Source organism: Caretta caretta, chromosome 7 (genome assembly GCF_965140235.1).
Source record: "Caretta caretta isolate rCarCar2 chromosome 7, rCarCar1.hap1, whole genome shotgun sequence".
Classification (NCBI taxonomy): domain Eukaryota; kingdom Metazoa; phylum Chordata; order Testudines; family Cheloniidae; genus Caretta; species Caretta caretta.
The window spans coordinates 124297585-124348331 of NC_134212.1; the positions used below are offsets into that span (position 1 = coordinate 124297585).

General features: G+C 43.8%; 1 protein-coding gene across 5 annotated transcripts; it reads right to left on the reverse strand.

The window, feature by feature from the left end:
• Positions 1-316: 316 nt before the first annotated feature.
• Positions 317-44141, reverse strand: OGA (O-GlcNAcase). 5 transcript variants are annotated; one of them, XM_075131112.1, is made up of 16 exons: positions 44088-44106; positions 39073-39124; positions 38633-38730; positions 36853-36983; positions 35640-35811; positions 21865-21963; positions 21423-21707; positions 20805-20963; positions 18444-19054; positions 17881-18055; positions 14178-14263; positions 13198-13302; positions 10834-10919; positions 8906-9098; positions 3496-3655; positions 317-2688 (listed from the first exon to the last, which is right to left on the reverse strand). In XM_075131112.1, the coding sequence occupies exons 2-16, from the start codon at positions 39099-39101 to the stop codon at positions 2552-2554; spliced, it is 2526 nt and encodes an 841-aa protein (XP_074987213.1). In that variant the 5' UTR covers positions 39102-39124; positions 44088-44106; the 3' UTR covers positions 317-2551. The 5 variants fall into 5 exon arrangements, with proteins under 5 accessions (XP_074987213.1, XP_048713210.1, XP_074987214.1 ...); XM_048857253.2 differs by lacking the exon at positions 44088-44106 and adding an exon at positions 43604-44066; XM_075131113.1 differs by lacking the exon at positions 44088-44106 and adding an exon at positions 43069-43087.
• Between the last annotated feature and the right edge of the window lie 6606 nt (positions 44142-50747).

Below are 50747 nucleotides of genomic sequence, written 5' to 3' on the forward strand. Positions count from 1 at the left end.
AGGTCCTCCCAAAGCCTGAAGAAATAGAAATGCATAACTGGTGCTATTTACATTTGGATTAAAAGGATCTCACTTGTTGATTTCAAAGTGCTCTGAGGGGTAAATATCATCCAACATCACGCTCCCATGAAGAATGTTAGTGTGGTTAAATGCTTGTCATAACAGCCAGCGTCTCCCTCCCCCCAAAAAAGGTCAATCACATGAAAAGCAGCCAGATGAGAGTTTACCATTAGGGTGCCCAAAACACCTAGCAAGATGGAAGAGGTGTATTCCCCTTGCATCCACCCCTGACAGCTTTACAAACTAAACACATTGCTTATTTACATTCACTTCTCTATTTTTATTCTATTTCTCGCATGGTCTTCAAATACAGTTTTACAGCTCATTTTTCTGCTACAGATACTGTTGATCTAAAAACAGATTAATGAAAGTGGCATTCCAACCTTAATGAAAATTCATAACCATGAAAGATATGTCAACTTATCACTTTACAATCCTAGAGTGATGGTATTGGCCTGGACATTCCATCCATTTGTACAACTAACTTCTGTAACAATAAAATTCATAGGAAGAGATTGTGGCAACTCCTTAAAACCCAAGATATAAGGCCACAAGCATCCTATCCTGTAATGCTATGAATCCAGATCAAGTAGTAAATTGACTCTGGTATCCATTAAAAAAAGAAAAGGGAAAAAAAAAACACACACAACCACTCTTCCACTTGATAAACCAAGGGACCAGCTACTTACTCAAAGCTGCATTAAAACTAGTGACATTCAGCTCTGATTTACATAAGATCCCATAGCATGACCCTATACCTCTCTCTGTAAATGAAATGAACTTGTTTAAACTTAAATACTTCACTATTGAATTAAAAAATTATTCACATTCTGAAAAAGAAAATATCCTATGTGACTGCACTGGAAGGCCAAACATTAGCTTCTCCTTACAGGTTGCAGACAATACTGCAGTCTAATGCCATTTGTTACAGCTTGTAAAATTTCTTTAAAGCTACACAGATGGGAGCTTTAATAAGGACCTGAATGTCTTTTGTTCACCACCAAAACCAAGAGGGACATTTAAAAAGAAGGAAGTTAAACACAGTTGATGGTAGCAGGTGAAATCAGTAAGGTAATGTAATGTAAAGTGTATATTATTGGCCAATTACATCTCTGGAACACAGGGCTTCTACAGAAAAATCAATAACCCCCACAAATAGTGCGACTACCTCACTACCAGATCCCCTAACCATGCTGACTCCATCACATTAGTCAAATACATCAGATCTGGGTAAAAACATTAAACTCTTGGAATATCTGCAGTTACATTAATTAGGTAACCATTTAAGTAATTTGTAAAAATGTGCTTATTGTGGTGTTTCTTCTACAAAAAATCTTTGATACAAACATGCAGGATTTGAAGACCCTGATTTAGTCAAACCAGTATGAACAGTCTTTGAAACAGGAGACTGATCCGAAGACCAATCCTGACCATGGACCAGTTCCTTCTCACTTCCTCCATCCACCTCTTCTTTGAGACCGCCACCAAAATTAACAGGTTCAGCAGGCCTCCCACTGAATCGCTGTTTCAGTTCCAGGAGAATGATGATAGCACCAGGCAGTGGCAGCCTTGCAACAGAACTGTCTGTCCTCTGAAGGAATGATCCTTCTGGATCAGCATCTCTTACCCAACACGGTCAGTTTCCAGCTCTGGGTATGAGGCACTGTAGAAAAAGCCAACACTGAGGACAGATTCATTCACCATTGTGGTTTTACGTTATTCAAAAGTGCCATCTTGGACCAATACCATTTCACTTTTCAGAAGAAAAAAAATTACAAAACCAGTAAACACAAAGAAGTTATTAAGCATACAGCTAGTTTATATACACTGACATTTACAAGTCTGTCATTAGTGACTTTTGCCACAGACAACTGCACATTTGTCCCTACAAAGCACAAAGCCTGAACCAATGGTCATTAGCAGTGACAACTAGTCACTGTCTTATAAACAAGCATAAAGATAGCCATAAACAGAACCGTCAATACCGGTCTTTAAATTTGCTGACTGACACAAGTAATTCTTCCCATCTCTGCAACATGAAGTACCCCAACTACACCCCTCCTTCCTCACACCCTGCGGTATGACACAGGGAAAAAGAAAATCAGATCTTAAAAGTTACTCCAGATAAAGAGCACCATTCTGCTAACTGCATATATGGATGCAAAGAACTGCTACCAACCACATCACTGGGCAGGAAGGGGGGCGGGCTTTTCCCAGAGGATACAGCCCACGCAAGATTCCTTGGCACTTCACGTAAGACCAGGAAAGGACGACAACAAGGTTTCTCTTTTTCAGAACTGGGTTTTCAGCAGCACTCTCTTCATCCAGCAAGTTAACGTTTGAAATCTGTGATGGGTGGATTTTCACATAGCCCCTTCCAGCCGGTGGGCTGACTGCTGCGTTTGTGCAGTTAGACCATATGAAGATCCCCACCACCACCCACTCAGCTGTTAAGGGACTACAGTATTAGAACAGTTCATTGTCAAGGACTTCACAGGCTCCTTCCAAGGATAACAACATCCTTTGGAAATCCCTCCATTTTAGCTATTTCAAAACAACCCAGCTTGCTGTAAAATTCCAGGATTCTTTTATCATCTGGTCTCACTTCACAAAAAGCCCCACGGGAGCCTGAAGAAGAAAAAAGGGGGTAGGGTGGGAGGAGAAGAGTTATTGTAACAAAAAGACCCAAACTCTGCAAACATGGTTAGATTCTTTTCCATTTTTTTAACATTTAAAACCGATCAAATCACTGAACCAGTGCCATACCTGGTATATCTATTACCAGAAACGGAGGCTGGATTTATGGTAACATAGCTGATACCTCTCCACAAAGAGACCGTACGTTTCTCTTGCTGGCTTGTAGACTGCAGCCTATCAGTTTGTAGTCAAATTGCCTCTACAGGCCTACTTCACATGAAAACATCCCAAAGCTCAGGCTGAGAGATCAGCACCACAAAAGGGCATGTGAATAGTTCAAGAGAACTGCAAGCCTCAGGTATGCAGTGAGGCAAAAGGCCAAGTGCCTCCAGCATTCAAGAAGGAAGATCTCAGCATACTATCATACTTCGGAAATGGCTTCGCGGATTTCAGTTGGGGAAATATGAATATTTGTGTGGCTGCTGGGGACCTCAGTTAGCCAAACTGCTCCCTCAGTTCTTCCCATTTCCTAATTTGCAAAACGTTGGCTACGATAGTATCTTTTACAGAAGATAGACAGTAGCATTAGAGCTAGAATGTGAAAGCAACTTATAAACAACCTCATGTGCCAACTTCGCAGAAATCAGATCTCGCAGACCAACATGTGAATGCAAAATGCATTGGCACCACCTCCAGAACTCCCAATTTGGCTAGCACCAACGGGCTGAAGTGCTGTGGTCATTCTTAAATCACAGTACCCAGAGCAGCCCTCAACAATTCCAAGTGCAAAAAACTCACCATTAGCTTTCAGAGAGGACAGCAAGCAGGCCATCATGCTTTTGGCCACACTCGGGTCAGTCACTTTTTTGTGGATGTCTATCTTTATCAGCGACGGGAAGTTGGCAAGGAATGTCTCTGGCAATACTTCCTGCTCTTCATGGAAACTCAACATTATTTTCTAAAGAGGACAGAAAGGAACACAGTCTTTTAATCATGATCACTTTTGCTGATGTGGGCTGTTTTGTTCAGGGCTTTATGCCTCTAAGAGCATCACACACAAATCAGCAGAGACCAGGCACTTCAGATATACCTGCCTAAAGCAAAAACAAGCCTTAAGAATTTGCATTAAATTACCATTCACTGAATCTTGTAATTAGTGCTAGTTAGCCTTTTACTTTCATCCTCTTGATACAGGAAAATAAACCAGCTGTTTAAAAATAAAAGAAAGTTCTCTTTTCAGGAGTCTGAATTCCAATCAGTTAAAAATGAAACCAAGGTAGCAAAGATCTGAATTCTAGCAGTGGGATAAAATGGTCAGGCAAATACCTAAGGCTGTATTAATGTTGGAAAGACAAAAATAACAAGCACTGTACAAAATTACACTGCTCAGCTGATCTACTCCATAAAGGAGGAGATTCCATCAGTCCTACCAGGAAGTTGGACAAGAATTTTAGAAGATGACCTCACCATTAGTGAAATTTAGGTACTGGTACAGTGACAGTAGGGAAGAGATCTACTAGTAGAGATCATCTGAAGTCCCTCGCCCTTAGGCGCACTCAGAACTTTTATTTATACCACACTGAAGTGTGGCAGTGGTGGCAAAGTAGAAATGCACCTCAGATTACATATTATGGTAACACTTAATCTACTTTAATTGTTTAGTCTAAGGTGCCACTAGTACTCCTTTTCTTTTTGCGAATACAGACTAACACGGCTGCTACTCTGAAACCTGAAATTAATCTACTTTACAAAACAAAGCCCAACAAGAATTTGTTTTCTCACACAAGGGGGAACAATATCCACTTGCAAGGGGAAAAAAATGTAACCAGTATTTAGAGCAACAAGTGCAGTGTAATGGGTAATCAAAAGGATTAACAGGCAAGGAGCAAAATTTGACTGTTTTGGGCTCAAGGCGCAACTTCACGGCTTCTGTCTAGCAGTCTTTGCAAGTAGAGGAAGATACAACTGGAAGGCTGCTGATGGACAGGAAATGTGAAACAGGGAGAGTACCATCCTCTTGGAAAGGAACACTCCTTGAGGAATCTAAGAGTAGAGCACTCTCCACCCAGTGGCAGCACTGGCTGATAATTCTTACATTCTGGATGTGCAGTATCACATGGCAGTCTTGAAAAGTTCACTCACTCAAGCCTGGTGCCACTCTGCCCAGGATGCAGCTACAGGCTTAGTGCAGCAAGCCTTGCACTTCAGCTGACACACAAGCCTCTCAGATGTAAGTGCTGACCCATTCACTAAAACAACCCTTCTATAGGCCCCAAGTCCTTTCCTGCAACTCTCAGAGTATGAACAAGGCAAATAACTTCCCAAAGGATTGGGATCAGAGCAGGTAAATCCTAAGGCCCCTAAGTCAACCCAGATCTTTTCTAGTTTTCAGCTGGGAAGGAAGACATCTGGAAGTGAAATTCTGACATCACCATCAAAGAGGAAGCTAGGCTATCGATGGAAAACTACTGTCCTGGAGGAACACTAGGAAACCCCCTTGGAAAATCATTTTTCTCACTGGATCCCTTAATGTGCTGATGGGGAAAGACAGGACCTCCAGGAAGTTGAAACATCCTTAAATATTTCTTGCAGAAATGGAGAGAAGGCATTTTGGCATTCCTGGCTGAAGTTCCCTGCTTTCTACACCAACCGGGGAGACATCCCACACATCTCATTTTAAGCAAAATAGTTTTTCCTCCTGGAATACATCATGGCAAAGGCCGCCCTATTCAATTCCTCCACCTCCTTCAGTCGTGTCCTGTCACACACCAAGAGCTTCAAAGCACCTGGGCTGGGGTGCGTCACAGGCCTCCAAACAAGCAGCTACAGGGACAGGGATGCTGGTCTTCTGGACAGGGCCAAGAAATCTGCTAACCAAATTTTTCTCATCCAGTGTGGTATAACATGGATCAGGAGACCTAATGTGTTCAATGCTTTCCAGATCGGTAGAAGCTGAGGGAAGGTGTAAGCATCTAACAAAAATACATCCTGCACTAAAGCTTCTGTCTGATTACCTGCTGCAGTACCTGGGTTCCTTTGCGTCCACTGTCATCTAAAAGATGAGTCTTTAGAGAGCACTCCCCTGGGAGAAACCTGCTGCATGCCAGTCAATTCACTCCAATGTTGGATTTCCAGAAACACAAAGGTCCAGAAAGTTCCTGCCTATCTAAGTAAGATTTGATTCCATTGCTAGGATCTTGCTCCTGCTGCCTCAGTGGTGACTGAGATAAGCCACCAATGCCCTATTGTCCACCCTGATCAGAACGTGGCAACCTCTGCACTGATCTTAATGACAGTCAGTCACCCAGCACTTAGTACTAGTACATTTATCTCCAAGACACTGCCCATGGCATAATGCCATTCTGTTGAGTATGTCCTATTCCTCAAGGCTTACATCTACTGTAATCTGCAGTCTGGGAACTTTGTGCAGAAGGGTCCAGTGGTCATGCAATCATCTCAGAGAGGACCTGACCCACAGATAATGGGGACACAGCCCAAGTCATCTTTGCTGATCCTCAGAGCAGCAATCACCAGCTGTTGCAGTTCCCAGCAGTCCTGTGCCCATGAAATCAGGTCATAACAGGACACCATGCAGTCCAGGAGGGAGAGGAGCATCCTCAAAGGAGACAGTGCAGAAGCTGAAACAAGAGGACAGGGCCTGATACCTGAAATGTAGTCGGCTTCCCCTTTCCCTGGTCACTGTATTCTAAGATCTTCCCTTGACACTTGCTCAAGTGAGCTAGCTTTCCAAGTAAAGAACAACAGAAAGAAGCATCATGACTATAGTCATGGGCTGGAGTATGTCAGCAACGAAAGCCTGGGAGTAATAGCAGCAGTAGGCATTGTGCAGGGTGATTTGCAAAAGTCACTGATGGATTTCAATGGAGGGGAAGTCTAAATGTGTGTCCCTCAAGTCTATAGATATCGGAGTGACTCCTAAGCTACCAAAACGGCATGCAAGGTCTCCAGTCGGCATTGTTGCTACTTCACAAACTGGTTGAACCACATCAGGCTTAGAATGAACCTTTTTCTCCTTGGTCGTTTCTTTACCACAGCTAACTCAAGTACGCTTCTGAACCAGATGGTCAAGGGATAGACATTAAAAACATGCAGCAGTTAAATTAAGTGGGCAAAGATAGGACGTGCCCTCTTTTTTGAATTAAAAAGGTTTAGAAGGGAGAAATGAGAACAGTTTGATGAGTGAGAGGAACAAGGACACTGTAGCAGCTCATGTTCAGAGAGAAGACCATCTATCCAATGTGCTCAGTGGGAAAAGAGTCTACCTCTCAGACTGTAGTCTGGAAGGGAAATCCCAAAATAGGCAAAGGGCAGTAAGACTGGGTGGATCTGGGTTTGTCTCCTTGTTTACAAGAGGATCCATTACCTGCATAAAGTTTGGTCTTCAGGAGGTATTTGATTTGGGAAGTGCATAACTGAAAAGGTCTTCAAGAAGGCTGAACACTTTGGATCAAACTGTCTAAGAAGCTGTGAATGGAAGAAACACTCTTCTGATGTCGGCCAACATGGAATCCAAGATATCACTAAAAAGGTGGGAATCTGTAAAGGGAAACGAAAGCAGCACTTCCTTTCCCGATACTCCAAGACAGCTGCCTTTGTATGCGTCTTGGAGGGGCTTCACTGCCCTGTGAGCTGTTACAGGAAGATTAAGTGCAGCACACCATGCAATTGTGAGTGGGGTGGCCTCACCAACTGAAGAATTTGCTATCTGAAGTTGGTCCACTGGTAAAGAGAGCAAGACACTAAATTTGGTTTTAATCTTCTGGAAACGCAAAACCTGTCCTCTACTAGTGCTTTGCACCATCTAGTTTTAAATGGATCAAATGCTCAAGGTTGAAACTTAATACATCACAACAGCAGAGATTAGAGACTCCAGAACAGTCAAGACATGAAGTCTCCACTCTGCAGGCTTAGTGCATAAACTGGAGCACCACCTTCCCAGTCACAGCCTATCCTCAAGAATAGGAGAGGAAATAATCAAGACAGTTTCTAATCAAACCCATTCTACAGAGTATACAGCCGTTTAGAAATGAAACTCCTCACAGCAAACAGTATTCTCTATTTTGCAGGCAAGGTCAATTGGATCGGGTGTGCAGATGGCATTTTTGTATTACAGATCTGTGTCAGAAGAGGATATGTATGTTCCCCTCCCATTTCCAGCCAGCTTTACTGAGGGAGCTTGAGCACTGGACTGTTTGTTGGTTCAGCTAGGGTATGCCAGAGACTGCACTGATCTTGGTAGTAGACTATTCCTTTAACATTCGGCAACCTTTGATACCATCCATGAAGTTCTGATGACTCAGAGGACCCTAGAGTAGACAAGAATGGTTCAAGTGATTCAATTTTCCACAGACAAATGATAGACGGTGACGCTGGTAACTGCTTATCTGCTTTGAGGGTTTTCATGTAGGGGTCTATTGACACCTCTACTATTTAACCTGAGTCTCTAGAAGCTTGGGGACATAGTGAGGTGATCTGCATGATGGTGCTATGATTATGTGGATGATAGGCATGAAGGGTGTTTCCTTGATGCTCTTCTAGTTCCTCTAACCACAATAGGAAGTTACAGTAAACACACTCAATCCAAACAAGATTAAGGTAATGCTGGTAGAGGCAACAGGAAGGCTACTAGATAGCAGGGTGTTGCCTGCCTCTATTGAAGGGTTTTGTCTGCACTTCATTTAGGTTGCTTTTGGATTCCCAGGCTGGCCCTTGACTTCTGAATGTAGCTGATGATCAATGTCTTACCCGCATCTGATAAAGATACCAGATCTCTCCAGTGTGGACCTTGCTATGGTCCATCTGCATAGTTGCATTCTGACCATCTGCATAGCTGTACCACACAAGGAGCACATTATACCAGTTCTCTGAAGCATGTGCTGATTTTCTATTCCTCTCCAAGAGCAGTTCAAGGTTGTGCCTAGGACCTAAGCCATGTCAAACAAGAGGCCCTCCCCCACCTTACATGCTGCTGTCACAACTGATGTGCATTAACAACTCTTAGATTTGAATGTCAGAGCTGGAGGCAGGGCAGTCTCAGAGGAGGATAGGCATAGTATAAATGCTTCCACAGATCGAAGCGTGCTGTTCTAATGATGAGAAAGCGCATAAGGCAAGTGGATAACAAATACCTCTTTAAAAAACAGGACTGTAACGTTCAGCATAATTCCAGTCTCATGGGACTACTAACCTCTGCTTCAGACAGTTCTTTATCACCATTCGGCTTACTGTACTTTTCCTGCATAAAAGGGATCCAAGAAATTTTGCATTTTTTAATGAAGGGTGTTACATCGACAGTGCCCAAAGCATAGCCACATATGCCATCCTCATCTTCAAGGACAAAGCAGTAATCCAGACTGAGGGAAAGCAGGCCTCCCACTAACCTGCAGAGAGGAGAGCAGTATCTGGTGAGTTCACCACAGAAACAAAGCAACAAGTCACTTCAAACTAGGTATTGTCTTTGTAGGTTAATAGAGAGGATACTGTACACAAGGAAGGAGAGTCATTATACCAGGGTGGAAGATGAAGGCACTGATCTACTCAGTCACTTAGGACCACATTTTCCATACTGCATGTGTAATCACCACCACTTTGCACAAATTGCGAGTGCAGCTATGAAGATGTAGAAAATCAAATATGAAGTGCTCAGGCCATGAGCTCAGAAAGGGGATTAAGACCCAGCTGCCATTCCATTGCAATGGACAGGCTTCCTCCTGCCAGGGCCCCAGTGAGCCCACCCTTCCCATAGTTATGGAGCTGAGGGAACAATAATAGAACCTTCTAGTGACATGTCCTGCCAGCAGACCTACAGTCTGCAACATAACTCTCCTTTCTTCTGATTAGTTGCAGTAAACCATCTCTTTCAACCCGTTCCAATAGTTCCTGCAGACATGTCCATGCCGCTCCCCACCATTCCTTCTACCTTCTTTTTTATCCCATTTCTACTCATCTCTTCCTATCCCCCACGATAGAGCTGCCCCCATTACTTCAATAAATCAAAACATTAACAAGATGGGAAGAACTCAAATAGCTCATGCTCAAGAAGCTAAAAAGCTCAGTCTTCCCTTCTGCTTTCATCTCACTTGTCATTTCTTCATCTAGTATTTAGGCTGTGGTGTGGAGAGTGCATCTTGTCTTCATCTGTGATGCACCTCACATTTTTATAAAATACATTTATGTACCTTAAAAAGATAGTTGATGGCTAGCAGAATGTTTTACAAGACAAACTCAGGTATTTAAACACAATATAAAACAAGACTCTGAAAGGAAGCTGAAGCAAAAAGGACAGGGGATAACTAAAACCACATTTACATCCAGGATGTTAAAGAAAACTCCCACCAGTGCTATCACTAGATCTGAACCAGTGGAAGCCCTAGTGTAGAAGGCCCACCACTTTAAAGCAGCTGCAAGTATATCGAATCATAAACTGATAAAAGGTCAATTTGCAGGAACCTTGTTTATACTTGAATTCTCACGGGTGCTACCACCAGTTCAGCTGACCCACTGCTGAGAATGTCTACACCGGGGAAACGTACAGAGACGAGTTGGAAGTAAAACCTTCAATAAAACAGGTATTTGAGCATAAATGGAGTAACAACTACTGTCTTGGAAGTCTGACTGCCATTCAATTATACTTTGCAGAAGTTGAAGTGAAAAAGGAGTGGTAGTCCACTCCGGAGTGTAGTTTTGTCTCTTCTCCCATCTTTACACTTTTCCTTTTATCCCTTCTATTTTCCTTTCCATTCAATCTTATGCCCTACCACAACCTTCTAGGAGCTAGTCCATGGCATCTCTGCTTTCTCCTACAAATCACTTCTGAACACAAGCTTCTTCCAAGAGGCCCAAAAACCCTAACTCAGCCCCACTTCTCTGAAAACTACAGCTGTTGAATAGAAAGAAAACAAGCGAACAAAAAACCCGTCTATTACCACTCTGCTATTTTGTGTTTGTTTCACCATTTCTTCAATTATCTATGCTTTATTTACACAGAAAACTCTTCAGTGCAGAGACCCATAAAGCACCCAGCACACTGTTGATGTTACATAAATATCAGCACACCAGAATTACAATGGCTGCAGACATACATGCAAATTTTAAAAGTAAGGATGTCCTACATACTTGTCTCCAATTAAGTCTGGCTGACTATGGAAAGGTTGATCAGCTCCATCATCATACATCTCTCTGCAAATCTTATACACCGATGCCTAAAAACAGACATAGAATGATTATTTTTCTAATTCCAAAACACCCTTTTATTTAAGATAAACACACTGATTAGCAATTTTGCCTTAGAGAGAGTTTATTAATAAGTTCTCCACTGTGAAACAAGTTTCAATATGCAGTTTGGTTGCATGGATGCATGTAAAGCATTTTTTATCCGTTAAAGACTCTTCAAGGATCTTTCTTGCAACTAGTTAAAACTCTGCCTCAAAAAACCTCACACCCACAGTGCTTCTAACAGGAAAGGAATGCTGAAGATCAGGTCAACATCTGTCTCAACCATGAAGAGCATTAAACATACTCATTAATTACTAACTGCTCTCTGGGTATATTTAACAGGCTGTAATGTTAAATAGCTACATGGATGTTTCATATTCAACCAAAACAAGGTACTTCTGCAGGGCTGGATATGTCCTGACAGATTCCTTCATATTAAGGAGTTACTGCCCTTCAGCAGCAGAAGCAGAATTTCTCTATTTGAAAAGCTAACCTATTTATAGGATCAGACATTTTAAATGGCATATACTAGGTTTTTGTTTGAATACAAGTTGACTAAATGATGAGTCTTCACCCTTTTTCTTAATAATCAGATTCTCCCTCTCCAAAACTTGTACTCTTTGTGACAGCATGTCTTAGGTATGGCCTATGCAAAAATTTGTGTCAGTTTTACTAAAGGTATAATTTTAGGTTGGGATTTTCAAATCTGGCTCAGGGACTTAGGGGAATGAGTCTCACTGAAAGTCAACGGGGCCTGTGATCCTAAGTCACTTAGATGATTAAATTCCACCCCTAAAGATTCAATTAAACTTGTGCAAAGCCCTGTGTGTTCCTTCTTTTTTCAATTAGAACCTGGCTTCTCACTTTAGCTTGCATCAGTCAATACAAGAGTGTAAATGAAACCAATGTAAATATTTTTAAACAGATACACGTATGTCCACACAATGGTTTGCACTGGTTTAACTATACCAATTAATGACAGGTTTCAGAGTAGCAGTCGTGTTAGTCTGTATCCGTAAACTGAAAAGGAGGACTTGTGGCACCTTAGAGACTAGTAAATTTAGCTGAGCATAAGCTTTTTGAGCTACATCTCACTTCATTGGATGCATGCAGTGGAAAATACAGTGGGGAGATTTTATATACACAGAGAACATGAAACAATGGGTGTTACCATACACACTGTAACGAGAGTGATCAGGTAACATGAGCTATTACCAGCAGCACTGCTACCTGATCACTCTGGTTACAGTGTGTATGGTAACACCCATTGTTTCATGTTCTCTGTGTATATATAAAATCTCCCCACTGTATTTTCCACTGCATACATCCGATGAAGTGAGCTGTAGCTCACAAAAGCTTATGCTCAAATAAATTGGTTAGTCTCGAAGGTGCCACAAGTCCTCCTTTTCTTTATACCAATTAAATCACACCTTTAGTTAAGGCAGTGTAATCGTGTTTAGACAAGGCCTTAGATTATAGGGCTGTTCGGGACATAGGGAAACACCTTTATGGGAAAGGCACTAAAGCAGTGTAAACTTACAGTATAAGACTTATTTGAGAATGACAGCCTCAAATCCCATTTAGAAGCCACTCCTTGAGGGGAAAAGAAAAAAGAAAAAAACCTGAAGCTAAGTTAAGCACTTTAAAGAAAATCCGAGTGCTTACTTTGTAAGTCTACAAACCAGGAAGAGCAGCTAACCAGCAGTGATGAGCTCCCCAAGTAATTCTGTTATGCAGAAGCTAAAATTCAGTGGCACTTCCCAGACTGACCATCAAGTGCATACTTTGGGTGTGTGTATATATATATTATATATATATATATATATATATATATATATAGATAGATATAGATATATGCAGTCGCTAAAAAGATTAACTTACAGCACATTATATTACATACACTGCCAAAGAAATCCTGCAATAGCTTATCACTTAGTTTTCATTTTAGAGAAGGAGAATGGGCTAGTGGCTAGAAAAGGTGACTAGTGTCTGGATTTATGTATTGTAGACTTGGTGCTGAGAGTGACTTGTTGTGTGACTTTGGGAGAGTCATTTCACCTTTCTACCTCAGTTCCCCCCAATCTACAAACAAGGACACTTGCATCTCACAGGAAGATTAGGAGGCTTACTAGTACATGAACTGCTCTTAGAAATCGATACGTAAAAGCAGCATATTATTAACCAAGGGAATAGAGCCAGTTGGGGCAGCATAACAGCCAATGGAACCAGTGCTGAACAGTAATGTTCATTAACGTCAGAGGTTACCTCATCTTTTGGAAAGTAGGGTCTGATAGTGTAAACCTTGGAAGTTGGCGTCAACGGAGGTGGCTGAAAAAAGAGGTCATTTGCCCCATCAATAGGCAGCAAACGCTGTGAAAACAAAAGACTTAATATGAGTGTTTGAAAGGCAACAGAGACATCGCACTCTGGCATGTGCACTGCAGACTCCCAAATTAACATTTGCTACTGCAGGCACCCCAGATGGTGGGGTTGGTATGCTTTACAAATACAAAGACCTTATTATCTGAATAGGAATTATCCAATTGGTGTTTTAAAATATGCAATTGTAACAGCACATTAACGGTGTTTATGTTAAGCTCATTTCTGCTTTAACATACTTATACCAATCATATCTACACTGTCTCTGTGTAAGAACATAGCATGTCAGGAGGAAAGGTTTGGTCTGAAGAGGGTTAACTGGCCAGAGGAGACACTTTATCCCAAAAGCAATGCGCTGATTCTATTTGCTGCGCGCAGAGCACCTGTGAGGGGGAAAAAGTACAGCACTTGAAAAATCCATGAACAAATTCGAACATGGTGAACAGAGGTTTAAGAATATTCTCCAATTGAAACCTTCCAGTAAATGAGTTACAACTTTGTTTAGAGAAGAATCAAAACTTGTGTCAGTGACACTCTCTTGCTCATGGAATTCCCATTGGCAGACAAGCATGCGCGCATTGTGCAATTGCGGGCGCAGATAAAAACGCTGTGCGACCTGCAAAGAAACAATGTGAAATGTACAACTAAAGCCGCTGCGCTTCGCGGGCGCATGGGACACGCAGCATCTCCTTGAGAAATTACTGTGGAAAGGGGAGGAAAATTATTTTAAAACCAAGCTGTAAGGCTAATTGGACTTTGGACCAGAAAGCCTTCGGCAGACCAATCCTTCCAGACCTCTGTTGTGCAACAAAAGGTTTCTCATAAAACAAAGAAAATGCCATTCAGTTGTGAAGTCATATTGATACCTGGAACTCTCCTGCTAGACCACCTCTAAAGGCCCAGGGTTCTTGGTCTCCACTTAAGAACTGTGCTGAAGATTGACTACGACACCCTGTTGAGATCAGATCCAAGCGGAGAACGTTACGAGAAGGGGGATTTCCTGGGGGGGTCTAACATGTCCAAAAAGCTAACATACACTTTGTGGAAAAAGCTCTCTAACTGAGCTATAATCCAGGACTTTGGGGGAGGCGGTAATAATGTTGTACAATTTGTAAAAATTCTAAGTGCTCATGCCCTTAATGGATAAATAAAATGCAATATCTATGTTACTGTTTTCAGATAATGGGCTAACGAGCAGACAAGTAAGTATTTAAAAAGCCAATAATACACCTCATCCCACACCGGGAGGCATGAGATCTGTGCAATGATATAAGCTTCCCAGACCTGTTTTGTACATTCTTTTGCCTGTACATTTATGGCAGAAGCATCATGTCCTTAGTGAAGAGGACATTTTGGAAGCAATATGGCCTGGTTAATAGCTACTATTGCAAATTTCATCAAACAGATAATACAAGACAAATTCCATTACCACAGCCCCTTGAAAAAATTGGACCTGTCTGAAGTCACATTTTAGTATTATTTGTTTTAATCTTGTCAGAAAACTAGGGTTGGTAAAAAAATTCATGGAATGGTCTGACTCACTTAAGACAGCTGTATGGAACAGTGGCCTCATTGCAACAGACTAGAAAGGACAACTTAGCTCAGTTCTGGACCATGTATTTACAGTGCTACTGACATGCTGAAGAGGCCAGTAAGTTAACTGCAATGAATTCACAGTTTGATTGAAATTAATAAAGAACCGTTGAGCAGAACAGTTTTATTCTTGCTTTTAGCATCTTATTTCTTCCTCCTCAAGCACGTCAGTCACACTAGGCTTCCTACCAACCAACCACATGAGGCCCATTAAAACGCTCAGCTTAGAATATGTATTAAGTACTGGAAACTCTACTTTAATTAGCAAGTTTAGCATTTAAGACTGTTCCATTAGCCAAGCATTACAGCCTTTAACACCAATTAACATAGATATTTTTGAGAGAGGGCAAGATTAGGTGAATGTTTGGCGTAGGGATTACAATTACCTGCCTAGTTTTCTGATAAGATAAGCAGCGCAAAAGTTCTTTTCCTTTTGTGGACAGCAATCTACCTCCTGTTCAAGTAACAGTCTCAGATCAATACAGTCAATTATGTTGTGCTAGTCAGAGAGTCCCAAAATGTACCAAGTTTGACATACAATAGTTTAATAATAATTTTTAAACAGATTTATTTAGTATGACAAATTTAGAAAATAATCCAAATATCAGGATTTAAGTTTAGCTTGCTCCCACATCTGAATGTCTGATGTAAAAAGATACCCTTTACTACTATAAGGTTTAGTCATTAACTTGGAAGACAGTATTTGTCTCTCCTTTGAGACTACAACATAACTAGCACTTCCAATTATTACAGTAAAGAGCTGCGTGAATGAAGAGCTGTGTAAATGAAAAACATAGTTAATGCCTTAGTCGCTGCGCAAATGTGACTTCAGTTCATGCCTAGTGCACATCTAATCTATCTGAGCTGCCTCACAGACAAAACCTTTCCATTTTAACTAATTAATGACGACGCGCTGCGAACATCTGGCGCTGTCCATCCAATAGCAGTAGAAACTTGTGCTGAGGATTCTCCCATCTGTACACAGTGGGGAAGAAGACAATAGAAGGCATTAGTAATCCATAGTACTGTACAACCACACTATTTAAAGGGACTGAATGCTAGCTGGACTGGAAGGAGAGGTGAAGAAAATGAACGTTCAGTGGCCCATTGAACACACCATTGTGGGAACTAATTTGGTTCAGTGTATTTAACCTACATAAGCTATATTCACAAGCGCTGTAGAAATGTATTCCTGCTGAAGATTTTCCTCATCTACTCATTTTTTAAACTACTGTAAAATTAAACAAATAAAATAAAAAAGAATGAGGAGACTGAACTATCTCCTCTCCCAAACCACATTCCCGGGGCCTGGGAATCAGCCTGTCCAACAGTCAGAACTCTTACGAGGTCTTCTGGCTACTTGAGACAAGTTTTGGGACTGAGATTGAACAGGGCTAATATTTGCAGAAGTGGCTCCTGATGTGGATTGCCTCAATTTTTGAGTGCATAACTTGAGACAGCTTAGATCCGATTTTCAAAAGGCAAAAAAAATAATTCACGACTTCAGCTACAGTCATTGGGAGCAGCAGATGCTTAGTAACTTTGATAAATCAGGCCCAAGGGGTCACAAATTGGAAACTTGAAGCAGCCAAAACTCAGATGACTGCTTTAGAAAATGTTGGCCTAGGTTTTTAAACAAATAATTGAGCTATTAAAGAAAGACTACTTTCTGTTTACATCTCAGTGTAAAGTCAGAGTAACAATACTAAACATTTTTGCATCTTACAGTTAAGGAATCATTAAGTCAAGCTTTTCAGCTGCATGAGGATAGAGGCATGTTAACACTGCACTAAATACTACCAGTCTCTTTTCAAAGACCTTACACCTATTAATTTTTTGCTCCCTTTACATGGTAAAAGGCTGATATTTGCTCACCTCTTTTTAAAACTATTCATATCTCGAGCGATCAGTGGATATTTCAACTGCACAAAGTGCAAGTGAACTTCACCTTGCCCTAGCTCAGTTGATTTGATAACCGGCGAGGTCTTCTCTGTCTCTAAGTTATAAATTATTTAAACTTATCTACAAGTTAGTAGGATTTAAGAACAACTGAAACACTAGAACTAGACAAAGGCTGTGTAATGGTTATCCACTGTGAGGTTTGTGACAGCTACAAAAATTGTGACGTGAGACCATCAGCTTTGCGGCCTGCTGTGTATATCACGCAAGTCCACAGCATATTCCTTACAGTTGGATTGAAACCTGAAAGTAAAATGAGGTCACTAGAAGAACCCAGGCCATGCTGGTGCTATCTGCCAACTTAGGATCCCCAAAAACATGTTTCAGCAAAAAAAAAAAGCTGCAAACAAAAAATGTCTTTCAAGCTCTGTTTAAAAGTCTCAGATTAAATCTGGACAAAAGCTGACTTACAGAGCTCTCCAATTTCCACCCTTTGCCAAAAATCAACTATTTGGAAAATGTTAAAGCAAACCATTTTGCACCAGAATAGCCTTATATGCTAAAGCTCGCATGCGCAAGGGCTGGGAGGATCGGCTTCCTCTTGGCCAGGCCCATTGAAAGGTCACTTCTGCAATTGTTCTGTTGAAGACAGCAATAATGTTATCAAGACAGAGCAAGCAGCAGATGGCTGATGTGCGGTCACATTTCATAGTGTCATTTCCAATCACATAACAGGGTGTCAAGGGAGTTACATGGCATAGTCCAGTGTGCATTCAGTCAGAGCAAGTTAAAGTCAGCGCTTATGTTTCAGAGATGAGATTTAAGTTTCATTAGCCCAAGAAAAAACTGAAGTTTCATTTAACCGCCAGTGCCTGAACACTGTTACTCATAACACCAGTACCAATTCAAAGTAGAGTGAACAGTATTTCAGAATAGTGAGGCAGGAAAGATTTTAATGAAGATCTAATAAGACCATAAGCCACAAATAACGCATTTTGTGAAATATTTTTTCTGTGGGCTAATTAAAAACAAAAAAGGTACACTATCTGAGTGTAAAACAGTTCCCAGTGCACCTACCTAACCACTGCACAAAAGACTTCACCATTGACATGATACTCTTGATATCCCAGACGTAGGAGTACATGTCATAAAGGATCGTCCTGTTGGCACAGTTGGAGAGGCGAGTGAACATTCCCATGACCAATCCACACATCTCTTCAAACTTGGCTGCTCGGGAGCGCCATTCTTCAATCTATTGAAGGAGACAAAAGATCCACAAGATCAAAAATACTCTTCTAGAGACTAGACTTCTCTAAACAAAAAACTGCACTATGCTGTACTTCATTTTTTTTTTTTTTAAATTGTATAGCTTCTTTTATTACAGTTCTGACCGACAACCATTGTTCAATACCCTCTCACTATCGCTGCTACAGCAGGGAAGGCCAAATTGTGCTTCTCTGGTCAAATGCCAGCAATCTTTACATGCCCCTACAGCCCCTGCACAAAGCATGCCTTTGGGCTACATGATCTACTCAGCTAGAAAGTTTCGAGGGACACAATCTCCCTGTATTACAGGAAATGTGTAATGCAGCTCAGGATTAGGATTTAAGGAAAGAAAAATAAGACGTAGTCACACTCACTTTTTCAGAGTCCTTTCCTTTACAATTAACACTGACAACGCTGCTATTTGCTCTGAGCCACTGGAACTCTCTCAGCATCTGTGCACCTTTGGGCCCATGTTCATACGGAAGGTAGAACAAGTCAGCAAGTAACTGCAAATCCTCTAGAGTCACTGGTTCTACGGTGTAGAGAGGCTTCTCGTTTGGCCCAGGCACAAACTGTTCCTTATTCATTTGTTCATCAGTCTGCATAGGGGCAACGTCACTACCACAGTCTTCCTGCATAGACATCTCTGGGGACTTAGATTCAGCTATGCTCTCTTTATCAGTATCCATTGGTTTTAGCTCCTCAGACATTTTAGCTTCAGCAATATCTGTCAGTATTTGATTAACATTCTTGTCTGCATCCTCTAGTTTTTCCACCACCATGTCCATTGGCTCCTCATCAGACTGCTTCTTTTCTTCCTCCTTGACCAGTGCTGGTGGCTCACTGCTCAGTGCTGCCCCCTGACTCATGATGGGCTCTTGGTAAACAGTAGTAACCACAGTTGTTGCATTTAGAGATGATGGTGCAACCAGAGGCACCACATCAACTACGCTGGTTTTAGCACCACTGTGGGCCACTTGCCTACCTGAGAATAGAACAAACAAGTTGAAAGTCTGCAATCCCTACCAACACCAAATCAACCTTTCTAAATTCTGAATAATATCACAGAATATCAGGATTGGAAGGGACCTCAGGGGGTCATCTAGTCCAACCCCCTGCTCGAAGCAGGACCAACCCCAACTAAATCATCCCAGCCAGGGCTTTGTCAAGCCTGACCTTAAAAACCTCAAAAGAAGAAGATTCCACCACCTCCCTAGGTAACGCATTCCAATGCTTCACCACCCTCCTAGTGAAAAAGTTTTTCCTAATATCCAACCTAAAGCTCCCCCACTGAAACTTGAGACCATTACTCCTTGTTCTGCCATCTGCTACCACTGAGAACAGTCTAGAGCCACCCTCTTTGGAACCCCCTTTCAGGTAGTTGAAAGCAGCTATCAAACTTGACACAGTACTCCAGATGAGGCCTCACCAATGCCGAACAGAGGGGAACGATCAGGTCCCTCATATACATGATCAGTTGTCAAGGTAAAACCATCATTAGTGACTCCCTTACAGTGCTGCTAAGAATATACTTTGACAAATTTATAAAGCCTGTTCAAGAGCTCTACCATGACAGACATTTGAATTGGAGGATTTCCCCATCCATGTATGACTGGTGGCACAAATGGGACGGAAGCAGCTTTCTAAATAGACTAGTTAATATTTATGCACTGATAGCACCATTTGCAACTAAGGTGAGAATAAAAACGTTATCAATTAAAGCAACATTAGTTCTCTGTCCGTATGGCCCTGTAGAACTATATTGTGTGCCCTGCCATGAGGTTAGAGAACTCACTTGAAAGCAGCTGGGTAAGTGTGTACAAGCACCTTTATTCTAGTACTCTAGAGCCCAGGGTAATACAGTCCACCCACAACGGTCCCTCAGTTTCTTCAAATCCAGGCATATGCTTTAAAATCACTGACGAGAGGAGAGAGTGCCTTCACAGCAGGTAGCACTACTGAGCCTGAGGATTTAGGCAGAGTAGGTCTTTTGAGAGGATAGGGAGAAGAGGCAGCAACTGATAGACACCTTTGCCTCATCACCACTCCCTGCCAAAGCCATTTAGATTAAATCCTTAATAAGACTTGAACCACGGAGCTGTCCAAAGGGACAACTGAAGCGCTTTGTCCGTCACACGCTGGTGTATCATGAGATCCCCCTGATTCTCTCAGAAATGACATAACTATAATGCCAAGCTCTGGTCTGGCAGGAACAATGGGCCCCACAGAGCCATGGGCTCTACCTCAGAATTTGGCTCCTACTGCAGTGAGGACTCATCCGTATTGTGCTGAGGGGACACCATTGAGCATCAGAGGAATCAATCCAACAGCTTCCACAGGACATTGTTATTGGTTTTAAGTCATCTCACATCCCCTTCAAGGGAGACCCCATCTTTCTCAGACCCTCAGTATCTACGGAAGTGCACTGCATTGGGGCCAGTCAGATCGGATAGCATGACCTCTGTTGATCCTCTTTTCTACACAGAATGGCCTCTTGGAACTTCTGGCACCATAACAGATGCTTTCCTCAGCCGAGTCAGGACCATCTTTAATAGAACCTGGTTTAACAGTTCCTGCACAAAAAAGTTTGATAATACTTCCATTTCTGCTTAATGAATCATGGAAATATTTTTGCTTTTGTAAAACCATTTCCTTTAGCCCCAAACCTAAACCATTCTACCTGTCTGACAGCATTCCTACTGTGCCCAGAGGAAAACCAAGCGAATTCAACTCACTGCTGTATTGGTGAGGTACTCCAAACTCCTGCAGCCACTCTGTTAAGGCCAGCTTCAGAGCCATTTGAGGGCTATACAGGACATCAGTTTCAATATCTTCATCACTCCCTTCATTTTCCAATTTAATCTGGATTGATACAGTACTGTCTTCAGTGTCAGCTAAAGGAAAAAGTTGAGAAAACAGCACATAAAAATATCTGGAATCTTGCATACCAATTTTTTTTTTTTTTTTTAAAGCTCTCAATAAGAGTGCTAGACCTGGAAACCCAAGCTTTGCCAGACACAGCCTCATTTTGCAAAAACCAGAAGTGAACTGCTGCATCCAATATGTGTAAAATGGAGCAAATTGCAGCCTCCCTCAGCTTCAACATGGAAGTACAGCAACAAAGACTACAAATCCGATCCTTCTTGATCTGAGAGGAGGCCTCTTAGATCAAAAAGGAGCACAATATATATTCTGAGAGTTTGGCACCTGGAAGCAGGGATTAGAATAAGAGAATATGCTATGATTTGTCACTAAAACCACTTCTACAAGACCTATAATAAGTTGGTCCAGTTGTCTTTCCCTTGTCCCAACTCAATGGATAATCAACTGTTAAACCATACAAATCTACTTACTCATCACCACATCTTTCCTCACTCCATTCATGTTGGATTTGTACCAAGTCGCAAGTGTGTGAATAGCAACATAATTGGCTTCAAATTCACAGTTTGGATTGGTCAGGACTCCCTTCAGTCGAGGGATGAGCTCAGTCGACCGACCTTTATATGGCCCAAGAAACAGCCTCTTCTGATCATAATCATTAGCATGAATGTTATCCCAGATGACTGGAGCTCTCCTGATGATCTTAGAAACTTCTTCAATAGATTCTACTGGAATGTCTTTAGATACAACTTTAGGACCTAGAGGTACAATTGGATAATTAGAGGACTTTACGTATAGTTAAGAAGCACTCATACACAAAAACTACAAAGTAGTTTCACTGGTACAATAAAATCATTTACTAAAAGCCTGAGTTCATTTAAGACTACTAATCAACTCAAAGAGCATGATTCCTACCTGTCCACAACACCTCAATGCCAGGTAACAGCTTCTCTCCTACAGTCCGTAAGTAAGGGGATTGGGCAACGTTTGGATAGCAGAAAGTTCCACAATATTCTAGAGGGGGAAGAGGGGGAAAAAGAAAGGAAAAAAAAAAAAGACATCCTAGTAGTAATGACAGTCATTAGAAAGAAATGTACTGTGAAAACAGACATTACAGTCTTGGAATAATGGAGTTTTACTTGGCATTTTTACTAGCCCAATAGTACAGGTGGATATGGGATGACAGATTAATCTTCAAATTAGGCAGGACAGAGAATAGTCTGAGATGCAGCGGGTAAGGGAATACCTTTTATTGAGCCAACTTCTGTTGATGAGAGAGACAAACTTTCAAGCTATACAGAAGTTGGACCAATAAAAGGTGTTATCTCACCCACCTTTTCTCTCTCGTATCCTGGGACCAACATGGCTACACCACCACTGCATACAGTAATTTGATTGGTCATTCCCGTAAGACCCCTTAGGAAGCAATTCCTAACAGTAGTATTCACCTTCCTCTCCAACATATAAGGCAACATGAAAATAAGTACATGAATATCCAGTTAATGCACAAGATGGTATCTTGGCCACAAAAAGAGGAACACCGATCACCTCATCTCCTATGTGGCTACACACAGGGGGTACATGAATCAGAAGTCAAGTCCCTCCTGTGTCTAGTTGGGTAGGATTAGACAACTTGTAGAAACAAGAGAGACCAGGACTTCTGAATTATTGCCATCTCAGTATATTTTAGATTAGTCTCTGGATCAGTTCTAAGTGTCAAGCAATGAGGCTCTCAATTGCTCCCTTACAGGAATTATTCCACAGCCTAAAATTTAAGAAAGTTTTCCATCTTAAGCACAGAATGTGTTTATACTCCACAGTGCTCAAATCCCACTCGCCAAAATTTGAATGAGATATACTTAATGCCTCATTATGAAGAGAGAGCAATCTCTCCACAGTTAAAGACTGCAGACAGCTTCCATTATATAGCCCTATTTTTGCCCTCTTTTAATGCTGGCCTGGAAAGTGGTTTGGCCTGAAAATTCCCACATTCATTCCTAAGGCAAAGAAGGCTGTATACATCTGAATGTTTGTTAAACTGTTTTCAAAGTTACAGGTCATAAGAATTTCCCTATCTGCTACTCTGACTTATCTAATGTTGGTCTCCCTCTTGCTCAAAAACAGCTTATTGTCCCTTCAAGTTTTACACATAGGTACATTGATGGATGCCATATAAGGACAGTGTTGTAGCTGTGTTGATTCCACAAATTGGTCCAGTAAAAGATACTACCTCACTCACCTTGTCTCTCTAATCTAAGAAAACAGGTACACGCATAACCAATGCGGCTACAAAGTGAACACGTGTTTTGTCAAGCAAACATAGAATGAAGCAGGGCTCCACATTAACAGTATAGTCAAAAGGCAGCATGCTTCAGCTGATAGGGTGCCGGACTGGTAATCAGCAGAAATTTGTTAGTCTCTAAGGTGCCACAAGTACTCCTTTTCTTTTTAGGCTCGATTTAGTCACTTCACCTCTGTGGTTCAGTTTCACCTCCCCTTTTTACGTTGTCTAACTCTTCAAGGCAGAAACTTTTCTTACTATGTATTTGCACAGTGCCTCCCATTCCAGATTTAATCTGGAATCTAAGCGCTGCTGTAAAAAAACAAAACACACAACCACCAAAAACGCCAGCCCAACCATTGCCAGCCATGCATTGCATTGTCTGCTGATCCATACATCCCGTTTATACAAAATTTAAATGCTTCATTTATCTGTACAACAGAGAAAGATGTAAAGACCCTACGAAAGTCAAAAAAATAAACCAAATCAGCTAAGGTGTAGGTTAACTACATTGTCATTCAGTTATCAACCTTTACAAAAATTCAAGATCTTAAAATCAAGGACAGCCAAACCAAGATTTACACTATGATGGTGAAGATTATGGTAAAATATGTATGTGGCCTTCCAGCTGAGGCTAGTCAATGTGACTGTATATTTGTTTTTCAAAAGGGTTCTGCTGTGCTTGTATTTGAGATTCTAATTTTAAAAGCATTCACTTTTTGTCAGTGAAGGCTGTTGAGTTGTGAAGAAATATGCATCTTTCTATTTTACTTACCTGTAACTGGAGTTCTTCAAGGTGATCTCTGTACATTCATTTCATTGAATCACAGAATCATAGAATATCAGGGTTGGAAGGGACCTCAGGAGGTCATCTAGTTCAAACCCCTGCTCAAAGCAGGACCGATCCCCAATTAAATCATCCCAGCCAGGGCTCTGTCACGCGTGACCTTAAAAACTTCGAAGGAAGGAGATTCCACCACCTCCCTAGGTAACGCATTCCAGTGTTTCACCACCCTCCTAGTGAAAAAGTTTTTCCTAATATCCAACCTAAACTCCCCCACTGAAACTTGAGACCATTACTCCTTGTTTTGTCATCTGCTACCACTGAGAACAGTCTAGAGCCATCCTCTTTGGAACCCCCTTTCAGGTAGTTGAAAGCAGCTATCAAATCCCCCCTCATTCTTCTCTTCCGTAGACTAAACATCCCCAGTTCCCTCAGCCTCTCCTCATAACTCATGTGTTCCAGTCCCCTAATCATTTTTGTTGCCCTCCGCTGGACTCTTTCCAATATTTCCACATCCTTCTTGTAGTGTGGGGCCCAAAACTGGACACTACTCCAGATGAGGCCTCACCAGTGTTGAATAGAGGGGAACGATCACGTCCCTCGATCTGCTGGCAATGCCCCTACATATACATCCCAAAATGCCATTGGCCTTCTTGGCAACAAGGGCACACTGTTGACTCATAGCCAGCTTCTCGTCCACTGTAACCCCTAGGTCCTTTTCTGCAGAATTGGGATGTGCCAACAGCACTGCACGGAATAGCAGAGCCTTCTAGAGGCAGTGCCCACAGAGTGCTCTTGCATCCCCTACCCGGCCCTCACAACGCCAAATGTTTGGAGTCCGGTTCTATAAAACAAGGGGAAAGGGCATATTGACCACCTCAATTTCTCCCATCACACCCTCAGGTACCATGCTGAAATTAGGACTGAGGAAGAGGGACCACCAATTTCTTTGTCTTCAGTTCTAATATACTGGAAACCAAAAGTCTGTGCCAGGATATTAAGACTCGTACATTTCAAATCCAGAAGGGACCACCAAAAATGGTCCATTCCAATGAACCTGGGTCCAAGGCCCTAGATCATCTGCTACTGTAGCTGGAATAATCGAGGCAGTCAGTGGGCCATGTCCCTCTTTTATAGCTCTGCCTTATGAACATTAGGAGTTGTGAGGGAAGGGACAGAACCACAAGAGTGCTTCAACAGGCACTGCCATTAGAAAGTCTTATCAGTCCAAGCCACCCTGTCAATACATCCTAAAAGTGAAGATGCCACACGAAGAAAAATGTGTTTGTTCATTGAACAGTTTAAGATTGGTGATGTTTATTCATATTCTTGCTTTTACAAGCTTGGGGTTTTGTAAGTGATGCAATAGGTAGCTACAATGTTGGAACAAAATCCTTGTTTCAAAAACCAGCCAAGGTTGCTGTTTTGGGAATTTATTCTGAAATATTTAATATTACTCATCTCCTCTTGAAGTGCCCTGCAACACCACTGAAGGATGCTATATAAATAGAATTTTTAAAACTCCTTTAATAAAGTTTCAAAGACAATCAAAAAGAAATCCTACAAAAAGTGGAAACATGGACAAAATTGCTAAGGAGGAGTATAAAAGAACAGTGCAAGCATGTAGGGACTAGGAAACACTAGGCACAAAATGAGTCACACCAAGCAAGAAACATAAAAAGCAGTAAGAGAAGGTTCTTTAAATACATCAGAAGAAAGAAAAAGATGAAGGAAAGTGTACGTCCCTCTACTTAGAGACGAAGGAGAGCTAATAATTGATGTCATCAAGGCTGAGGTGTTTAATGCCTATTATGCTTCAGCCTTCACTAAACAGATAAGTATCTGGTCACAATTTAACACAATTAATATTAACAATGGGTAAGAACACAAACCCCAAATAGGGAAAGAACAGATTAAAGAAATTTAGATATGTTAGATATATTCAAGTCAGTAGGGCCTGATAAAATTACCCTTGGGATACTTAAGACCTGAAGCAATCTTGGCACCGTTAGCAATTATCTTTGAAAACTTATGGAGGATAAGTGAAGTCTCAGAAGACTGGAGAAGGGCAAACATTGTCCCCTTCTTCAGGACAGGTACTTTAGCCTAACTTAGATACCTGGAATGACACAAATAAATTATTAAACAATCAATTTGTAAGCACCTAGTGGATAAAAGGGTTATAAAGAATAACCAGCATGGATTTCTCAAAAACAAATCATGCCAAACCAACCTAATTTCCTTCTCGGACAGGGTTACTGCCCTAGTGGGTAGGGTGAAAACCAGTAGACATGATATATCTTGATTTTAGTAAGGCATTTGATACAGTCCTACGTAAACAACAGCCTCATAAACAAACTAGGGAAATGTGGACTAGATGAAATGACTATAAGGTGGGGGCACACCAACTTGAAAGACTATACTTGCGGTCAAACCGGGAGGGCATATCTAGTGGGTTCTTGCAGGGTCAGACCTGGATCCCGTATTATTCAATATTTCCATTAAATGACTTGAATAATGGGGTGCAGAATTATAAAATTTCCAGACGACACCAAAGGAGGAGTTGGAGGAGTTGCTAGCACTTTGGAGGATAGGATTAGAATTCAAAATGACCACAACAAATTAAAAATTGTTTTGAATTCAACAAGATGAAATTCAATAAAAACAAGTGCAAAGAGCTTCACTTAAGAAAATAAAATAAAATGCACAACTACAAAATGGAGGAATTACCAGCTAGGTGGCAGTACTGCTGAAACGGAACTGGGAGGAGGGGGGGGGTGTCTAGTGGATCACAAACTAAGTATAAGTCAACAATGTGATGCAGTGGCAAAAAAGGCTAATATTCTGAGGTGTATTAATAGGAGTGTGATATGGAAGACACGGGGAGTAGCTATCCCACCCTACTCAGCACTGGTGAGGTTTCAGCTGGAATACTGCTGGCCAAAATTGGACACAAACTTTAGGAAAGATGTGGACAAACTGGAGAGAGTTCAGAGGAGAGCAACAAAAACGATAAAGGGTTTAGAAAACCTGACCTATGAGCAAAGGTTAAAAAACTGGGCATGTTTAGTCTTGAGAAAAGAAAACTGAAGAGGGGGACCTGATAACAGTCTTCAACTATGTTAAGGGCTGTTACAAAGAGGATAGGGATCCATTCTTCTCCATGTCCACTGAAAGTAGGACAAGAAGTAAGGAGCTTAATCTGCAGCAAGGGAGATTCAGGCTAGATATTAGGAAAACTTTGTAACTAGAAGGGTAGTTAAGCTGTGGAACAGGCTTCTAAGGAAGGTTGTGGAAACCCCATCACTGGAGATTTTTATGAACAAATTGGACAAAGCTGTCATAGATGGTCTAGGTTTATTTGGTCCGGTGTCAACTAGAATTGATGACCTCTATAGGTGCCTTCCAGCCCTTCCTTTCTATGATAGTATGGAAAGCCCAATGGCAAACAGATAATTGGTTTAGTTTTACATACCCTGGGAGAATAACTGTAAAACAGAGCCACACCATTAAGTGAAAATTTTTTAGAAATATGAAATTTGATGGGGAGCCAGTAGAGGATGTTTAAAATGGATGTTGTGTTCAAACTAGTTATGTTTAAGAGTATATAGACTGCTGCCATAAATAAATGCTATATTCTGGATAAACTGCGAATAGTCAAGTCTAAACCTGAAAATGTTTAGTCTTTTAGTGTCAAATGGCTATTCTAGAGAAGGCAGTTTGCAGTTTAAGTACAGACAGGCAGCATAATCTAAAATATTTATATCTTATAAACACACACACATAGGGGAACTTCAACTACTGATGAAATGGGACAACGGGACAAAGTTTAGAGGAACAATTTCTCAACTTAGTCATTGCTTACTGGAACTGCTAATTCTAGATACACACAAGGAAAGGCTATTCTAGAATATCTAATTATATTACATCCTTCCTGTGCCACTGTTGGTGCACAAGGCAGACACTAGTCTCTTCCATTCCTCTCTGTCATTTGCTGCTGCTTCCATCTGCTCCATGGTGGAGAGGTCAGCTGCTCTGCCCTCCCTACTAAGGGTTTTTAAAGTTTCTCTTGGGCACTTATTTCCTCTCACCAGTAGGTTTCCACTTGAGGCACAGAGGAGCCAAGAGGCCAGTGAAGAAGCTTGGCAACATGTGACCTCCAGAAGAGGTAAGCAGAATGTCCGGGTTCCAGTAACACAGACACAGGTAACTAACCGCTTTCATGTTCTCTCCACAGGTATCGTTGCGGAGAGTGGACCAGATGATATGTCTGGGGCGAGAAAGCAGAAGGAGACTCCGCTGGTTGGAAGGCATGAGATGCGCTGTCCTGAGGTTGGGAGTTCCACGACCACCACTCCCAAGAGGAGAAGGCGGGTGGTGGTGGTCGGGGACTCTCTCCTCCGGGGGACTGAGTCATCTATCTGCCGCCCTGACCGGGAAAACCGAGAAGTCTGCTGCTTGCCGGGGGCTAAGATTCGCGATGTGACGGAGAGACTGCCGAGACTCATCAAGCCCTCGGATCGCTACCCCTTCCTGCTTCTCCACGTGGACACCAATGATACTGCCAAGAATGACCTTGAGCGGATCACTGCGGACTATGTGGCTCTAGGAAGAAGGATAAAGGAGTTGGAGGCGCAAGTGGTGTTCTCGTCCATCCTCCCCGTGGAAAGAAAAGGCCTGGGTAGGGACCGTCGAATCGTGGAAGTCAACGAATGGCTACGCAGGTGGTGTCGGAGAGAAGGCTTTGGATTCTTCGACCATGGGATGGTGTTCCAAGAAGGAGTGCTAGGCAGAGACGGGCTCCACTTAACGAAGAGAGGGAAGAGCATCTTCGCGAGCAGGCTGGCTAACCTAGTGAGGAGGGCTTTAAACTAGGTTCACCGGGGGAAGGAGACCAAAGCCCTGAGGTAAGTGGGAAAGCGGGATACCGGGAGGAAGCACAGGCAGGAATGTCTGTGAGGGGAGGGCTCCTGCCTCATACTGGGAATGAGGGGCGATCAACAGGTTATCTCAAGTGCTTATATACAAATGCACAAAGCCTTGGAAACAAGCAGGGAGAACTGGAGGTCCTGGTGATGTCAAGGAACTATGACGTGATTGGAATAACAGAGACTTGGTGGGATAACTCACATGACTGGAGTACTGTCATGGATGGTTATAAACTGTTCAGGAAGGACAGGCAGGGCAGAAAAGGTGGGGGAGTAGCACTGTATGTAAGGGAGCAGTATGACTGCTCAGAGCTCCGGTACGAAACTGCAGAAAAACCTGAGTGTCTCTGGATTAAGTTTAGAAGTGTGTGCAACAAGAGTGATGTAGTGGTGGGAGTCTGCTATAGACCACCGGACCAGGGGGATGAGGTAGATGAGCCTTTCTTCCGGCAGCTCACGGAAGCTACTGGATCGCATGCCCTGATTCTCATGGGTGACTTTAATTTTCCTGATATCTGCTGGGAGAGCAATACAGCGGTGCATAGACAATCCAGGAAGTTTTTGGAAAGCGTAGGGGACAATTTCCTGGCGCAAGTGCTAGAGGAGCCAACTAGGGGGGGCGCTTTTCTTGACCTGCTGCTCACAAACCGGGTAGAATTAGTGGGGGAAGCAAAAGTGGATGGGAATCTGGGAGGCAGTGACCATGAGTTGGTTGACTTCAGGATCCTGACACAGGGAAGAAAGGTAAGCAGCACGATACGGACCCTGGACTTCAGGAAAGCAGACTTCGACTCCCTCAGGGAACGGATGGCCAGGATCCCCTGGGGGACTAACTTGAAGGGGAAAGGAGTCCAGGAGAGCTGGCTGTATTTCAAGGAATCCCTGTTGAGGTTACAGGGACAAACCATCCCGATGAGTCGAAAGAATAGTAAATATGGCAGGCGACCAGCTTGGCTTAATGGTGAAATCTTAGCGGATCTTAAACATAAAAAAGAAGCTTACAAGAAGTGGAAGGTTGGACATATGACCAGGGAAGAGTATAAAAATATTGCTCGGGCATGTAGGAATGTTATCAGGAGGGCCAAATCGCACCTGGAGTTGCAGCTAGCCAGAGATGTCAAGAGTAACAAGAAGGGTTTCTTCAGGTCTGTTGGCAACAAGAAGAAAGCCAAGGAATGTGTGGGCCCCTTACTGAATGAGGGAGGCAAACTAGTGACAGAGGATGTGGAAAAAGCTAATGTACTCAATGCTTTTTTTGCCTCTGTTTTCACTAACAAGGTCAGCTCCCAGACTGCTACGCTGGGCATCACAAAATGGGGAAGAGATGGCCAGCCCTCTGTGGAGATAGAGGTGGTTAGGGACTATTTAGAAAAGCTGGATGTGCACAAGTCCATGGGGCCGGACGAGTTGCATCCGAGAGTGCTGAAGGAACTGGCGGCTGTGATTGCAGAGCCATTGGCCATTATCTTTGAAAACTCGTGGCGAACCGGGGAAGTCCCGGATGACTGGAAAAAGGCTAATGTAGTGCCAATCTTTAAAAAAGGGAAGAAGGAGGATCCTGGGAACTACAGGCCAGTCAGCCTCACTTCAGTCCCTGGAAAAATCATGGAGCAGGTCCTCAAAGAATCAATCCTGAAGCACTTGCATGAGAGGAAAGTGATCAGGAACAGCCAGCATGGATTCACCAAGGGAAGGTCATGCCTGACTAATCTAATCGCCTTCTATGATGAGATTACTGGTTCTGTGGATGAAGGGAAAGCAGTGGATGTATTGTTTCTTGACTTTAGCAAAGCTTTTGACACGGTCTCCCACAGTATTCTTGTCAGCAAGTTAAGGAAGTATGGGCTGGATGAATGCACTACAAGGTGGGTAGAAAGCTAGCTAGATTGTCGGGCTCAACGGGTAGTTATCAATGGCTCCATGTCTAGTTGGCAGCCGGTATCAAGTGGAGTGCCCCAAGGGTCGGTCCTGGGGCCGGTTTTGTTCAATATCTTCATAAATGATCTGGAGGATGGTGTGGATTGCACTCTCAGCAAATTTGCGGATGATACTAAACTGGGAGGAGTGGTAGATACGCTGGAGGGGAGGGATAGGATACAGAAGGACCTAGACAAATTGGAGGATTGGGCCAAAAGAAATCTGATGAGGTTCAATAAGGATAAGTGCAGGGTCCTGCACTTAGGACGGAAGAACCCAATGCACAGCTACAGACTAGGGACCGAATGGCTAGGCAGCAGTTCTGCAGAAAAGGACCTAGGGGTGACAGTGGACGAGAAGCTGGATATGAGTCAGCAGTGTGCCCTTGTTGCCAAGAAGGCCAATGGCATTTTGGGATGTATAAGTAGGGGCATAGCGAGCAGATCGAGGGACGTGATCGTTCCCCTCTATTCGACATTAGTGAGGCCTCATCTGGAGTACTGTGTCCAGTTTTGGGCCCCACACTTCAAGAAGGATGTGGATAAATTGGAGAGAGTCCAGCGAAGGGCAACAAAAATGATTAGGGGTCTGGAACACATGAGTTATGAGGAGAGGCTGAGGGAGCTGAGATTGTTTAGCCTGCAGAAAAGAAGAATGAGGGGGGATTTGATAGCTGCTTTCAACTACCTGAAAGGGGGTTCCAAAGAGGATGGCTCTAGACTGTTCTCAATGGTATCAGATGACAGAACGAGGAGTAATGGTCTCAAGCTGCAGTGGGGGAGGTTTAGATTGGATATTAGGAAAAACTTTTTCACTAAGAGGGTGGTGAAACACTGGAATGCGTTACCTAGGGAGGTGGTAGAATCTCCTTCCTTAGACGTTTTTAAGGTCAGGCTTGACAAAGCCCTGGCTGGGATGATTTAACTGGGAATTGGTCCTGCTTCGAGCAGGGGGTTGGACTAGATGACCTTCTGGGGTCCCTTCCAACCCTTATATTCTATGATTCTATGATTACTTCATGTGGGAGTCTGAGTGTTGGCATCTGTAACACATGCCCCAATTATGTCCTGCGCTTTTTCCTGATTCTAGTGGAGCTGCTGCTTGGTGATTTCTCAGATCTGTGAGGAACTGAATCTTTCCATCTAATGCCCCAGGATCTTTCCTATACACTTTATTTTCAAAGACATCTAGTCTAGTTTTCTGTCCAGTGTTTTGGCAGGTCTCTAGCTCTTGCAGTCTTATGCTAGCACTGAGATTACATTTTAGTTGAAAATTCTCAGTTTTGTTCGGGTGCTCTTTGATTTCCAAACATTGTTTAGTTTACTGAATTATGTGGATGCCTTTTCTATCCTCGATGTTACTTCCCTCTTGAGGTCTCTGGCTAGCATATGTTGCTACCAAGGTAGATGAACTGCTCCATTTTTCTTGATGCTTTAGCCTTCTAATGTGATGTTGCTCCTTGATGTCTGGCTTCCAAGGATGTTTTTGCATAACTGATTTTGAGCCCAGCTTGGCCTGTTGGTTTTGCTAGGTTATCTGTCTTTGCAGCTTTCTAGGGATGTCACTCAGTTGCAAAATATGGGCAAAGTCTAGATCTTCTAGGAATTTGCTATCTACCAATACTATACCAGGGGTTTGTATTGCTAATACACCTCCTCATTATCCATTCTATGGCAATACTAAACAGCAGGGCATTTTATCTCTGTTTCACACCAATGTCCACTGTGAACCACTCATCTGGATGTTCACCATTAAAGAGCACTTCACATCTCTATACATGGCCTTAATGATGTTGACAACTCTAGGTGGGATTCCATAGGCCTGAATATTCCATAACTTATGACTGACTTTCAAAAGGCAGTTGACAGCCTGCACAATGAAACTGACAAGGAGAGCAAGCCATTCTATACATTCTTCTAAGATGGTTCTTAGTGTGAATATCTGACCTACACAGGATCCCTTGGGCCTGAATCCAGATTGTTGTTCTCTAAGCTTGCATCCACTGCCTCTTTTGTCCTGAGTGGTATCGCATTGCCGAAGACTTACATTCTGTGTTGTAGGAAACTGTTCTCCAGTTGTTACTGTCAGTGAGATCACTCTTCTTGGGTGTTCTGACAAAGATTCCATGTTTCCACTTGTGAGAAAGGGTCTCTTTTTTCAGACTTCATTAAACAGTTCTGGAAGTTTCATTAGGATGGTGGTATCAAGTGCTTTTAGCATTGTTGCTGCAATTTGATCATCTCCCACTACTCTGTTATTTTTCCAGTTTCCTGACTGCAGCCTGTACTTTTGTCATCTCTATTGGATTGATGTTAACGGCAAGCTGATCAGATTCACACATTTCATATATCTGGTGCTGAGGTAGGGCTGCATCTGTTGAATCCTTCTTTGAAATGCTCCAGCCCTCTATTTTTCCGCTCTGCCTCAGTTGTAAACATTTTTCCACCTTCTTTGCTTTTTATTGATACATTTTCTATTTTGAGTTTTCCACACACAATTTTAGACATTTGGTAAACAGCTGTATGGTTTCCTATAAAGTCTTCAACATCTCTCCATTTATCTTTCCTTGTGTTGCTTTTCACTGCTTTCCTTTCCTCAGTGTCTCTTTGCTTACCAAGTCTTGTTCTGTCTATGTTAATAGACAACTGTCTGCTGCAGCTTGACTCACACTGTCTAAGTGCTGCCCACTTTTCTTTAAGTCCAATCTATGTCTTACCTTCCTCTGCTTTGGCAGCGCCTCAAACTTGTTCCATAGTTCAAGATGGAATTTCTCACAGTACTCTTGTTTTCAGTGTTAAAGTTGAACTTTCTCAGTTTTAATTTCAGTTAGCAATGCAAAGACTGTGGTTTTTGCTGACATCTGCTGCTCGATATGCCCTAGCATCTTGGACAGAGGACCTGAATCCTGAGCTGATGTAGAAGTGGTAGATCTGGGTCTTTTGTTTGTTTTGTCAACATGGAATTTGCCAGATTCTTTTTGGGTATCTTTGTGAAGAAATAGAGTATTGTGATAATTTGGCCTACCAATTTAACCTGTGCGTTTAACTGTAAAGAGTGAGTGAAAGTTTATAAAAGGTTACAATAACCTGTAGAAACAAATGTTAATGGGAAAGAGGTATGAAACGGACACAGAAAGACTGAATTAGTCCACACAAAGCAGCCTACTGATTTAACACAGTCTTGAGTTCTGATCATGCTTGGTAAACAAGAAAAGCATGGAACCAGAAATCAGTGAACCAAAACTGGTGTGTCAAAAACTAGGCTTAATTGATGGACAAAATAATGAAAGGACATGAAATTCCACCCATCACTCCCTTTTGGGGTTCTTACAGACTTTGGGGGGGGGTAGGGAAGGGGGAAAAACTGACTTCTAAAGTGAGCTTTCACCCCCACCATCTCCTTCCTAATCCCAAGAGAACCAGAGACCCAGATAACACTCCCACCTCCACCAGATCCAGCTAAATCCCAAATAAGTGGGATGTGAAATTTTCCTACCACTCTCATTTTTCCATCTGTCTAAGGAGAGTCTGACTAAGCCAGCCAAAACTGTGTATTTTGCAACAATGCCATAAATCTGTGACCAGAAAGAGGCAACTAAAAGCAATGTCCTAAACAGCCTGATGCTTGTATAAGTTTGTCAGGTCTCAGAGCAGCTGATAAGACTGTGGTGTACCTGTTTATTCAGCAGTGATGTTACAAATGAAAAGTCAACACCAGAAACAGAAGTTACATTTTTCCTTTGCTACTCTTCTTTTCCCTTTTGCGTGTGTTTGTCTTTTGTCTTCTACGAAATGGGACTGGATTTTAAGCACAGCAACTACAGCTCCAGCCCATCTTAACTAACTTCTCTTTTCACCAAAAAGGCCAGTTATTACCAATTGAGTTGTAAGAGTTAACATTAATATCTCTTCCAAAATTAAAGCCTCATGCTTCAGGGCTCCAGCCAGTCTCTACCAGGAATTAGGTGATTTCTTCCACCTTTTCCTCAAACACCGGGTGCTGGCCACAGACAGAGACACAATGCTGGACTAAGGGTCTGATCCAGTCTTGCAATTCCTATGTAAATAAGGGAATCTGAATTCAGAGTCAGTATATCCGGAGACAGGCTTCAGGAAGTTTTAGCAGAAGAAATTGCCAGGCTCTGATCATAGGCTCATCATGTGCTTAGAATCCACAATGCATGTTTTATTTGGATTTGTTACAATCTTTAACTGAAAACTGTGGTTGCAGCTAGACCGAGGATCCTAACTTGACAATTCCCTGTAAGCATGGAGGTAGATTACAGGTACAACCACCATAAGTGAAAATGTAGACTGCATTCCCCAAAAATAACACCAGACAAGTGACATGTCAATGAAGGAGTGGTCTCCAACATTTACAGGAGACAAAACTCAGAATGCAAGTACCATTGTACCTGCAAAAGACAGTGATTATGCAACTGAGCCAAAGCAATAATTTACAGCCCAATATAAAAAATACCATGCTGACAGTGTCAAGTCAAATGCTGATGCAAGATACAAAACAGCTAAAAATGAAGTAGTTGGATTTCTCATGTTTACACCCTTCAAATAGACTTATATCCCCCCCCTTAGTCATTATATGCCCCAAACCACACACATTTAGTTTCCTTACTCTTTCCTTAAATGTCGGTTCTTCCAGATTGCCCCAAGACGTTTAGTCACTACTTTATGGAAAGCCTTCTTTTGACTTGGGTGCAGTAAAATAGAAGGCTCATTAATTTCAAAGCTATCACAAAGTAAAATTAGTCCTAATGTTTTACCTGTAGGACAGAATAGGAATGTGTCTGGTTCTCCTAAATACTGATATATTTCATTAGTAATGGAGACCTGGGCATGAGCAAAGGAGCTAAAGACTTCTTTATCTGCTGCACACATGTTGTGATCAATATCATCAAACAGCAGTGCAAAGGATCTGCAGCCAAACTGGGAAACCTAGAGCAGAAGGGGGGGAGAAGTGAAGAGAACCATTTAGAAAATTAACAAAACAAAAAGCTAATTAGCCTTTAACAGGATCAGCCAACATTCCCCCCATCCCCGCCTAAAATAGCCCATGAAATGATAAGTAGAGTCAATTTCTGTTTGAGGAATCACTGTTTTTCAGTTTGTAATTTGTAATCTAAAAATACACTTGAACTTCCCAAGTGTATGTCAACATTTAAATCAAATCCACAGTACCCTGCATAAAGTGCACAGCATCGCAAGATGAGTGATGAATGTTGGAGTGCTTCCATTTCCACAGTGTCCTTTGCAAATTCAAAACTCTTTCTAATAAAGGAAGGAAGAGGCACGCCTTGGCAGTTATCTCCAATTAATGCATGACTCTGACCCCACCACTATGTTTTTCTCCAGGATACCACTGGAGACTGTCAGTCTGTTCCAATTTCCCAGTGCAAGGTTTATCTCATAGGAGAAGCAGACAACTAGGAAAGATCAAATTCAGCAACAGCCCTTGGGTGAAGTGGAGCAGAACAGCTCAGGAACAGAGAAGGAATGTGCACGTTAGGTCTTTCCCCTACTGAAATTTTTCTGGGAGGAGTACCCTCCTTCCCCTTGGAAATGAGCCTTAGTTTAAGGGTCCTAAAATCATTTTAAAAACAAAACTCTCAACAACAGTTAGTAAGAATTGCTATTTCAGATCAGGTCACTAGTCTTCCATCTAGGCCAGCATTCTACCTCTAAGGAAGTTCCCACAGTGCACTGGCCAATTGTACAAAATCTAAACTGGGTGAAAAAAGTCCTTTCTGACCCTTGCAGTAGTTTCAATCCCAAAGCCTGACTGTTCATTTTATGAGAAACTCTGAATATTATTAGCCATAGCATTATACAGACATTGGCACTTACATTCAATACTTAAAAAGCAAAATTGGTCAAAAAATGCAACCAAGTACATAGCAGACACATGAGTTAGAGTTATTTTGGAAGTTCCAAACATTCTTAAAAATCACTTGGGCTGAGAGTTTCAACAAGACCTACCTGGTCCAGCTTGCGTTTCAATGTGGACACTTCTTTTGGATTTGAGAAAGTGATATCCAGTCCAGGCGAGATGGCATAGATGAATTCTATCTCATATTCTTGGGCAGCCGAGATTAGAGTCATGAGTTGCTCTAAGAGTTAAATCCAGGTATTTCAGAAGGGTTTATCAATAAGAAAGCTAAGATACCTCCTCATAAATATTAAGAAATACATTATAAAAAGTAAATTACTCCATTGCTAGAAGCCAAGAAAGGGTTTTCAGGTAGCTTTAACAAATATTTTGAATGTTCTAAGATTACTGATGCAGCAGTAGGTACTAAACTGTATTGCAAATTGGGTAGAGAAACGACATTAAAGGGATGGTGACAAATACTTGTCTTGTGGTTTAAGCTTTATTTCACATTTATCACTATTTTTAAAAACCTTTTAAAAGAATGAGAATATGCCAGTTTGATTCTGTTGTTGTTTGGCAAACATGGGTGCATTTTAAGTGTTTTATATGGAATCAAACCGAAAAGCTCTGAAGCTGTTACTCATTTCCATATGGGTCAAAAATATTAAAGAAGTGATCCAATTTTTGCAAATAGGATTTGTTCATTTGAACTCTGATGCTTTCAACTGCAATATTTGCATACTGCTGAGGTACAGCATACATCTATAGTGGCTTTTTAAAACCTATGAATAGAAGTTACTCTTAAAAAAAAAAATTTCATTCTCCAAGCGGAAAGAAACAGAAGTAAAAAAATATAATTTTTTTGGAATCCGTACCTGTTACCAATAACATTGTAAGTTAAGAAAATTGTATAAATATAATTGTAATCTGCCAACATCCCTTTAACTTTATTCCTAAAACCATTCAAAGTAGCCCCTACAAGATTTAAGTCTGATGTGGTTATCATCTCTCTCCTTAACCCAAAGGAGAGACTCCTACAAATACCCTGTTAGCCAACAAGCCTCTGTGCTCGGACAGAATAGCTTTTCCACTGGTGCCAAGAGCACCTTAAAACTGAGTAAGGGCCATCTCCTCTTCTCAATGAAATCAGTGGCAAGACTCCTAGGTGCAGGCCCTATGACTGTACAATTTTGCTTATTTTTAGATTGTTAGGGCTGGCAACACTTGGGGCAGTATTGGACAAGAACACCGTAGTTATGCAACTAGATAACTTCTGCTGCTGGGAAAGCAGGGAAGAGAAAGAAGAGTAACCACTTATTGTGAAAGCCACCAGCTACTAAATAAATCCCAAGTATCGAACTTCTGGTTTTTACCTTAAAGTTCTGATTAAGCCAGAAGCTGAAGTTCCGAACATGGCTCCCCTCACTAGTGTGTGTGCACTTGATCAACCAGACACATGAGCAAGCTGATCTGCTCAAACAGCTTTTAAAAAGGAAATATTTTCCCCTTCCTTACAATAAGGTCCAGATGACCAATACAGATAAGGAAAAAATTCAAAATGAACCCCTCTCACTGCCAGAAGAGGGAAAGTTGAAGGACAGTAAATCCCACAATAAAACTAAAGCTAGGTCTTAAAAAAGGGAGTTTTAGAGGTGAAATGCAAAGCTAAAATTAAAGTGAAGGAAAACCCAACTTTATGATGCAAGCCCCCATTAAGTAGGTTTGCAAGGGGCATTCAGTATATAAACCTTAACCTAATGCTTTTCTGCGTTGCCATTCACATTTAAAACTGGATACAATTATTAAACATACAAGCACATGTACCAGTGACTGTGATTCATTCAGCAACTACTTATAGAAAATACAGAGGGGAATAAAGGCAATTACCAGCTTCCTCCACAGAATACATTTCTCGCCAGAACATCCTGTGCTTGTAGTCATCTTTTGGAGCATACAAGTAGGTATTCAGTCCCCATTTCTGAAGCCTATAATGGGGGGTGGGGGGGGAAGCCTACATTAGTATTCTACAAGTGCAACCAACCTGCATTTTATAGGATCTCATTCTCAAATTTATCCATTTGTCTTTGAGAATATTTACCACTATACTATACATTATTAACTCACTGTGGTATTGCAAAAGTTTGAGACTAGACAAACCCAGAACACCCTGAGCAAGATAAGAAGGGAAATATACCCAGCTAGAATACAGATAATACGTAAAATGCTGCCCTAAGTCAGGCCTGAGTATGCTTAATATTCTACTAAGTGGAAGATGATAGTTTTACTGTCCTGGAGCACATTGCAAACCAAGGGGAAATGTGACTTGCCTTCTAAAAAGTTCCTTCCTCTGCTCCATAACCCATGGTCTTCCATAAAATCCTGTGGGAAACAAGATTAAAATTATCCAGTTATACACCAGACTGGATCAGTTTCATGAAACAAAGATTACACTATAACCCACTTTTCTTCTCCTCCTCCCATAAAATGTTTCTATTACATTCAGTTAAAAAAACCTAGCAATCAGGAAAAAATAATCAAAATTGCATAAAACCATAACATACTAAAAAATCATAAGGGAAATGTAGTACCCTAAAAAGATCTATATTTTCAATGTAATTACACCCTACATAATTTATGATCCACGCTGATAATTTTAGCCACTGAAGCAATTAATTTTCAGAATCCAAGCCGAAGTTCTCAGCAGATGCCCTTCACAAGTCAGGTCTGCACTACTACACAAGTAGCCCGAACAGTAATAACCCAATTATGCTATCATTCTAGAAGTTTGATGAACAGTTAACTTCAATAGTGGAATAATGAACAGTTCTGAAAATAAATTACCAGTGCAAGAGTGTTTCTTGACACAGACAGGTTACACTACCTAAATCTACACTTATGCTCAAATATACGGGAGGTGGGGTTTCGGCAAATAGAGGGTCAGAATCAAATGGATAAGTAAGACTTGTTCCCTTTTCTATTTTAAAAAGGCTCTTGATAGTGCCAGCATTAGCTAGGAAATGCTGGCATCTTATTACATGAGGCCCAAGGATATAAAGTTTCAGCTTGTGAAAAATAGAGAGGAGCCTAAACAGAAGGTTTTTAGATAGTTCATATTCCAAGAATATTTCAATGGAAATCCAGAAGTTTGATCTGCCTCAGACTTCATATCTAATAATTTCCTCCCAATCTACCATTTATGAATGACACTTCATCAAAAAACAACGATCTCGACTAGCCTATCATTAGTCAAGCAATTTCACTTAGTCTTATGTGCCAACAGATCCACACCTTCAATCACAAGTGGACACTCTTCGTATTAGAAAGTCTCAGTTTGGCAGTCTGAGGGAGAGACGCAAGACTAAACAGTGAAATGTAATAAGCGTTCATTTTCATCCAGCATAACTGCTCTGCTTGATGAATGATGCAACTGTCATGGCAAAGCAAAAGCATGTAGAAGCCCTTACATCACTAGCATGAAGTTAAACAGTCCTATTTCCAGATCTGATCACCCACTATCACTATTTTTGCACTTTCATTTTAAACAAAGACTAGACAGGCTTCGTTCATTAGACTAATGTTTGACTTTTTAAAACAAGGTACAATTTGAGAGTGTCCTATGTTAAAAAATTGACTCGTTACCTGTTAAAAGTGAACCCTGTGATTTTAAGTTTGAGGAGCTCTAAATAAGCTCAACTTTTAAAGGTTATTATTAACAGAGAGATTTTTAGTTACTTAGGGCCACAAAGTGGTGAAGTTAGGTGCTGCTGCTCCCATCTTGTTGAAATTGTGAATTGACAAATGGAGGACAAAAAGAAAAGGAGTACCTGTGGCACCTTAGAGACTAACCAATTTATTTGAGCATGAGCTTTCGAGAGCTACAGCTCACTGGAGGACAGTGAAACAGCAGAGCACATAAAGAGGAGCGGTGGTGTGCACAGAACAAACAAGGTAACAGACAAATTCTTCTCATTTACAGAAATGTAATAGAGTTGCATTGTCACTGGCAGGCAAATTTGGTCCTAAATTAGGAAAACAAATAGATTTACCTAATCACAAAGGGACCTAATTAATGGTGTGCCGAGTCAATACTTGGCACTTCTATGAGACGTATGTAGAGTAGTCTGAACATCAGAACACAATCATGTAGTAACCTGAAGTGAAATCAAGATGCCAACTTAAAAAAAAAAAAAAAAAGCAGTGAAAGATAATGGGTCAGGTTAAAGTATAAACAATGAAGAGTACATTTAGATTAAAATATATTAATCTAAAGTGCTAGTAGTGTTTTAAGATATTTTAACCTGACAGTACTCTGATTTAAAGGGATGCTAAGACATGGCAGCTGAGGACAATGTTAACATCCTTCTGATCTTGGTCTGTCTTTCCCATCTCTCTTTGTGGGTGTCCAGGAGAGAGATTAAAACATAGGCAGAACAGAGTTTTAATTCCCATCCTCCCACACATACCCTCATTCCTTGTCACTAAGGGTCTTAATCTGATTGCTGTACTTGACCATCAGATCCGGGAAAACTTGAGACCCTGACAATTCTTCCTGTCACAATGTGTCCACTTCAGGCCTTTCCTCCCTATCTGCAGCAAAAGCTTTTGTCCAGGCCCTCAGTATCTAAGCTACCAATTTCTTCATCTCTGGCCTTGATCAATGCCATTGTGGCCCACTTTGCTGCTGCCAACAACAGTTCCAGACTCATCCCTTTGATCATGTTACATCCCCCTCTGCAACCTTCGCTGTATCTATCTCTCTGATATGTTACTGAGACTCCGATTCCCACTGATTGCCTATATACTTAGATTGAAAGCTCTTCAGAGCAGAGACCTTCTTTTTGCTATATATCTGTACAGTACTTAGCACAGGTCTAGGGACCTACGGTCTAGTTGGTACCACTATATAAACAAAATGGTCTTGTGGGAAGGTGAGAGAATGGAAAGAGGGAGAGACTTGGAGAGGAGTAATTTGATAGAAAGCCTTTCACCTCTAGGTCTCGGATTCAAAGCAAATCAGCCAGAAGTGATCAGAAGCTTATCACCATCTGACAGCTATCTGGTATCTTATGTGAGACATACTCATCTTAGTACAGGAAGTTATACAAAAGGCCTTCGCTGCTGCCATCCGTGCTTCTCTGTTCCCTGGCTTCAACTGCCAGTGCTATCAATCTGGCACCTTTCACTACAAGGTAAAAATCTACTTCAGTAATGAACATTTTTGGGTAGACGTGAACATTCCCAGGCTAGCTGTACTTAAGAACTAATAAGTGCCAAAAAGCATGATAGATATTAGCAATGACAATACCACCAAACGACACATTTTTAAAAAGTGATAAAAAAAAGATATACCAGAATTGGAAAAGGTTCAGAAAAGGGCAAAAAATTATTAGGGATACGGAACAGCTGCCATATGAGGAGAAATGAACAACACTAGGACTTTTCAGCTTGGAAAAGAGAGACTGGGGGGGTATGATAGAGATCTATAAAATCATGACTGGTGTGGAGAAAGTAGATAAGGAAGTGTTATTTATGCCTTCTCATAACACAAGAACTAGGGGCCACCAAATTAAAGGTTTAAAACAAACAAAAGGAAGTATTTTTTCACACAACGCACAGTCAACCTGTGGAACACCTTGCCAGAGGATGTTGTGAAGACCAAGAGTATAACAAGGTTCAAAAAAGAACTAGATAAATTCATGGAGAATAGGTCCATCAATGGCTATGAGCCAGGATGGGCAGGGATGGTGTCCCTAGCCTCTGTTTGCCAGAAACTGGGAATGAGTGACAGGGGATGGATCACTTGATGATTCCCTGTTCATTCCCTCTGTGGCACCTGGCATTGGGCACTGTCGGAAGACAGGATATGGGCTAGATGGACATTTGGTCTGACCCAGACTGGCCATCCTTATGTTATGTTAATATTGACTGCAGCCAAAGGGTGTTTTTCCTTTAGACATGAACAAAAGCAATGCAAATGCTAATTTTGATAAACAATCCATTTCACTCCCCACTGAATCTGCTAATTGTTTTGTTGTCCAACTGAAAAAGTTCTCTACAAATCTAAAACTTACCAGTCTAGTTATAACAATTCAAACAATTCCAAGCCAACAATTATGTCCAGAATAAACTTTATCTTTCCAGATTACAAGCATCCAGCTACATCACTGTCAAAAAAGCCTCGAGCCTACTTTATTTTACAGCTGTCACCATAATAAAATCTGCACAAGATCTCAGTGCAACAAATATGCCAAGAGAAACAAGCGGATTATTCCATGCCGCAATTAAAACAACAAGCGACAGCACAATACAAAATAGGGACTTACTTCGTACTACTGTGAGACCAGATGCCCGTGGAATCACCTATTTCTTACGCAGGAGAAGCCTGAACTTCTAGCACGCAGGCAGGGAGCACAGCTCGGGTTTCTGTGCTGCAGGACGGCCCTGCAGGCTGGGTCTCCGCCCCCGCATATACGAGCTAGCCAGGAAGGCCAGACTGCGCCTGCACTACAAGCCCATTGATCTAGCAGCCTGGAGAGCGCCATAGGGGGTGGGGCCGGCTGTGCCCCCGCCAGGTACCCCAGGGTGGGGAGAATCTGCAGCGTGGGGCCGGACGTGCCCCCCCCGAGGTACCGCAGGGTGGGGCCGGACGTGCCCCGCAGTCAACCCCGACCGAGGGCCGTGCACAAGCAGTAAGCAGGAGACGGAACACGAAGCCGACCGCGAAGGAGGCGACCGGTCTCCAGGGCAGAGGGAGCGGCCCGGGGCGGGGCAGAGAGGAGCCCCCGCGTGGGGGGAGGGGCGGGAGCGAGACCCGCCAAGGACCCCCGTTGCCTTGGTTACCGGCACCCCCCCCCTTACCTTCCACGACGCCGCAGAGGAAGCGCCGGGCCCCGGCCACCGTCTCGGTCTCCGTGTCCGTCTCCTCCCCGCTCAGGCTCGGGCCCGGGCCCGCGGAGGCCCCCGCCGCTTCCAGCGGCGCCACCGGCAGCCCGGCCGGGTTGGGGCTGCCCTGGGGCTCCCGCTCCTCCAGCGCCGCCTGCCCCTCCTTCTGCACCATGCCGCCGCCCGCCAGGGACCCGCGCCCGCGCCGGGCCTGGCCCAGCCCTTTGTCTCCGGCCGCCCCGGGCGCCCCGGCCGCCGCTTCCTGTTTATGGGGCCCTGCGCCTGCGCGGGGAACCGGCCCCAACCGGTCCGCGCCGCCCCGCCCGGAGCCGCCCCGCCCGCTCGGGAAGAAAAGGCGCCGCCGCCCCGGGGATCTCGCCTCCGGTCCGACAGCAGCCTGGCGGCACCGCGGGACCCGCAGGGCTTCCGAGGGGACAACGGACTGAGGAGACGGTGTTACCTCAGGGGGAACACAGGGATTCGGCCACCTAGCGCGCATGCGTACGGCGTGAGGACCGGAGAGGGGGCGCCACTACGCATGCCCATCAGGTCAGAGGGGGAGGGGGGAAAGGAAGCGGTGGCTCACTACGCGTGCGCAGAGACGATAGCGCGCTAGTGCGCATCTCTCGGAGGCCACAGGGGGAGGGGAGAGGCGGCAGAGTGTTAATGCGCAAGCGTCGGGAGGGAAAGGGCGCCTGCGCAGTGAACTCGCGGCGGTCGGTGTGTTTACTCTGCCGACGCGCACGCGCTGCCCGCCTGGGGTAGCCCATGGCGGCTTCGGGAGAGGCCCGCCGCCGGACGGAGGGGGTATCTCAGTGCGCATGTGCAGGGGGAGGAAAGGCACCGCCTCCCCCAAGGCTTGACCCACTTTCCGTAGCCGCCTGGCCCCGCCCCCCCGTGGCCTGACAGCCTGGCGCTGCGCGTGGTCTGCCGCCCTGCCAAGCTAAGCAGGGCCGGGCTGGGTCAGCCCTGGGATGGGAGACCGCGGCCTGGCACCCTCCTAACCCACGGCCCTCCTCGCTTTACCCCGCATGGCAGTTTACGCAGGGGGAGAAGAGCCCAGAGCAAAGGCTGCGGCCATGCTGATCAGCGGGAACAGCCTGCACAGGGACCCCACCCAGCAAGATCCGCCTCCAGCAGAAGTTACGGGCCTCGCGTGCGGCGGGAAGCGGGTTCTGGCCCCTGAAGAGGCTAGGATGGGAAACCCTCCGGCTACGTCTACACGGGGCGCCTTACAGTATGCAGCGGAGCGGCCCTTTGTCCGTCGGGGAGAGCACGCCTGGCGACAAATAAAACCACAGACGCCAGCACCGTTTGTTGGTCCGGGGTGGGTTTTTTCCATGCCTCCCCCGACCGACAAAAGTTTTACCGGCCAAGGTGCAGCGTAGAGGTAGCCGAAGAGCGAGAGAGACTAGCGGAGAAGTTACACACAGACCGGTGATGTTTGCATGGCAAGCAATGAGAGTCTCTGAGAAGGGGGAGCCCTGTAAGAACACGAAGGCACTGTATGAATGACTCCTGTTGCCCCGTGCGCTGTCGCTGGGATTGAAAGCGCAGCATCCGTGGATTGAGAGGAATGTAAATGAGAACTAACAAGGGCCTTGGACATTAGGAGCCAGATTCTGCTCTGAGTGTATATGCAAAGTAAATGTGACAAAGGCAGGAGTTATTCCGAACTTTCACTGCTGTAACTGAACTGTAGGATTGGCACATTTTGCTTCCCTCTTTAGGAATGAGAAATACAAAGTCCTAAGGGACTCTAGTCTCTTGGGGAGAAAGTGAGGTCACAGAGAAAATGAGTGACACAACTCAATTTTGGTCCCCCAAGCCTGGTCTACACTACAGAAATTTACCATTCAAACCTCCTAGAACCCTGCTCCGTGGTGGATTCTTCATCACGGACCATTTTAAAATCAAGATTGGATGTTTTTCTACAAGATCTGCTCTAGAAATTATTTTGGGGCAGTTCTCTGGCCTGTGCTATACAGGAGGTCAGACTAGATGATCACCGTTGTCCCTTCTCGCCTTGGAATCGATGAATCTTGGAAGAACGCTTATTGACAGAAAAGTGCTTGAGCTGCTTTTACAGTCAGGGATAGGCTTGATTTACGCAAGTCTGAGGACCAGTTCACTCTGAATGGTTTCCGAGCCACTGCAGACATGGACCAATTAAATGGTTCAGCTAGTCCTCCTGCTACTGTCCCACAGTGCGTTGTTGGTCCTTCACAGTCTCCCAGAATCCACTGCTTCTCTTATCTGTCGGATAGGTATGCAGCCCGAAGCCATTGCCACTGAAACAGTTTAGAATGGCATCTTGTGCATTCAGGGCAATCCTGCACTGGTTCTTCAACCAGATCAGCATGCCTGGTTGTTGAATTCATTGAACTGTGCTTAAGGCAGTCCTGTCCAGTTACAAGTAGTTCAGCTCTCCTATAGATAGTGCACCAGCAAAGAGAGAATTAAGTCCAAGCCCGAGGAAGCAGCAAAGATCCACTCATCTAAGAGAGAACATCCCCAGTTACTTTTAAAATACTCTTTGAACAAGCTGCTCTTAAAAGAAGTTGCCAGCTCCTCTCTGTGCATGGCTTAAAACACAACATTGGGTTCACGGACTATCCCATAGGGCAGATACATTGTCCTGAGCCCCTAGGTACTCCTTAATTTGGGGTGTAAGAGATCATGAACAGACAACTTTGTAAAGGAATATTAGTTATTTGTATGACAGCACCTGGGGCCCCATTGTGTGTACACACCGAGCAAGAGAATCACTATAATGAAGAGCTCACGGTCTAAATAGACAGGACAGGCAAAGAGTGGGAGGGGAAACTGAAGCACAGCCGGGGAGTGACTTCCCCAAGTTACAGTTGTCTATATTTTACCTATACTTTATGAATTTGTGACATGGAGGCCATAGGTCAAATCCACTGTACTTCTAGGGGAAATTAATTTTCCTGAAGCAGCTGTAAACACCCAGGCTAGCCTGAAACGTTCTCAAGCTATGGTCTGCAGAATAAAATATGCAGAATAAAAGCAATGGGATTAGGGAGTCTCCTCTCCTGAGAAGATTGCTGTCATGAAATGCAAGAGTCTGACAACTCAGAATCCAATGCCAACTCTCCATCAAGTGTGTCCAGATTACACCGATAACTTGTCTTTAGACAGTTGATTCATGCCAGCCAGGCCGGGATGACCTCTCCACCACTAGTAGCTAGCAGCTGGGGTCCTTGGAGGATCTATTTTTGGACCATTGCCATTTGTCTTGTAGGCTGATGGCTTTGGTGCTTATCATTTTTCTGCAGCCAGCAGTCCATCTTGTTTGCTGGTGGTGACTCCCCATTAGATAATAATTCACCCTACTGCCCCACCCCCACTTGCCTGGCACACCAGTTTTCACTCGTACCAGGAGCCCTTTGAAATGGCACATCAAGTGCCTACCTTCACTTATGGCACTGGGTCCGATACACCATATGTAGGGGCAGTGCAGGCCAGGGCATTAATCGAGTACATTGCTTGGTATAAATCCCCGGGGGTGGTTTGTGGGGACACTCCCCATTGACAGCATTTGATGCAAGTGATTCAGAAATGAACCTAGCCATCAAGCTTCCTTCAGGGTGGAGAACCCTTCATTAGAGGGGCAGAAAGGTCCAGTGGTTAGTGTGTGCGTGAGTGAGAAGGCAGGACATATAACAAGAGAGACTCAGACACAGAGGCAGCAAGAAAACCAAACAGTAGCTTGCAAGCATGCCGTGATGCCCGGGAGAAGCCTAGAAAGAGGTTCTGGGTTGGGCGTGCTGGCTGAAAAGAAGCTGGGGCCTTTAAGCTAAGCAGCTATTCCTTTCGCCTTCAGTTCTGTTTGGGGAAGCAGGTCTTTGTACATTTCTTGTAACTAAACAAGACTGCACCAAAGAAAATACCAGCCTTCAACTTGGAGCAGCCGCTTGGTTCGAAAGGGACACAACCACCACCAGTATAAGTGAAAGGCAGATCACACCAGCTCCTCAGCAGACATGCTCACGTTTCCATTTGTCATAGATATAGGTAACCTTGCTGACGTAAAATAAGGACACCCCACTCCTCTCTCAAAGACCGAAAGCTCAAATCAGGCCCCAAATCCTGGGTCGTTTGAGGGTCTGGATGGGTCATTTCCATGCAGCACGTGCTTCCAGACAGGAATGCCACCAAAACTACAAAGTCTCTTCTGGAAGCTCTGACCAAGCCGGAACCAGGACGTGCCAGGACTCAGACAAGAAAGCCCACCCTCACCTGATTTCCAGCCAAAGAGGTTGGGAGAGTAGCCAAAAATCTGGGTGTTTTGGGGGTTCCAGCCCATTTTGTCCATCCATTTATTTTTCTTTGATGTTTGTAGAAGATGGTGCAGGCCCCTTGTCCATGCTGGTCTGTGCTAACACATGGAAGGGAAGAGTAATCATGTGACTGCCAGGGCGTGTGCCCCCCAAGGAGAGGTTGTCAGAGCGGGATAAGGGTCTTTGTATTTCAGGCTTCTGTCACTTCCTTGTGGCAGTTAAGGGAACTAAGGGGTCCTGGAGTCTCTGACATGGGTAGTGGCTCAAACCTGCCCTTTCCTTTTCTCCTTTGACAGTTATAATTACAATGCCCTGTTTCTGGACACAGAGATCTATGTACAGACACAGAGAGAGACCTACGCACAGAGAGACCTCCGGACGGACATGCACCTGTAGACAAGTGCAGGTTCACTGTAGCCACAGGTTCATCAATACCCTTGTGGGGAGAACTGAAAACGGAGTAACTGCACTGCCGCATTGTTTCCTGGCTCCCATGCATTCTAGGCAGCTGTAATTCCTACCCTTGGGGCTGGAAAACGCCTTCTGCTGATCAATAGCATGCTCAGGCTTTGGTTGCAGCCCCCTGTGCAGCAATTTCAAGCTGACCTCCAAGCCATGCAGTAGTTTGATTGTCACCCCCCACTGCTGGCAGAATGGAAGCTGACATACAACTGTGAACCCGTGTTAACCTCACTCTCTCCTGCACGCCTACAAGCCGCAGCTGGGGAATTTTTTCTCAGGCACAGCGTAGTGGCACGGGACACATACAGCAACATCAGTTCTTTCTCAGCAGGCAACTCTGTGCTGACGTGGATGCACCCTGGCATCATTAATTATACAGTAATGCTACTGAGGTTTAATTGTATTTAAACTCACCAGCTCCACAGGAACTTGGCTGGCCAGCCACCTTCCCCCTTCATCATCTAGGAAGCAGACTCTCAGCCCTCTCCAGAGACCCTCTCAAACGGGTCTTTTGCGGCATGCAGGGCTTAATTTGTGCCAGGACTTGCCAGGGCTGAGCCCCGGCACCTCTGCGGTTGGCGCATCAGTTATGAAACTAAAAAAACGGCTTGAGCTCCAGCACATCTTTCATTATAAATTAGGCACTGGCGCCATGGCCAGAAGTCAGACCAAGGGGGCAAACGGGGAACAATTTTCAGAGTGCTGGAGCCCTCAGAGAGCACCTTGCTAGCCACCCCAGGTCAAGCACTCTTGCTGACCACAGCTGTGGCAGCATGGCCTGGGGAGAGAGCAGCCTTCTTCACCCTCTTATTTCATGCAGAGAACCAGCTGCCGGTTTGATTGCTGCTGATCTCCGCTCATGCAATAGTGTCAGCTTCAGGAATTATTATTAGTGGTGGGGTAGCATCCAGAGGTCCCAGCTGAGATCAGGACCCCATTGTGGCAGATGCTGTGCAGATGCAGAGACAGTCCCTGTCCCAGACTTCTCCCAGCCTAGCCAGCATGGACAATGCGTGGGAGGGGAAACAGAAGAAATGATTTGCCCAGAAGCTCAGTGGCAGTGCAAGGACTAGCAGCTCCTGACTTCCAGGCCGATGCCTGTTCCATTAGACCCCATTGCTTCTCATTCTCAGTCGGGTGTTACTCTCTTTGTAAAGCTCCATGCGCATCTTCGCCGTGTAATTCTTTCTTATTTCTCTAGAGGTAGGTTGTCAAGCGGCTCAGTACTGCCCTGGGTCAGGGCGGCTGCTCAGCTGGTGAGCGGGGGCCTGCAAGTAGCCGGGGAAAGTCCGCATGGGGGAGAGAAAAAAATCGTCTCACAGAGCAGAAAAGGCCCCAGCTGGGGCTCCAGGCCCTGCCTACCCAAACTCACCTCCCTTCTCCCTTCCTGGCCTTTCTCAGAGCCCTTCTCCCAACACCTGTGTCAGGGCAGGCTGCTCTGAGCGTAACTCCTTGTCCACCGGGGTCAGGCCGCAGCGTGCTACAGAAGGGGAGATAGATGGGCCGTTAAGATGAATGCAGCGCTTTGCGGTCTGCCATCTCCTGTGGCAGGGCACAGGGCATCTCCTGGGAGGACCCGAGGAGCTAAGAGGGCCCTGTGGTTTTGGGGTGCTGAGGCGGTGTTTTAGCACCCCTCTGCCACAAGAGGGCACTCTGAGCCAGCCCATGGCAGGCCCGGCTCTAGGTTCCATCAGCCAAGCCGGGCAGGGTGTGAAGGGCCTGGCCTGGCCCCGTTCACAGCCAGACCACCCCAACAGAGGTGGATGGAGCTGCCCAGGGAGCGAGAGCTGGGGCCCCCCCAAACCAGCCTTGACAGGCTGCTCCCAGCACCCCATGTGCCAGGACTCCACGGCCCCAGCCACACTCACAGGGCAGTCACCCCCTCCGTCCCTGCGCCCACAGCCCAGCTGGAGCTCAAGGGGGCAGGGGAGAGAGGAGTGGAAAGCCCCAACCCACCCCCATCTAACCCACCTCCATGCTGCTGGGACCGCTCCCCAGTCCCCTGGCCTGTGCTCCCCAGGTGCTGCCAACCCCTCTTCTCCCCCCCAGATGTGCATCCTGCATGCTACCTTCCCCCTCACACCAGCTCCCGGCTAGACCTGACCCGTCTGCCCCCTCCTGATGTCTGCGCCTTTGGAAAAAACAGAGACCAGATCCCTCTCCCCCCCGCCAAAAAAAATCCATCCTCGTGGGGGGTGGTCACAGTCCCAGGATGTGAGTGGGGGGTCAGGGTGCTGAGAGGCTGCCCTCGCCCTGCTGACAGGACTAGCAAGGCCCAGCCCTCAGCCCAGCCCTCAGCCAGCGATCTGATGAGCAGGAACGCTTGTTTGCCCGTATGCGTCTGCACAGGTGCT

Excerpts from the sequence above, each read along its gene's own strand:
- OGA (XM_048857253.2), bottom strand. The coding sequence starts at position 43,802 with ATGGTGCAGAAGGAGGGGCAGGCGGCGCTGGAGGAGCGGGAGCCCCAG. Across the intron at positions 19,055-20,804 it reads AGTACCTCACCAATACAGCA|GTAGGCAAGTGGCCCACAGT; the intron begins GTGAGTTGAATT and ends TTCTATTCTCAG. Across the intron at positions 18,056-18,443 it reads AAGGAAAGGACTCTGAAAAA|ATTGAAGAATGGCGCTCCCG; the intron begins GTGAGTGTGACT and ends CTCCTTCAATAG.